The 51,624-nt window shown below is 39.2% G+C and overlaps 7 protein-coding genes, 1 non-coding gene and 1 pseudogene across 9 annotated transcripts; 7 read left to right on the forward strand and 2 right to left on the reverse strand.

Moving 5' to 3' along the window:
* Positions 1 to 1,126: 1,126 nt before the first annotated feature.
* On the forward strand, positions 1,127 to 7,380 carry LOC140759161 (uncharacterized). The gene is made up of 5 exons (XM_073095646.1): positions 1,127 to 3,025; positions 3,315 to 3,467; positions 3,563 to 3,634; positions 4,478 to 4,667; positions 7,107 to 7,380. The coding sequence occupies exons 1-4, from the start codon at positions 1,247 to 1,249 to the stop codon at positions 4,589 to 4,591; spliced, it is 2,118 nt and encodes a 705-aa protein (XP_072951747.1). The 5' UTR covers positions 1,127 to 1,246; the 3' UTR covers positions 4,592 to 4,667; positions 7,107 to 7,380.
* A 1,585-nt stretch (positions 7,381 to 8,965) lies between these two features.
* TRNAS-UGA (transfer RNA serine (anticodon UGA)) lies at positions 8,966 to 9,047 on the forward strand. Its single transcript has one exon. It is a non-coding gene; the product is annotated as a tRNA-Ser (tRNA).
* Positions 9,048 to 9,654: 607 nt separating this feature from the next.
* Positions 9,655 to 13,365, reverse strand: LOC140758932 (frataxin, mitochondrial). The gene is made up of 5 exons (XM_073095336.1): positions 12,965 to 13,365; positions 12,249 to 12,321; positions 12,080 to 12,127; positions 11,900 to 11,994; positions 9,655 to 10,104 (listed from the first exon to the last, which is right to left on the reverse strand). Exons 1-5 carry the CDS (start codon positions 13,228 to 13,230, stop codon positions 9,975 to 9,977), a joined length of 612 nt encoding a protein of 203 aa, XP_072951437.1. The 5' UTR covers positions 13,231 to 13,365; the 3' UTR covers positions 9,655 to 9,974.
* Positions 13,366 to 14,485: 1,120 nt separating this feature from the next.
* On the reverse strand, positions 14,486 to 17,909 carry LOC140758931 (universal stress protein PHOS34-like). The gene is made up of 2 exons (XM_073095335.1): positions 17,039 to 17,909; positions 14,486 to 14,840 (listed from the first exon to the last, which is right to left on the reverse strand). Exons 1-2 carry the CDS (start codon positions 17,760 to 17,762, stop codon positions 14,827 to 14,829), a joined length of 738 nt encoding a protein of 245 aa, XP_072951436.1. The 5' UTR covers positions 17,763 to 17,909; the 3' UTR covers positions 14,486 to 14,826.
* A 4,576-nt stretch (positions 17,910 to 22,485) lies between these two features.
* On the forward strand, positions 22,486 to 25,270 carry LOC140759600 (G-type lectin S-receptor-like serine/threonine-protein kinase At2g19130). The gene has a single exon (XM_073096204.1). The coding sequence runs from the start codon at positions 22,516 to 22,518 to the stop codon at positions 24,967 to 24,969; it is 2,454 nt and encodes an 817-aa protein (XP_072952305.1). The 5' UTR covers positions 22,486 to 22,515; the 3' UTR covers positions 24,970 to 25,270.
* A 3,592-nt stretch (positions 25,271 to 28,862) lies between these two features.
* LOC140759070 (G-type lectin S-receptor-like serine/threonine-protein kinase At2g19130) lies at positions 28,863 to 31,726 on the forward strand. The gene has a single exon (XM_073095536.1). It carries the CDS (start codon positions 28,982 to 28,984, stop codon positions 31,436 to 31,438), a length of 2,457 nt encoding a protein of 818 aa, XP_072951637.1. The 5' UTR covers positions 28,863 to 28,981; the 3' UTR covers positions 31,439 to 31,726.
* A 2,524-nt stretch (positions 31,727 to 34,250) lies between these two features.
* Positions 34,251 to 36,900, forward strand: LOC140759442 (G-type lectin S-receptor-like serine/threonine-protein kinase At2g19130). Its single transcript, XM_073096011.1, has one exon. The coding sequence runs from the start codon at positions 34,252 to 34,254 to the stop codon at positions 36,700 to 36,702; it is 2,451 nt and encodes an 816-aa protein (XP_072952112.1). The 5' UTR covers position 34,251; the 3' UTR covers positions 36,703 to 36,900.
* A 3,134-nt stretch (positions 36,901 to 40,034) lies between these two features.
* On the forward strand, positions 40,035 to 42,798 carry LOC140758712 (G-type lectin S-receptor-like serine/threonine-protein kinase At2g19130). Of its 2 annotated transcripts, XM_073094971.1 has the most exons (2): positions 40,035 to 40,279; positions 40,526 to 42,798. In XM_073094971.1, the coding sequence occupies exons 1-2, from the start codon at positions 40,099 to 40,101 to the stop codon at positions 42,553 to 42,555; spliced, it is 2,211 nt and encodes a 736-aa protein (XP_072951072.1). In that variant the 5' UTR covers positions 40,035 to 40,098; the 3' UTR covers positions 42,556 to 42,798. The 2 variants fall into 2 exon arrangements, with proteins under 2 accessions (XP_072951072.1, XP_072951071.1); XM_073094970.1 differs by having other exon boundaries at positions 40,035 to 42,798.
* A 789-nt stretch (positions 42,799 to 43,587) lies between these two features.
* Positions 43,588 to 46,403, forward strand: LOC140759423 (G-type lectin S-receptor-like serine/threonine-protein kinase At2g19130; annotated as a pseudogene).
* Positions 46,404 to 51,624: the final 5,221 nt, after the last annotated feature.

Genomic DNA, 51,624 nt, shown 5'->3' on the forward strand with positions numbered 1-51,624 from the left:
ATATTGGCTTCACGCGTGATATTAGGTTCATGGGAATAAGCCTATTTATCTAGTTGAGTAAGTAGAAACAATAAAATCAATTTTTGTCAGAGTGCGTTCGAATGTAAGGATCGCGTTCAAATGGGGCCGTTCAAATGCTTGCCTCATGTTTGCATCGACAGAGAACGAAAATTTCGCGTTCAAATGCACCGCGGCAAAAATGTGGGTTCATTTAAAGATTGTTAGGGTGAGCATCTATATATATGTGGAAGAAATCCTAATTGGCTTTAGCCTTATCTTCTCCTCTCCTCTACTTGTTTCTAGCCATTGACGCTCTCTTTCACCCCTTTCTTTCCACCGCCCAAGTCTTTGGTTGGCTTCTTCTAGCTTCTAACTCTTTGTCTTCTACAATATCTTCTTCCCCTTCATACCAAGAACTAAATCTAGCATCCATTTAGCTATTGGTGGGCTATCAAGTTAGGACCTAATTGACATTCGACCACTGTTCAATCGATATCTTAAGATCTAACCATCCAAATTCTCTAATCTTGGATTTGTTGGAAAGCTCTCTTCAAGAGCAACAATATATCCAAAATTTAGAAGGATCCATTGGTTAGATTATTCACAAGACCCCTTGAAATTTACGTGCTTCATCGAGCTCAAAATCATTGTGGATCGGATTAGGCGGATTCGTAACAAAATCTAATAATTCTCCGAGGCTAAATCTTGTCGTTCGGAAGAAAATAGCCTTAGTCTAAAATTGTGGTCTGACAATTTATGACTTGCATAATTTTCAACTATTCCTAGTGGCTAAAAAAGTTTTAAATGTATTTAAACAATTTAAATATAAAATAAGTTGATAGGTATATATCAATAATAAATTAGTAATTAAGTTCTTTTTAAAAATGGTTCGTAAACCGAATTAGTAATTGAGTTATTAAGTGGTATCAAATCTAGAATAAGGTTACGACTAGTCACTTATTATTTTAGAATAAGGTGTAATATTCTAGAATTAAAAAAAGTTATTCTTAAAGTTTTTTCTTTCTAAGTTAGGCTATATTTACACTTTTACCCCTACATAGATAGAAAGTTGGTGTGACCATCCGTTGATAAACATATGCAAGAAAATTACCCAAAACGGAAGGCCACGAAGCCGCCAAAACTTCACGCAACCAAGAAGAAGAAATATCTGATATCTCCCCTCACTCCCCTTCTTCCCTCTCTCTCTCCACTCCCACCACTGGACTGACTACTCCTCACAATCACCATGTTTCTCATCCCCCCTCCTCCTCCTCTTCCGTCCTCCTCTCCTCCTTTCCTCTCATCCTCCTCCCATCTCCACCACCATCGCCGTCTCTCTCCTCCGCTCTCCGCCACCACCTCCTCCTCGTCCTCGTCCTCGTCCTCCTCCACTGCCAATGACCTCCTCCTCCCCTCCTCCCTCCGCCGCTACGACTTCGCCCCCCTCCTCTCCTTCCTTTCCTCTCCGTCCGCCGCCGCCGCTCTCTCACTCACTTCCTCCTCCTCTTCCCCTCCCTCCCGCCTCGACCCCACCGAGCTCCGCCTCGCCGAGCTCTACCGTGCCGTCCCCGCCCACCATTGGCACGCCCTCCTCACGTGCCTCGCCTCCACCCCTTCCTCCCTCACCTCCGCCGCCGCCCTCGTCCCCTGGCTCCACCGCCACCGCCTCTGCTTCTCCCTCGACCTCCTCTTCTCCTCCCTCCTCCACTCCCTTTCCCGCTCCGAACTGCTCCACCACTCCCTATTGTTATCCTCTTGTCCCCCCAATTCCCCCGATAATTCCCCCAATCCTTATTCTTATTCCACTCCTCCTTCCCCGCTCGTCCTCAACTCTCTCCTCTCGGCCGCCGCCTTCGACTCCCGTCCTGCTACCGCCTTCCGCCTCCTCTCCCTCCTCCGCTCCCACGGATACCTCCCCGACATCCCCACCTACTCCCACCTCCTTAATTCCCTCCTCCGCTCCCCAGACCCCCCCGACCCTGCCCTCCTTTCTCGCCTCCTCGCCGACCTCCGCTCCCTCCGCCTCGAGCCCGACGCCCGCCTCTTCTCCGACCTCGTCGCGGCGTTCTCCCGAGCCGGCGACCCCGATACGGCCCTCTCGCTCCTCTCCGACTCCCAGTCCCTCGGCCTCACTCCCCGCTCCTCCGCCGTCGTCGCGCTCCTCTCTGCCCTCGGCGCCGCCTCCCGCGTCCAGGAGGCCGAAGCCGTCTTTCTCGAATTCTACCACGCTGGGGAAATCCGCCCCCGGACCCGCTCCTACAATGCCCTTCTCAAAGGGTACGTCAAGATTGGGTCTTTGAAGGATGCGGAGCATGTGCTCGACGAAATGTCGCGCTGGGGCGTTAACCCAGATGAAGCCACTTATAGCTTGCTGATCGACGCGTACACCAATGCTGGACGGTGGGAGAGTGCGCGCATACTTATAAAGGAGATGGAGGCGAATGACGTCCGACCTAACTCGTATGTCTTCAGCCGCATCCTCACCAGCTTTCGCGACAAGGGGGACTGGCAGAAGTCCTTTGCTGTCTTGAAGGAAATGCGAAGCAATGGCGTCCGTCCTGATAGACATTTTTACAATGTGCTGATCGATACCTTTGGGAAGTATAATTGTCTTCATCATGCCATGGATGCTTTCGACCAGATGCGTGCTGACGGTATTGAGCCAGACGTTGTCACATGGAACACGCTTATTGATGTGCACTGTAAGGCTGGGCGGCATGACAGATCGATGGAGCTGTTTGAGGAGATGCAGGCGAAAGGTTGCCCTCCGGGGACGACAACATACAACATAGTCATTAATTCGCTAGGGGAGCAGGGACGCTGGGAGGAGGTGAAGGGAACACTCGAGGCGATGAAGGCTCAGGGATTGCTGCCGAATGTAGTGACGTACACCACGCTTGTGGATGTGTATGGGAAATCTGGGAGGTTCCAGGATGCTATCGAATGCCTGGAGGCTATGAAAGCTGATGGGATGAAGCCATCACGTACCATGTATCATGCCCTAGTCAACGCATATGCACAGAGGGTAAGGGACTATAATTTGAACGTCTTATTATTCTGTCATTGGGTCCCTATTGTTTATGCTCTCTGCCTGTTGTGATTCTTTTAATTGAAAGGCTGGACGTAAGAATTGAACTATTGATATAATTGTTCGTTAGAACTGTACTATACTTGCATAACTACCTGATTATTGTTAATTCTGGGGAATTCGTACTGACTTAGATAATATTTGTAAAGATCATGATTGTTCTCTTTAGTACTTCTGACCAAAGCATTTGATGTGACACTTTTTGGTTGACACATACTTTCTTCAGGGCTTATCAGATCAAGCAATAAATGCTTTTAAGGTTATGAGAGGAGATGGCATAAAACCTAGTGTTCTAGTCCTTAACTCATTAATTAATGCATTTGGTGAGGACCGGAGGGATGCTGAAGCCTTTGCTGTACTGCAATTCATGAAGGAAAATGTAAGTAATGCCCACTTCGAATTGATGCTCTGGCATATCAGAGTATCACTGAATCTATGCTTCTATTCAGTCTTACTGAATACTCTAAATTGTAGGATCTGAAGCCAGATGTTGTGACATACACAACCCTTATGAAAGCTTTAATCCGTGTTGAAAAGTTCGAAAAGGTACTGACTTCTATCTTGCTTTTGTTCTTACCGACGACATTTATTAAATGCTAATGCAAACTAAACCTTAGCTGCCTTTTGTGCTTAACACAATGATAGATTGTAATGATTTTTTCTTGATATAACTTGGTGGGTGCGTAAATATACTGTGAATTTGTGCAACAAATATAAATGCTTTTGGTCACTCTTGAAATGGAGGAAGAGTGCTAGAGTGAAGTGGTCCAGATTTTTAAAAAAATTAGTGGTCAATTGGATGCCTCATTAGCTGACCAGTATTTGGACAGAACAAATTAAAAAGGGCTTCAATTATTCTCTGAAGTGGATCTTTTTCTTCATTCTTGAGCTAAGAAAGTTGTGTAGATACTTGATAATTGGATAGTATGAGAATTAAGAATTAGACAGGGATGATTTAATGTTTGGTTTGGTGACACAAAAAGATATTGAAGCTGTTGAAGAGGAGACAAGCCACCATTTTATCTGAGTCATGGTACATAGAACACTTTGAGACTGCCGCATCTTCATACTAATCATTGAGCTAACTCTCAAATAATTAGTTTATTAGTTTACAGTTTCAGTTCCAGTTCCTATTCTATTATGTGTCACTAGGTGAGAAATCATGTCCCATTGGAGTAAAATATCAATTGTGCTGCTCTTGAAAAAACATTTTTTTTTCGGGGGGGTGGGGGGGGGAGGGGGAAATAGGAGACGGTGTTGATCAATTATATACAATATAATTTTTTTTTTTCTATATGATGCTTTGACTTCATCTTTGCAAGTCTCATTTAACAATTCTCTGAGAATAGAGGGAGGGTTGGGTATATACTAACTGTGTACAAGTAACAGGTTCCAGCTGTATATGAAGAAATGATGTCATCTGGATGCACGCCAGACAGAAAAGCTAGAGCAATGCTGCGTTCAGCTCTACGATACATGAAAGAATTACGGGTTTCACCATAGTTAGCACAAGATTTATGTATTGAGTCAGTACACCGAACTTCAGCATTATTCCGAGATTATTAACATGCAGTAGAAGGTTAGTACCTATCAATTCAAATTTTTTCATGCAATTAAATAAGTATCACTTCACTTATAATCTCACTTGTATACATTTTATCTATAACATTAATATGACATTAGCTGAATTGCTGAATGATGCTTGTACCTTTTTTTTCTTTAGATGGACTAAAGAAAACTACCTTACTGCAGTAGGGTTTTGACATAGTTTCCTGCAGGGATTTGGCATATCTTAATATCTTATGTATATCTATTAGATGCTTGTTGCGTATATAATATGGATAAAATATTCAGTTTTTTTTTTTAAAATTTCGGATGTGTGTTTTTGCTAAAAATTAGATTTGTTTTTAGATAAATTTTTTAAGGATTTGGTTGATTTTCAAATTAAAAAGAGTCCTACTTTGGTCATAGACTAATTCTAATTATTTTAGATTGTGATTTAATGTAATATCCATCTCTTTATATAAGATTAAAAGGAAATCCAAAAATAAGATCATCATGGAAAATTGAAAAATATTACTCGTGGAGAATTTCATGTGCATCTTCTCCCTCCTCCCTTCTCTCTGTGGTGGATTTTGTGTTTCCTTTTGTCCCACAAAATCTAGGTGAGTTTTCTTTTCCCTCATAGCTAAGATGGATTTGATTTTTTTTCCTCCACAGTTGGGTGGGTCATCTTCTATCTCTCAACAATGCTAATGGAAAACAACATTGATTCTTGATTCTACAAAAAAAATGTTCTACTATTTTGCAGTAGCTCAACTAATTCTTGACTACTACTTTCTATTAGTAATTTTTCTACATCTAGAATCTCCCTTGAATGCTAGTCATGGTAGCTAGTCATTCAATTCTTGAGGAAGGATTGTCGTGCCGACATCCTGTCAACATCCCCTAATATGCCACTAGCACACCATCATGCTAGATACATATTTTTTATTCTAATATATGTATTAAAGCCTATATCAAAGCCTTTTATCCCTAAATTGTATTGTAAATTACCAATATAGTGATAGTCAAGTAGAATATTATTTAACACATAATATTATTGAACGCATTCAAATGACAATAATTTAGTAGTTTGTTTTGGACATGTTTATGTTCCTATATCAATTTTGACCAATTTGAATGATTTTGACATACTAATTTCATATTTCTATTAGGGCTAATTTTTTTCTGGGACTCAATTTTTCCTTTGATTCCTATCGTTTAAAGAGTTTTTTTCATAGATTTAGCACGAAAATGTGACATCCATGTAGAATGACTCTTACAAATAATATATCTAATAAAATTAAATTAGATCTTCTATTTTTGTACATCCCAAATCGATTTCTAAAGTATAAGTCAAAGGAATACTTAAGAGAATGAAAGGAAATTTTACCTTTTGATGGGATTTGAAGAAAAAAAATCTTGAATTACTCCTAGATCTCATTTCTTTCTCCTCTTCTTCTCTAACTTTCACTCTCTATTTAGAAAAGTAGTTGACACAAAGAGACACATTTTGGGTTTCTTTAATGGATTTAGGGCGGTACATAATGTGTGCGACCTAATACTGCACCTATATAGCCCATATTAGGCGATATGGGCTTGACTTGGCCTAGCACAGGGCAATGCCATTGGCACACCCCATGCCGAGTGCTGGTAGCCCCTTGACAAGGGGTGTGCCAACTAGCACGACGGTCCTTGCTCTTGAGCATTACTATGATCTGTACATTATCTATTTGCTTTCAGCCAGTTGATCTCTAAATATATTTATGGTTGAAATACAGAATCTACTTAGGTCGTTGTGTTTGTACTTATCTGTTGCTTATTTTTAATTCTACAATATGGACCCAAAGAATATGTTTTGTTCTATATATTTAAATTAAACGTGTATATTTTTATTATTCTCTAGTACCTTGATGTTGGTGACAATATGCTACTAGTTGCATTTCTGGTTACTGAAGAGAACATTCTTCTATGAGTATGTTGTGCCATGCTGGAGAAATTTTGATGAAGTACTGAGTAGTGTGTTACTGTTAGTAAGAAATGCTCATAGCTTTAATGATCAAATGTGGAAAAGATCATTGATATCTGGTAAGCATGTTGATTTGTATTGAGAAAATTTTTGGGGGTCAATTAGAGTGTCTCACACTTCAAGAGTCTGCAGTTTGTCATAGTGGAGTGCCCATACCATAACAATCCTGTGCAATCTAGTGTAGGAAAGCAGTTTTCTTTCTACATTATTGCCAAGTGGTATTCACTGCAACAATCGAGCATTGAAAAATATGGCTGACTGCCAGATATACTTCTGGGTAATCTTGTTTAATTTCTTAAATTAATATGCTTATCTGCTGACTGCTTGATAGTTTATAGTCAAAAGCGTGATATTATTGGGCATAATGTTTATGTTGTGTCCAGCATTACATTTACAGCAGCTTCTATTTGTGTCTGATGTCATGTGATACTCCATCTCTGCTTGCAGGAGAAGCTACCACATTGCCATGTCTGCAGTATATTTCTTTGCTCAGACAGTAGATATACTTCAAAGAAGACAAAAGGAACGAACCATGGCCTGCATTGATGAGCTGACAACCCTTGAAAAGTTAACCCAAAGAGAACCTCATCCAAGTCTGAAAGGTTAGTTTTCCTTCAGCTATGGACAACCAAGATGATTGTTGTATGTATCATATATGTATACGTCTCTATTCATCCACCTGTTTAATTTGTCAATAAATCTCACATATCCTAATGTAAGACATACAGTTGAGATTATTCATTCATATATGACTATCAGCTACCATGAATTGAGCATGGTTCATCTCATCCAAATCAGCTGATTGATTCAGAAATATTGTTTCCTAACCTGCATCCAGCGTAATTCCATGCGTCTTAAGTTTAAATTACCATAAACTGAGTGTTAGAATAGAAGTATAGAAACTATTATTCTCACAACTCAACTGAAGCTATTAGAGTAGTTAGTAAGTTAATATTGTATCGGAGCAACATATGGTGAACTCAAATTCTGGCGTGCCTATCTTTACCTTAAAATATGAAACCTCCACTCATTTAAGCTAAGTCTACTTTTTGTGTCTATTTAAATGTCTCGAGACAAAAAGTGAAGGAGAGTATTAGAATATAAATATAAAAACTATGGTTATCTAACAATTTGGATTATTAGAATAATTGGTAAGTTAATATTGCGGATCCATTATCATACTTCTAGACCTGTCTCCTTATTCCATGTGAAAGGAAACTCACATATAATTCCTAAATATATGACTCTGACCTTATTGTGACGGTTGAAGAACTAAATGGCAGCAGTAAATATATGTTATTGATTAATCGTAACCTCATCGCAATCACAGTATACAAAAAAGAACATCTTAATTTATCAGTTCTTTTGGCAAATGGTGACAGATCTTTATGCTGTTTGAGAGAAGTAAGAGCTTAGTAGTATCTCAGTTAAATTAATATTCTTAGGATTTGAAACCTGTGAATACTCATTCAATATAAGCTCTTCTAACCATCTGAACACAATCACTGATATCTGATGTCCTTGATTTGCTTTCCTGTTCAGAAATGGGCATATTACAATTATGTTTACAAAGCACCAAAGTCCATTCCCAGTGCAATATAGACCGTGTCCATTCTCTATCACTACTACAACCGTGGAATAATTATCATGCTAGGTGGGTGATATTAAGTACCAGAGTAGATAAGCCTTGGTCGGCACTTGGACGAAATTTATCTGCTCATATGATTACCATGTTTGTGTCAGCGATGAGCAAATTGGCTCTGTTGTTACCTCTCTTTCCTCAAGGTAGGAGTTTTACCAATTGAGATTTGAGAGGACTGCTACCATCTCACTAGTAATCTTTCTGCTAGCAAAATTTTCAAGGTTCCAAATGTAGTAGAAGCAGTAGGAACAGTTTACAAGATGGTTGGTTGTCTTCGACTTTGAACCCAGCCAGAAATTCTCTAATTGCATGAGTTCCTTAAAAAAAAATTATTGGCTATACATGTCTGTATATTAACATCTGAGAGCATTTAAATAGATGAAGTAACAAAGATGCCTTTATCTGAACAGTTAGTTGAGGAATATAAATAGAAGAAATAATTTTCCTTTTACCTTTTAAACAATCACCATTTTTTATAGTGAACCTATAAATTAAGTTTTAGTATACAACTACCTTCTCTTCTCTTTCATTAAGTTTCTAATAATTATTTTCATCAATAAGTTATCAATAAAAATATGATTATCTCTCGTATAAAATAAAGAGATAATTGGGTTATTTTTCTCGGAAAATAATTGTAAAATAAAATTTTAGAAAGAGAATCAATGTCGATATGTCCGAGTGGTTAAGGAGACAGACTTGAAATCTGTTGGGCTTCGCCCGCGCAGGTTCGAACCCTGCTGTCGACGTTTCATTTTGTTAAGCCCTGTTTGACATTTTTTGCCCTGAAACTAGCAACCAAACAAAACAAGTCTAATAATAATTTTTTTTAACGTAAGTTCTAAATTCAAAGCAAGACTTGCCTTCAATTTAACTTGTGCTTTATAACTCAATATCAACCTCTAAAATGTTTTATGTGATACATTAAATAAAGATAAAACAGACTATTTATCAAAAGAAATTTGAAACCGATTAAACAATATAATTGGAACCGAAACCAACTAAAGAACTCCCTACTGGGCTTATCAAGGCCATAAAAATGAGTGGATTTAGAGATCAGTTGCTACTCTCTCTTTATCTAGAAATCAAACTAGGTGTAGTTCTTTTCACACAACAAGCTTAGAGCAAAGTGGTATTCAAACAAAATAAAATTGTTCCACAAATTTTTACATTTTGAAACACTGATGAGAATGGGATCAACAAGCAATGTCGAATTCCATAGCAAGTTTTAAAGCAGAAGATGCAGCCGAAGATAACACCGGATATCTCCAAAAGAGCAAGTTTGACATCTGACAGGAAGGCTGTCAAGGAAATATGATATGGATGTGAAATAATACTGTTGTGAAACTAAAAACATTTATTTAGCACTAGAGCTTAAGTACTTTAATTTAGACATGGAAAAGAGAAGGGAGCAACCAAAGCAGCTATCATCCCATGTAATCGAGTCTGATGCCAAAAGATGATCAACAGCCTCATCAACATGAATTCGCCAGTCAGTTGGACACTGTAAAAAAATTTTCTTGACTGTGCTGCTCATTTAAGATCAAACGACATATAAATTTGCTACTGAAGCCGTCTTTGCTTTCACAATAGACATGGCTAAACAACATCCCAACTCTAGCCCTTTTATTGTTTAACAAGCTGGTAAGACTCCACTGAAATCATTAGTGTGGTAGTCATGAAAGATCGATTTGCTGACCACATAACTGTTCTAGTTCTTCTCGTAAAAGTTGCAATAGATTAGCTTTAGTTCGTCGATATACCCAAGCTTTTGTTGTCAAATCCCAATCGAACCTAGAAGGCCCACTGCATGAAGATAACCAATGTCAGGAACTGAGGAAGGGGTCATATACAGATAAATGGGCAGGAACAAAAGGGAAAGCAACATAATCTTATCCAACATAGAAAAGAAAAGATCAGATTTTTTTTATTTCAAGAAACAATATAAGATAATGTAGTTTCGGACCCCAAAAAAAGAGAGGCATGATAATAAAAATCAATTGCAAACATCAGTGCTAGATCTGGTGTAATAGTAATGAAGTGGAATTTGCTTTGCCTGCTAGATTAATGCGACTCTTAACACTTCTTTTCTTCACTCTCACTCAAGAACTAAAAATGATCAAGCAAAGTTGCTTAAGATGAGGGAAAAACATTAGAAAGAATCTAATTTCCTCATTGTCGAGGACTAGAGTATATCAAACACAACTACTGTACCACTTATCCCCTTCTCTGTTCCCCTCAAAATCCATCATTCCATATATTTATTTCTAATTTCTATATATAGGATCAAAATGAAAGGATTAAAGAGGTCAGCACTGGGCATGCACAGAAAAGCAACTGCAAACCTTAGTTAAATACACAATATCACTAGAAAAAGTTACCAAAAGTGTTGCTAATGCCAGTAAGAGAGCCGATAAGATCCATGGATCTTTACTCTGTAAGACGATGGAAAGCAAACATGAGAGCTTATAGTATAGTAAGGGGTTGCTTGAGCTTCACCACTAGAATTGAAGTTTCTACTTTCATCATCAAAGACTTTAAGAATTGAAAGACAAAGACACATGCTAACACCACTGTGCTACTAGTTAGCATAAAGGATGAGTTGGAAAGCAAGCAATGAATTTCCTAAAATAGGTCTATTAGACTATAGTGTTAAACTAGGCAGAGTTCCCAGTTCACAGTTAGTATAACACTTTTGAGTTGGTAAGCAATATTTGTCGATCAGTCATAATCTCTTTGACTAAAAACCAAAGAAGGAAAATATACCTTAACACATTTTTAGAGTTAGCCATATGATGCGAGCAGTTGAGGGCAGAGGGACTGCATGTGCATATTTGTTAAAAAGGTGCATATGCAGGTCCATAGCTACTTATTTTCTTATGAATACTTCTATGTGTAACTTATTTTGATTAAGAAGGAGACAATATTATTACTGGGAAATATATGGATGTTCATGTTGATAATCAAATTTAGAAAAAAATAGTGTAAACCAAGAAGTTCTAAATGAAAAGGCTAATGCATGTCAAATCAGAAATAAGCTCCAGGGAGGCCCTATGCAGGATGACTCTACATGGCAATCAAGGGACTGCCAAAGACCTAAGTAGGGTACATAGACCACACTTGTATTCCTAACAAAACTTTTGATCTAGAAAAATTTGAGGCCGATTAATCTTATGTTGTTGCAAGATTTAAGATCTTTAAAGTTTAAAGAGTGTAGAATTCTGAGGAGTACCCAATTTATCATCTGGCATTACCCATTTTACTAAACATATATAAATTCACTTATCACTTAATGAGGTAAAAAAGGCTACTGAATGTGAACTTGATGAGAAACAAACTTCAAACTAGAAATAAGTTGAGCTTGCAAACAACAAATTAAGAAGAGAAAGTGACATGTATCATGATTCAAAATCAGATTGTTAGTTTGAACATTGAGGCCACAACCAAGAAGATATAACACATCTTGTTCTTAAATCTTAACACTAAAACAAGCACATGAATTGATATTCATATCATTTTGAAAACTAGGATATTCAGAATGTATATGCTAAAACATCAAAGAAAATAAGCCCCAAGACCCAAGCACGGTAAATATTTGTACCTCACAGGAGAAGAGACCCATATTTGTCTGTTTGGCGTTTGCTTGTTTATGACATATGTCCCAAAATTCCCTAGCTTTAAGGTCAAAACATGATTCTGAAAGTGCATGATAACATCAAGTTAATCAAACTGTATATAGAAATAAGATATCAAAACTGCAAAGAATCTCATATCATCTCACCCCATAGTCTACATCATAACCATCTATTTGGAGTGAGTCGCCATATTCCTATCAAGAAAATTTAGAGAATTAAAGATGCAGATTTTAGTTAGCTCAACCAAATATATTTCTTTGGAGTATGCACAGGTAAACAACATATCCAATGTAACTACATCCCGATGAGAATTACCTCAAATTTTTCTTGCAAGTCGTGTATAGTATCATCAGCTAGCCTATGGAACTCGTCCTCAGGCATCATTGATCTGTAACAAAAATGAAGGTATGATAAAATAAAGTAAAATTCAAATAAATAAATCAAGGAACAAAAGAAGTTCTTCGTGAAAACATAACATGCAATAGGATTCGGAGAGAAAATACATATAAAAAAATCCTGGTTTCGAAAGAGTTAAATCACTAGATTTCTGAACAAGAAGAGAAAGCTCATAATCACTCAGTCAAATTTCTGAAGAAAACCTTCTAACTTTATCTTAGTATCATCAGAACTTGAATTTAGAAAACCGACTCAACTCAACTCGTTGATCAAAAAGCTCAAAATTCCCTAAAGAATACAAAGAAAACGAGGAATAAAAAGCAATATATGGTATCTGCTTAATTCGAAGATAGTGGATCGCCAAATTAAGCAACGGAAGCAAAAACGTGCTGCTTTCATAAAATTTACGAGACTTTCGAAAAGAACTCTCCACAAATACGGAATTCCACACGGGACAACGAAAGCCAACATTTTCAGCCAAAAGGAAAGCGCATAGGTTTTTAACGCCGACACCATTGAATCTTGTAAAATACGCTCAAACCTCGCTCCCTTCCATCCAAATTCCTAAGAAAAACCCTAGCGTTGATCACAAAAGCATAAAACCCATGCCTTGGCTGCAGAAAGAATCTACTCACTGGTAATCCATCGCAGTTGGACCCTGCGCCTCCTCGACTTCCGACGGACGCGAGCAGAAGAAAGCCCTAGAATGAGACGGATCAAGATGCCTCGAAATCCGGGAATTAAGGAAGGTCCCATCGCTGCCGATACTGGGAGATACGGAAGCTTCCAGAACGGGCAGGGGACGGAGAAGAGAAGAGGAGGGAGAAGCGCGAGGAAAAGTTCTCGCTATTAGTAGGCGTCGGAGGAGATGCTTCGAAGCAGAAGAAGAAGAAGAAGCCATCGCCGTCCGTTTGAGAGAGAGAGAGAGAGGGGAAGAGATGGAAGTAGAAGCGGTGGGGGTAAGGGGAGGAGGAAGAGGACTTTTATAGCCGTCCGATTGAGCTCAGAGGCCGTCCCATCCCATTAGCGGGGCGGATTAAAAATTTAAAATGGGTTTAAAAAAATTCGAATAATAACAGTTCAAAAATATTCTACAAACACTCTTTCGTATGTGCAATTATCCTGTCTATTAATTAGTAATAAGATTAGAGATACAAAAAACTATTTAAGAGTTAATATAAGTCGACACATTGTAGAGTGTTTGTGAATTGTTTGTGAGCATATTACTACTCTTTCAAATTTATATTTGATATCAGCTAATGGGAATCCAATATTATCCCTCACCCACTTCAGACTTAGACTTTTTTTTACCGTGTTAACAGAAATCTTACTCTTAATTTTCCTTTTCTCTTAAAAAAAGGTAAAATAACCGTAGAACACTAAGAACTAATCACATAATATTTTTTTTAACAAAAGATCACATAAACTATCCTAGATTTTTATGCAGTGAACTAGTAAGACCAGAAGAATATACCAGATAAAATCATAAAAGGTCCTGCCAACTTAGAGTTGATAGATATTTTCTTGATGACTAAGGAGGTCATTGATTCAATTCTAACCCTAAATAATATTATAAATAAATTATTTAGTGATTTGATGACTAGACACGATTCGGTTAATGGCTCGACAGTACAGTTAGCTTAAAAGAACAACTCGACAACACAACTATTTTGAGTAAATCTCGACGGTATTTAATTTGAAGCAATCGTTCAGCAATACATATAACTCGAAGCCTAAACTAGACAACTAAAAACTTAATGGGAGCTAAATATCTTTGTATCTAAGAAGGATTAATCCTTTATCTAACTCATATCTAACCTTCAGATTGATTAAAAAAAAAAAAGACTTAGAAGTGCTGGAGTTGGACTAAATTACATACTTGTTCTCCACGATGTAAGAAGACAGTAATCAAAAGGTAGATTTCTTGTAAATTAGAATAGATTTCCCTGCTACTCCAGAGAACATGATTGCCTGAAGAAAATTCTTTGGATCATAAATCTGCTCAGAGAACATAGCTGAATCCAAAGAAGGATCATCTTTGGCCATTCCTGTTAAATTTCGCTTAAGCAGTGTTGGCGAAAAAAACTTTATCAAAAATTGAAGGTTGTAGAAATGCCAGACAATCATACAAACAGAAACAGCAAAACAATTGATAGTAGAGCAATAGGTAGAAGCGGATGCCAAGAAAACTCTAATTTAAGGTCAGAAACAAGTGCCTGGCTAGTTGGAGTTCACATTCAAAATGGACAAGAAGAAAAATACTCAGGGAAAACAGATGACCATCCTATGAAAGGGACAATGTTCAACAACGTAAATATGTCAGAAAGCAAGCAATAAAACCCTGGATGACCTCCGAGAACCAAAAGTTACACCTCGATCATCCCATTTATTACAGGCAGTTGACGAGTGAGATGGAGGATAGACACAGCAGCACCAGTTAGCATAAACAGCAGAGTACCCTCTATAGAGACCTCATCTCAATTCTGCCACCGGAACACTAGCTTTTATTTTCTGTCACAAAATAGAAACATCACAAAATTTTCAAATAAAAAGAAAATAGACATAAGCAATATACTAAAATGAGAAGCATAAACCACTAATTGCTATCGATAGGAAAAACAAGACTGCATGCAATACACCAAAGAGAATTTGACAAGAAATGAAAGAAAGCAACAAAATAGCAACCGGAAGGCTAATTTTCCTTGGACTCCTTAAACTATCACTCATTCCCACATATACAACTTTTTTTTTACACACCCCTATAAACTATTGAAAACCTCTCAAATGGCCTTCTATTAGTTTTCTGTCACTTTTTCTATTCATAAATTGTCACAACTCACAAGACTCACACATCTCTAAATTTGTAATTTTTATACCTTTATTTTTGGAGGGAAGAAAGAAAGATATATTAATATACCAAAATACCTATATAAGTAGAAAGACATTTCTGTACTTTCATCTTTTCGTTTAATGGCATCAAGGGAATCAGAGGTTTCCAATAGTTTAGAGGTTCTAACCGTACTAAAAAGAGTTCAAAAGATGTATGTAAAAAATAGGTAATAATTCAGCGGAACTAAATAAAATTATCCCTTTTTTTATACCTCACCTAGATTAGTGGGCCATGCCATAAGGCAATCTGAACAAGTATCTGCCAGTAATTAAAGCTTTTTTGTTTACCCCTCGAAATGGAAAAGAAACTCTATCCTCAACCCCTCCAAACTTTGAAAGGAAATGGACTTGGTAATTGGCTTTTGGACTAGCTGGAAAACAGGCTTCCAGGATCCTTCTCCTCTTATGTGTTCTAGCTTCCTTCCTCGCCAATGACTTCTGTCAAATGCTCTTGTGTGCTTCCGTGCAAGCGCTTATTAGCCTCCTTTCGCTAGCTAACTAGCCAAAATATGGCTCCATTTCATTTCGAAACACCAAAAAAATGTATCTACATACTGCAGATACTAACCACAAACATCCAGCAAACAAAACATCCATAGTATCTAACAACAAAGTGAACTATTCATCATCTCACATCCAAAACAAAACCAGAAAGTCTAAATACAAAGTAACCAAAGTTGGTTACTTAAGATGCACTATTACAGTGCCAATAACTAAAGTTCACTTAAGATGAAGAGATATAACAGATGTAATATTACAGTGCTAAGCAAGGTTAAATCTACCAAACTTGGTGTCTGCAGCTCAACAACACCAGCAAACAGTCGAAGAAAGGAAAATATTTCAAGATACCATTTTCAGATAACCAATAGCCTAATCAAAGAATAGTCACCGACTGTTACAGAACAGCTGTATATGCAAGGTTACTTCATCTAAAATGGAATACATAAGCTGAATAACATGTGATTGGACAAGATTAACAACTGACTTCATCACTGAAGAAAGATAATCAATTCCCATAGCAGCACTTTGCTGTTTCAACATTCTTAATGAGTATGAAATATCAAACACTCTTAACAATTTCATCTTGGAGATTTTGAAAGCATAGAATGCTTGATATCAATCAACTAGATAAATGATTCCTTGCAGGCTTCCTTGCCAAAAATGCAGGAGCATTTGATAAAGCACACAAAATCTTCGAGAACACAGATATTTATAGCTTCAGACTTCTTCTCAGTACCATTTTCAATAAACATTGCCACATTAACAAAATATTAGATATATGATAAACATTACAGCAGGAGCAGGTTGAACAACAATGACAATGATTGCCTGTTGATCTCCCGTAGTAGACATTGTACACAACCCTAGGACATAGAAGTTCTAACAAGCGGTGTTTGTGATCAGGAATAAAAACAAGCATGCCCACAGGGGAGGTGGAGGTGATAGTAAATGAAAAGCGAGTGTATCAGCCTTAGAGAAATGTGGAGTAGATGGAAGGAAGCGAGAGCACGTTAGATGTAACTCAACATATCAATTGACATCTAAAGTGAAAATAAGATATGATAGAATGCAACAACTCGAGCATTTCAGACTTCTTGGAATAACTCAACTAGTAAGTGTTATAACTACAGTATCCTAGTTCCAAAGTTATGGAATCTCACTCATAATTCCACAAGCACTCTTATTTAACTCATAGATGGAAAGTCAGAAATCATTAATACCATCATCATATTGTCATCCAAAGGTTTTCATCATGGCAGCATCAAGGAATTGTGTGGAAGTTAAAGAATTATATGGAAATGGAGGTAGAGAACCCAGACCTTTTTGCTCCTCAGCGGCATCATGGTACTCCGCCTCCTCCTCTGGGACCGGCTGCAGCTCGGCCTCCTTACCAACACTGGCATCGGCCGCCGCTACCAGTTCCTCGGGATACCGCACGACGACCACAGGGCATATGCAGTGATGAACGCAGTAATCGCTCACACTCCCGAGCCTCCCTTTACTTCCCCTCCTCGAAGCCCCGAACCCCCTGCTCCCCATGATCACCGCACTGAGCCCGAGCCTCTCAACCTCCAGGCAAAGCCTCTCCTTCATGTCGTGATCCTTCACAATATGGATCTTGAACGGGATCTGCGCTTCGACTAAGGGCTGAGCCAGGTCTTGAGCCTTGGCCGAAGTGAATGCGGCGAAGTCGTCTTCCAGCTTCCGCTGCGACTCCTCGGAGTCATCGTCAACGGAGACGGAGAGGTCAATCGCACCCCAATCGGCGCCATAGAGGACGGACGTGGGGCGGACGTGAAGGAGCATGACGGCGTCACCCGGGCGGAGGTAGTTCTGCACCGCCCATTTCACGGCGTAGGCGCTCTCGTCGCTGAGATCGACAGCGATGGCGATCCGGCGGTGCGAGGCGGCGGATGGGCTCGCTGCCGCCGCAGACGAGAAGAAGAACCGAGGGGAGGATGGGTGGATCACCGCCGCCGGAGAGGGAGACTTCACCGGCGAGGCCGACGGTGAGTGGCGGTCGGATTTCTCAGGGGATTGCATGAGGAATGGAGAGCTACGGCCTCTAGGGTTTTTTTCTACTTTTTCTGGGGAATTTCTTTCCGATTTCTCTCCTTTTTTTTTTCCCTTCTACTGTGAGAGAAGTGGGAGGGTTTTGGGAGTCGAGAGAAATGAGCGAAGAAGATAGATGGGGCGTGTAGAATGAGAAATTTGGGGTGAGAATAATATGGGTAACGAAGTTGCCGGAATTTGGGGATATATAATATATAATTTTTTAATATAATTTCTCTTACTAATTCAGTTAATTAAAAATCATTATATAAATTATTATTTTTTCTCTATAATTCAAGAGTCAAACATTGCCCTGTGTACATTAATTATTATGAAGTTATATTAATTTATATAAAATATTTATAAAGAAATTAATTTGACCTAAGAATAATGTTAATATAAGGATAATGCTGAAGCATAATATGTACCACTTAGTTAATTAGCTTCCAGATCACACCAATTAGTTAATTATTTTATGTTTTGCCTAGTTTATTTCTCACATTAAATCTTACCCCTCAAAAAATATTTATTTACGTCTATGCCCTTCTAAATATTATGCTATTCATGCATTCTATTCAAAACATATAATATAATTTTTGCACAGAAATATCCTTGTCACATTTGGATCATTATAAAGTTAATCTCTAACCATATAATAGGTTAAAAAGAAAAAAAATAATTTAATTTAATAAGAAAACAAGGGTTTTCAATAGAAATATATACAACCAAAGTGTTTTGAATGATATACATATAAATATTAATTTAAATAAATAAATAAATATATATATATAAGGATTATAGAAATATATACATGAAAGAAAACTCTAAATCTTAATCCAAATATTAGAAGGCCTCTATTGGGCACATAACCACCAAGTTGACTTTTTTTTAAGAGAAATAAAGTGATGCAAATTTATTTGCAAACTGCTCTACATCTCCCATGTCTATAATATATATATATATATATACACTAGCATTGAGGATAATGTAGAAATATGGGTGCACGTGTGCTATAGATTCCCTATCTAGAGTGAAAGCCCCAAAGTCAGCTGTAGGAAGGGAAACCAGGGCACTAGACCCACAAATTAGGGGGGTAATTAGGGATGCTAAGAAAACCCTAGAGTCTAAAGCTCGTCCATGTCCAACCTAATAAAATCGGATCATAATCCTTCTCAACCTAGCTTTGGACTCGACTCGACTCAAAAACTTGAACAAGCTGCACTGGGTTAGAAAACTTGAACTTGACCTGAGTCCGATCCAATACTATTTTAGGAATGAACTAGGCCTAGACCTTGTCCAAGTTAAAGCCTATTTTTATTTTGTCTTCGGCTAGGCCCAAGTTGGTCCATGAGCACCCCTCCTTTGTATTCTAGCCAAGTTTGATAGAGCTTAGCTCTGATCAACTTGAATTAAAATTATTTTAATTCGAGCTAATTATAAAAAAAATTTGATCTTGAGCCGAGCTCAAGCCTAAACAACATCTATAAGCAATTTTAAGCATTAACCAATTCAAGCCAAATTTCAAACTTGAAATAAATTAAGCTTGATCTAGGCTTGAATCAAGCTTTAATGTGACCTAATTTAAAAATATAAATTAATAGAAATATTCATGTATATAGAAAATATATGATAGAATTAAAATTTAGAACTAAATTCTATAAGATCAAAGTATATGACAATCTACTTGAGTAAATTTTAGAATATAATAAAATTATTATATAGTATAAAAAATATTACTCATACTATATATATATATATTGAGCATTATTGAGTCTACTTAATTGAATCAGGTCATTATCAAGCTTAGTTCGAAAAAAATTTTGAGCTTATTTTGAAGATCAAGCTTAGCTTAACTCATTTTTAACCCGAGCCTCATCGATTTTGAAGCCAAATTAAAGTCACAGCCATATTAGTGATAAAAATAAATTTAGAGGAATAAATGCAGACCCATATCAATAGATATATACCATTTAGCAAGAAAGTTCGTTCATAAGTTAAAAACGAAGGTAATAAAATCACAATCTATAGGTCTTTTTCATATCAATTTTATTCATATTATATATGTTAGGTTTTTATTTATTGGTAATTGTATATAAAATATTCTAAGTGTATTTTTTATATGTATATAAGCTTTACACAAGTCTAGATTATCTCTGGTTTGAAAAATTGCAAGATTATTGGAGAAAAGCCGTTGAGTTCACACCGCGTTCGAATGCGAAATCTGCGTTCACACAGACAGAGAGCCGCGTTCACAAACGCATTCGAACGCGGGTACTGCGTTCACACAGACAGTGAGCCGCGTTCACAAACACGTTCGAACGCGGGTACTACGTTCACACAGACCGAGAGCTGCGTTTACAAACACGTTCAAACACAACTTGAAGAATTCAAGCTGTTGCGTTCGAACGCACTCGAGCCCGTTCGAACGCACCTGAGATTAAGTTATGCCGTTCGAACGCACCCGTGCCACGTTCGAACACATCTATGAAGTTTGTAATTTATTGGATTTTCGTGAGTACGGATAAGACTTAGATTTGACTCTATCTTGGAGATCATATATAAGGATTGTGATGCTCTAGCTCTAGGGTGGTTGAAGAAGCATTATTGAAGGAGACTTCTTGAGGCTACATCGGTTTTTTAACTAACAAGGTCATTCGCATCTACAAATCTTAATCTTTCATCTTAAGGGCTATCTAGACGAAAGATCAATCTCGAGGGCTATTGAGATTGGATTTCAATCACAAGAAGTAGTGAATCGTAGGTTCTAGCGATCAAGACTGAGAGGAACAAAGTCGTTTGGATTGACGGGTTATTTTGTGAGTCAGTCTTGTAACTGCTACTATCATAGTGATTGGTTTTGATCCGAGTTTGGATTCGTGGTTTTTTCCCGTTTGGGTTTTCCACGTTAAAATCTTGGTGTTCATCTCTACTTTCGTTTTTAATATTTCTTCCGACTTTTACTTAAGCGAACGAATGATATCATTGCCTAAAGGTTAGATACATACGTGTGTCTAGGAGTTTTTTCAATATAGATATTAGTATATCTATGATGTATAGAGTGTGCCACTTCATGCGTAACAAGAATTTTCTATACGTGTTGAGCTACTAACTTTTCTATTGCCCTTCGCGCGATGGCCATAGATTTTATCGCTAAATCTAAGCCTAAGGTGATAGTTCTAATTCCTGCAAGGAGGGAATTGCCGTTAGGCACCATAACTACAAAACCGACTCTATTTATCTCACCAAATTATTTTATCATCGAAGACATTAGACTGCCAAAACTAAGCCAAGCCCAAGATGAGAAATTGCCGTTAGGCACCCTAACTACAAAACCGACTCCATTCATCTCACTAAATTTTTTATCATCAAAGACATTATTTCCACGTTTCCATTGCCTCTCATGCAATCGGATTGCCAAAACTAAGCCAAGCTCAAGGTGATAGTTCTGATTCCTACGGGGAGAGGATTACCGTTAAGCACCCTAACTACAAAACCGACTCGATTTACCTCACCAAATTTTTTATCATGGAAGACATGATTTCTACATTTCCAGATGCACCATTGCAGATCAGAGAACATAAAAGTCCACATCAAAGCTGCAATCATAGAAGACACCACCAGAAACATTCAAATGTATAGTGTTGACATTACTCCTACTTATTATTAGATTAATAGAAAAAAATATTGCCGATATCATTGACCATGACTTTGCCTTCCAGTTGGAAGAATTTTAATAAGCAACATACCTAAATTGTGTACCAGAACACAAGGGAAAAAAGACTTCTCAATAGTCTTAAATTTTGACAAGATAAGTTGTATAGCTAATATGGGCTGATATAAAAAAATAATATGCATACAAAAGTTAAAAAAAAGTACACTAATCCCTCTATTATTATCACTATTAAAGAGGATAGCATCAGAGGTAGGTATCCAAGGGAAACATTAACAGGGATTTATATGAATGCTCATAAATATAGATTAGGATTGATAACAATAATACAGTAATATTGATCTAAGAATTTAATGGCAGTACTTTTCCACATGTTTTCCAGCCAAAATGTTTGATTTAGTAATGAGGGGAAAAAAAAAGAATCTCTTCCACTCGCCACAATGGACCGGGAAGTTGACATCCTACAAAGGATGACATCACACCGTTGATTATTCGATCCAACGGTCCTGATTGGGTAACTTGTTTTTGGTCCTCAGTAGGGTCCACAGCAGAAGGGAGGGAAGGAAGGCTTCATGCGACTCGGCAGAGGTTTCCAATATCGGAGCCGGCTTTTGTTGACATTAAATGCAGGGCACTTGAAGTACAAAGGGACTCGTTGAATGACCCCATGGAAGTGACCCAGAGAAATGTATGGATGGGTCCCGCATTTGGAAGTTTTGTTTTTCTCGTTCTTAACTGTTGTGTTTCATTGGAGAGTTGCTTATGACGGTCTCATAGAAGGACTCGAGGCAGGATTCGCTGCAATTAAGGAAGAACGGAAGTTAGCGCATCCGGAGTTGAGTAGGAAGAAAAAAAAAGTATATTTCACCCCATATTTGTTTGTGTATTTATTATTCACACCTTATATTTTGCATTTCCAGTTTTCCACCACGCAATTTTGAAATACAACAGAATTCATGAAAATATAGGGAGCACAATGAAAATTGTCTCATTATAGCCGTATGTAATAAATTCCTGCAATTTAATATAGTGGCCATCTTCTTCCTTCTCTCCTCCCAGTTTGTTTCCCCAAAGATGGTAGCTTCAAGCAATCCATGGCGCAGTTTCTTCTTCTTCTCCATTCTTATTCTTATCTTCCAACCTCCTCTCCTCCTTGCAACTGACACCATCTCTTCCAATCAATCTCTCTCCGGGAGGAACCAGATGCTCATCTCCCAAGGTGGCAAATTTGCTCTCGGCTTCTTCCAAACAGGTAACTCTTCCCAAAATTCGTACATAGGAATCTGGTATAACACCATCTCAAAGAAAACACCAGTTTGGGTGGCAAATGGAGAGAACCCAATTGCGGACCCCTCGTCCTCTGAGCTCAGAATCTCTGATGATGGCAACCTTGTCCTCCTTAACCAGTCCAAGTCCATAGTTTGGTCTACAAATGCAAATATAACATCCAATTCCTCTGTCGCTGTGATCCTTGACAGTGGAAATCTTGTTTTGAGAGATGGGTCTAACAGTTCTAAGGTTTACTGGCAAAGTATAGACCACCCAACAAACACTTGGCTTCCTGGATCCAAGCTTGGGCTCAACAAGGTGAGTGGAGTTGACCAGAGGCTTAGTTCTTGGAAGAATTCAGAAGACCCTGCTCCTGGGATCTTCTCCCTTGAGCTGGACCCAAATGGGACAAGCCAATACTTCATACAATGGAACAAAACTAAGACTTATTGGACTAGTGGGACTTGGAATGGCCAAATTTTTAGCTTGGTCCCGGAGATGACAGAGAATTATATCTACAACTTCCAGTATGTGAACAATTCAGAGGAGAACTACTTCATATACTCTGTCAAAGATGACTCAATCACCACCCGATTTATCATGGATACCACTGGCCAAATCAAGCAGCTGACTTGGATTGAGACTACACAGGAATGGATACAGTTCTGGTCCCAGCCAAGAGGTCAGTGTGAAGTTTATGCTCTATGTGGGTCTTTTGGACGCTGTAATGAGAATGCATTACCCTACTGCAACTGCTTAAAGGGGTTCAGGGAAAGGGATGCAAGTAGTTGGGCTTTGAGTGATCAGAGTGGGGGATGTGTAAGGAATTCTCCATTGCAATGTAGCATTAAGAATTCTGGGATGAAGACGGAGAAGGATAAGTTTTATACTATGGATAGCGTGAGATTGCCTGATAATTCTCAGAGTTCAGATGCTAGGACTGCTGAAGACTGTGAATTGGCTTGCCTAAGCAACTGCTCTTGTACTGCCTATTCCTATGCCAGTGGATGCTCTCTATGGTATGGTGACTTACTTAATTTACAAGACCAATATAATGGCACTGGGGGAGGAACTCTTAATCTTCGCCTCGCTGCTTCAGAGTTCCCTAGTTCCAAGAGCAACAGGGGTCTTGTAATTGGTTTAGCTGTTGGTGGAACTGCAGCAATTCTTACTTGCCTCGCAGTTATTTTCATCCTAGTTTGGCGACATCGGAGACAAAGGCTTCAAAGAATACCAAAGATAGCGGGAGGTGCTCTCGTGGCATTTCGGTACAGCGATCTGCAGCTTGTGACGAAGAACTTTGCAGAGAAATTGGGGGGAGGTGGCTTTGGTTCTGTTTTCAAGGGATTATTACCTGATTCAACTGTAATAGCTGTGAAGAAGCTTGAAGGCCTTCATCAGGGAGATAAGCAGTTCCGAGCTGAAGTGAGCACGATCGGAACAATTCAGCATCTTAACTTGGTTCGACTTCTTGGGTTTTGCTCTGGAGGAACAAGAAGGCTACTGGTGTATGAGTACATGCCAAATGGTTCACTCGACATGCAGCTGTTTCAGAACACACCGACGGTCTTGGACTGGAAAACCAGGTACCAAATTGCTCTTGGAATCGCAAGAGGACTAGTCTATCTGCATGAGAAGTGCAGGGACTGCATCATACACTGCGACATTAAGCCAGAGAACATTCTCTTGGATGCATCCTTTGTTCCAAAAGTTGCGGATTTCGGATTGGCGAAGCTTGTAGGCCGAGATTTCAGCCGAGTTTTAACTACACTGAGAGGAACAAGAGGTTATCTCGCACCGGAGTGGATAACCGGCGTTGCTATCACTGCAAAAGCTGATGTTTATAGCTACGGCATGATGCTTTTCGAGATTATATCTGGCAGGAGAAACACAGAGCAAGGGGAGGAAGGGAGAGCATCTTTCTTCCCTACACTTGCTGCAACCAAACTTATGGAAGGGAATCTAGAGGGCTTGTTAGATCCCAGGTTAGATGGTGGTGCCAACTTTGAAGAGCTTGAAAGAGCTTGTAAAGTAGCATGCTGGTGCATTCAAGACGATGAGAGTTCTAGGCCAACAATGGGTCAAATTGTCCAAATTCTTGAGGGATTTTTGGAAGTTAACATGCCACCGATTCCACGATCTCTTCGAGTTCTTGGAGAAACTCCAGATTACATAAATTTCTTTTCAGACATGTCATCAAATCAAAGTTCTCAGGTGCGGAGTACCACTTCCAATAACTCCCAAGCTAAAAGCATGTAGGCAATCAGGTTTAAGTACCCGAGGATGAGGCCCTATACGCGTCTATATACTATCTAAGTGTATTCATGTAAACTTATAAACTTCAAGCTGCTCATCATTTAATCTTCTTGCATATATTTTAGATAGTAATCACCATAAGAATCATTTGCTCTCATATGGCAGTTGTCCAGTGCGGAGTAGTGTAGCACTTATTCTACTTTTTCTAATGTAATATGATGAAGATCCTCATTCGTACTCATTTGTAAATAAAGGTTGTATCATTTTGAGTACATTCACATGTATAGAATTATCTTGATCTCAATAGACGGTACTGTATTTCCTTATGCTGCATGATGTTTGTCATTTGTTAGCTTCCCTTTGTAAAGGTGAAATAACAGCATTTCGTTTACTAGTTAAGTTGATTTCAGCTTCTTATAGTTTCATTTAATTGTCCAGCTTGATAGTAGTGAATGCCTCTGATTTTTTTTCATTGTTATTATTGACAAATATAATATACTAGCTTATATTCGTCTGACATATTAATTGTTTCAGACTGACAGTGTTGTTCTGTGTTAAGCTATAAAAGTGAGCCCAATGTGAGTTCTAACATGTAAGTAAAAGAGTACTTAGTTGACAGGGTTAGCATCGAAAATTATTAATGAAGCTATATATCGCGAGCTTGCTAATGGAGGCATACTAAACCATTTGAGATATGAACTTTCAGTTAGGATCTTCAATTTGCCGTGCAGGGAAGGGCAGGCTTTAGTCCCTGAAACTATCATTTTCAAATTATTATTTTCTCTGTCTTTCCTTTTTTTTAAGTAAGAACATTATTGGAGTTCTTCAAGCCCTTAGCCACATGGTTGAATTAGTCTGTTGATCAAGAATCTAGTAGCTTTTGGCATATTTATAGAATTCTTACTTGGATAAACTGTTGGAAAGTGTTTTGAATCATAGATAGAGTAGCAGATATATTTGTTTTTGCTTCCAGTTGAGGTTGTACATAGATGATTCTTTTTGCTCAAGTGGCATGTATCTTCTTTGATATATATCGAATTCAATTGCCAACTTGTTCTTTGATTTGTTCTCTTATTAGATGAACAGTATACTCTCAGCATTTGTATCTGCTATCTGATGTTTTACAGTACGGCTGAACCCAATATTTATAAAAGAATGGTAGATGTCAATGACTTGAAATGGGTAATTTCAGAACAACAGCAGCCACCAAGCTTTCAGGAGTGGCTACACCATTTAACCTCCTGCAGTTGAAGGCTCATGCTGCCGTCCTCAATTGCATCCTTCTACTCCAGCATGTTTAATAGAAATCTCTTTTGGTTGGGTTTCTAGGCCAAATCCATCTCTTGTGTGATGGTTCGCACCACCCCGCTGCCGATGTGGTCTCCGTCGACTTCCTCGGCCTTCTCTTTCTTCCCCAGCTTGCTATCCTTTGTATGATTTTTTTCCAATCTTGCGGCAAGCATGCCATAGTTTGTGATTGACCGTCGACGATAGTGATTGCCGAGGTAGTTTTCCCTCAAAGGCCCAACCTGGTTGCGGGCGTGTGGACTATGGAGCCTAACTCTATTTCTTTGGGTTGTTGTAGGCATAATTAATCATGTTTTATTTTTTGGGGGTATTTTGGTAATTTTACTAAAATATATTATATTGCAGCATATTTTATAATTTATCGAGGAAATTGGCATTCCATTTTTTTGAAAAGAAAGTCTTTAGATTGATTGATCATATCATTCATTTCAACCAACCGTTACAGCTTAATACATAAGAAAAGAGAGGGAATAGGGCAAGAGCCTTGAAAACAAGCCCACATTTGGCTATATTATAGACCGAATAATAGTAAAAGCAAGTATCAAACTAAACACTCAAGCACAATAATAAGAGAGGAGATAGAGTAGACAATTTAGAAGCAACTCTCCCGCTTGGTTAACCAGTAGCAGTATAGATAGATTAGCACGAGCTTTGAAAGACTACGCACTCAACCAAAGAGCAAGCCCCAATAGAAATGTAGTTCGACAATGCTTACATCCATAGGCCGTGCAAAAATTTAATACACTAGTGGAGATACAAAATATAAATATTTCTAAGCCTCGAATCTCCTCCCAACACAACAGAGGTGTGCTCTCTCAAAGCCCTCACCTCTTGCTACAAAATCCTCTATTTAATGCCCTAAAAACTATCATAATGGTATTTATTGGTATGACTTATGAGTATGATGAAACGATAATACAAATCTTCTTGGGCTTGGGCGTTCGAAAGCCATGGAGCTCGTTCAAATGCTTGCGGTGAGCAGGCAACTTCAAATTCTTAGCCTCAAGCTCAAGCTCATTAAAATGGCCTTTTCAAATTTGAGCCAAAAACAATAATTACTTGATACATATTATACCATACAAAAAGGATATTGATGCACAAGAGGCACTAAATATGTGAGTAGTATGATATATTATTATATGCATAATATTTATTACATTCTTATTCTTAATGTTATGTGCTTACTATATTTTTGATGATATGATCCATGTATCATAAATCATGTGTGCTTTAATAATGATGAATATGGAATGACAATTATGATAAGAACTTATGCATCGGAGGTAGAAGTCATACATCTAATAATACCCAATGAGTAAAATAAGAGTGTACTTTTGAGTTACGTGCTATTGATTTCGCTACAAGCAATGATAATAGAGATATGAGATATCGAGGTGGATATAGGCTACCACTAGAGTCCTTAGTTCGATGGCTACGAACAATCAGTTATATACAGTGTCTCAGTCATGTACGAGCAATGTTATTGTTAGTTATCTATCTATTATTTTTTACAATTTGTATTTACTCTATGTGATTTATAACATGTAATGTGATTGCTCTATGTGAACTTATGGTATAATAACTGTTAATTAGTTATGCTCTCTATGAGCCTATAATATGACATATAATTGCATAATATGATATAATAAGTCATTAATAAATGATAAATGAGATTTGCCTACTAATTATTTGTATTTTATCTTGCTATTACTACATTTTACATTATATTTTTAGACTATTCTTGATTACACTTATTAAGTGTTACGGTCATCACTTTTTAGTGAAATGTGTCACTGATTTAGAGGAGTTTGCTACTATTTAATTATTAATTATTCTATATTAGGAAACACTATTCTAAATTAGAATCAAATTATCCTTTACTTTAGATTTGAAATACTATCCAAATTATTCTACACATACAAAATTATAATTTTACTTTCAATTTAATTAAAGTTATTTAAAAAAATCATATATGATCCCCATATATCTCCATCCACGTATCTCATTATACAAATAACTTAATTATTTTTCCTAATTTTTCTGTTCTATTTTTTCACATATCTCGTTTCGACTACCACTTGCCTATCTCATTGTATATTTACAAATATGCATTGCTTAATTATAAGAGAGCACTTTAATCTAAATTTATAGATCAAATCAATGTCATTTGAGTAAATTTTTCTATACTCCTTGACTGTTTTGTGGTCACCGGCGAAGAAAGTCATTGTCCGCGTCCATAACACGCTCAAATCATAATCATTAGTCTCGAAATGTATGACTTTCTAGGCACGTTGGAATTCAATTTTTTTTTTCAGCCATATGTTTGATTTAACTAGGGAAAGAAAAATATCGCTTTACCGTTGCTAGAACGAACCAAGAAATTGACATCCTACGAAGCATTATATCACACCATTGATTCATTCGATCCAACGGTCCTGATCGGAGACCCGGCTATCTATAGGGGGTCGTCACTCGTCCGTCCTATCCAAGTCCCCCACGTAGATGAGAATTTCCGACTCTTCTTTGTGGCCATCAACAAATTCCACAGTCCGCACTAGATGGAGGAAGACTTCATGCAAGAAAATAACCACATTTAAATGACCCAAAGCAATGCGAGCGCGGGTCCTGCATGTAGAAAAGTATTGTTATTGGAGCCCTTCATAGGAGCTACCTTCTTCTTTCTCTCGTCCCATTTTGTTTCCCAAAGATGGTAGCTTCAAGCAATCCGTGGCGTACTTTATTATTCTTCTTTTCCGTTCTTATTCTTCTCTTCCAGCCTCCTCTCTTCCTTGCAACAGACACCATCTCTGCCAATCAATCTCTCTCGGGGACGACCCAGAAGCTCATCTCCCAAGGTGGCAAATTTGCTCTCGGCTTCTTCCAAATAGGTAACTCTTCCCAAAACTGGTACATAGGAATATGGTACAATACTATCTCACAGAAAACACCAGTTTGGATTGCCAATCGAGAGAAGCCAATTGCAGACCCTTCCTCCTCTGAGCTCAGAATCTCAGATGATGGCAATCTTGTGCTCCTCAACCTGTCCAAGTCCATAATTTGGTCTACAAAAGCAAATATAACATCCAATTCCTCTATTGCTGTGATCGATGACAGTGGAAATCTTGCTTTGAGAGATGGGTCTAACAGATCTAAGGTTTACTGGCAAAATATAGACCACCCAACAAACACTTGGCTCCCTGGATCCAAGCTTGGGCTCAACAAGGCGAGTGGAGTTGATCAGAGGCTTATTTCTTGGAAGAATTCAGAAGACCCAGCTCCCGGGATCTTCTCCCTTGAGCTGGACCCAAATGGGACTAGCCAATACTTCATACAATGGAACAAAACTAGGGACTATTGGACTAGTGGGGCTTGGAATGGCCAAATCTTTAGCTCGGTTCCAGAGATGACAGCGCGTTATAACTACGACTTCCAGTTTGTGAACAATTCAGAAGAGAGCTACTTCACGTACTCTGTTAAAGATGACTCAATCACCTCCAGACTTATCATGGATATCTCTGGCCAAATCAAGCAGTTAACTTGGGTTGAGACTTCACAGGAATGGATACTGTTCTGGTCCCAGCCTAAAGCTCAGTGTGATGTTTATGCTTTATGTGGGTCTTTTGGAAGCTGTAATGAGAATGCATTGACCAACTGCAACTGCTTAAAGGGATTCAGCGAAAGGGATCCAAGTGGTTGGGCTTTGAGTGATCAGAGTGGGGGATGTGTAAGGAATTCTCCATTGCAATGCAGCATTAAATATTCCGGGATGAAGACGGAGAAGGATAAGTTTTATACTATGGATAGTGTGAAATTGCCTGATAATTCTCAGAGTTCAGATGCCAGGACTGCTGAAGACTGTGAATTGGCTTGCCTAAGCAACTGCTCTTGTACTGCCTACTCCTATGCCAGTGGATGCTCTCTATGGTATGGTGACTTACTTAATTTACAAGACAAATATAATGGCACTGGGGGAGGAACTCTTAATCTTCGCCTCGCTGCTTCAGAGTTTCCTAGTTCCAAGAGCAACAGTGGACTTGTAATTGTTTTGGCTGTTGGTGGAACAGCAGCAATTCTTACTTGCCTCGCAATTATTTTCGTCCTAGTTTGGCGACATCGGAGACAAAGGCTTCAAAGAATACCAAAGACAGCCGGAGGTGCTCTGGTGGCATTTCGGTACAGCGATCTGCAGCTTGTGACAAAGAACTTTGCGGAGAAATTGGGGGGAGGTGGCTTTGGTTCTGTTTTCAAGGGATTATTACCTGATTCAACTGTTATAGCTGTGAAGAAGCTTGATGGGCTTCATCAGGGAGAGAAGCAGTTCCGAGCTGAAGTTAGCACGATCGGAACAATTCAGCATCTTAACTTGGTTCGACTTCTTGGGTTTTGCTCTGGAGGAACAAGAAGGCTACTGGTGTATGAGTACATGCCAAATGGTTCACTCGACATGCAGCTGTTTCAGAACACACCGACGGTCTTGGACTGGAACACAAGGTACCAAATTGCTCTTGGAATCGCAAGAGGACTAGTCTATCTGCATGAGAAGTGCAGGGACTGCATCATACACTGCGACATTAAGCCGGAGAACATTCTCTTGGATGCGTCCTTTGTTCCAAAAGTGGCGGATTTCGGATTAGCGAAGCTTGTAGGCCGAGATTTCAGCCGAGTTTTAACTACACTGAGAGGAACAAGAGGTTATCTCGCACCGGAATGGATAACCGGAGTGGCTATCACTGCAAAAGCTGATGTTTATAGTTACGGCATGATGCTTTTCGAGATTATATCTGGCAGGAGAAACAGAGAGCAAGGGGAGGGAGGAAGAGCATCTTTCTTCCCTACACTTGCTGCAACCAAACTTATTGAAGGAAATCTAGAGGGCTTGTTAGATCCCAGGTTAGATGGTGATGCCAACTTTGAAGAACTTGAAAGAGCTTGTAAAGTAGCATGTTGGAGCATTCAAGATGATGAGTTTTCTAGGCCAACAATGAGTCAAATTGTCCAAATCCTAGAGGGATTTCTTGAAGTTAACACGCCACCGATTCCACGATCTCTTCGAGCTCTTGGAGAAAGTCCAGATTACATAAATTTCTTTTTAGACATGTCATCGAATCAAAGTTCTCAGGTGCGGAGTACCACTTCCAGTAGCCCTCAAGCTAAAAGCATGTAGGCAATCAGTTTTAGTATTCGAGGATGTGGCCCTATATGCGTCTATATACTATCTGAATAAGTGTATTGATATAAAATTATAAACTTCAAGCTGCCCATCATGTAAGCTTCTTCCATATATTTTAGACAGTAATCACCTTAAGAATCAGATGCTCTCGTATGGCCGTCGTAGAGTAGTGTAACACTTATTGTACTTTTTCTAATGCATCAATACTCATTTGCAAATAATGGTTGTATGTATCTTTTCCTTATGCTGCATGATGTTTGTCATCTGTTAACTTCTCTTTTCTCTTTGTTGAAGAGTAATAACAGCATTTTGTTTAGTAGTTAAGTTGACTTCAGTTTCTTATAGTTTCATTTAATTGTCCTGCTTGATAGTGGTGAATACCTCTGATTTTTTTCATCGTTATAATTGACGAATATAATTGTTTCAGAATGACTGTTGTTATATGTTAAGCTATAAAAATGAGCCCAATCTGAGTTCTAACGTGTAAGTAAAAGAGTACACCTTGCCTAGTTGCGAGAGGAAGCCTAGTTGTGCGAGGTGGCCGGCAGTGAGAATCCACATGCCTCGGTCGCCTGGCAACTCTATCCACGGGGGCACCGAAGGAAGCCATCGAGGGCATCCTCGCGAAGAGAGGAAGCTTGTCGAACTGATGTGGCAAGGCACGAAGTCGCTGGCTGGCTGAATCATGGCGAGAGCGAGAAGAGGAAACACTGGTGGAATCAGACTAATTGTAAATCCGACTTATTTGGAGAATGAAGGAGCTCCGATGCTTCGATCCACGGGGTCAGCTATTCGGCGAGATAGGAAGAAGAAAGAGGGAACACCAACTTCGGGTGAGAAGAAGGAAAGAAAAAGAAAAAAAAATGAAAAGGAAAGAGAGAGAGAAGAAGAAAAAGATAGGGGAAGAGAGAAAAGTGGCGCACATGTGTGCTTTTAAACTCAGCGCACATGTCGGGCACATGTACACCATTTTTTTTTTTGGATGTTACAAATTTTATGTTTTGTAAGTATCAAATACTTGTTCAACATTAGTTTTCGTCAAATTTTGGACTTTCGTAATCACGAAAGTCCAAAATTTGCATATTACGCAGGTGCGTTCGAGTGCAACCTGAGTGCGTTCGAACGGGCCCAAGTACGTTCGAACGCAATGGCTTGATTTTCACAGGTTGCGTTTGAATGTGTAAAAACATTCCTCTATATGTGTGAATGTATGTAGGGTGCGTTTGGATGGCCCTTAACTGCGTTCGAACGACAGAAACAACATTCTTTTTATGTGCGAACTCCTACACACGCATTCGAATGTCCCGAACGAGTTCTCTGTATGTGTAAATGCTTGTGCTCGTGTTTAAACGGCCCGAACGCGTTCTCTGTACGTGTGAACGCCTGTGTTCGCATTAGAATGGTCTGAATGCATTCTTTCTGTATATGTGGACTCTTGAGAGCGCGTTCGAATGCGGTGTGAACACAAAAACCTTTCTCCTTTGATTTTCCAATTTTTCAATCCAAATACTTTCTAGACTTATATAAATGCTCATTTACATGTATAAAAATACTTAGTATATTTTGTACATAATTACCGACACTAAAAACCTACCACTATAATCATGCGAATAGAAAGTGCCTCTAACGCGCTCAAATCCTAATCAAAATTCTCATGTCGATCTTTAATTTTTCCTGTTAAATGTTTGCTTTAATGAGGAAAAAAGTTCTCTTTACCTTCGCCAAAAAGGACGAGGAAATTGACGTTCTAAGAAGCGTTACATCACACCGTGATCGGAGAACTCTATTTTGTGGTCCTCCAACAGATTACACAGCAGAAGGAATGATTTCATGCAGCTCAGGAATTTGACAATCCGAAGACAATTAGAAAAGCATGCGTGGGTTCAACATTTGGAAGTCTTATTATTGGTCCGGCAGTGTCGCCGCTACATGCAGAAGCCTGGGCACTTCGAATGGGGCTGAGTCTTCTCCGGGCAGAGTAGCCGGTGGACGTGGAGGTGGACGCAGAAGTCTCGGTGAAGATACTGAAGGAGGAAACACCGTGTCCTTGGCAGATCACAAGTATCATTCGCGAGTGTAAAAACCAAATGGGAAGAATTGTGGAGTGTACTGTAGGGCACGTAGGAAGAAGATGTAACAGGTTGGCCGATTGGGCGACGATGAGGGGACTGGGTGCAACCCGGGTCGGAACGATTCGACAGGGGGATCCAATCCCTCAAGAATTGTATGATTTGGGAGAAGTGGGCCTAAACCCACCGGATGTGTATGCTTTGGGCCAAGTGGGCTTAAACCCACGGGAGCCAATCATCAATAGCTAAATACAGCTCATTCAATCAAAAAAAAAAGTCTTATTATTGGTGGAGCACTTGTTGTGTTTAGACTTACTTCTAGATAGGATTCTCTTCAACAAAGGAAGAAGGAATTTGTCGCTTCTAGAGTTGATTAAGAATAGAAATATTATGTTTCACCTTTCACCCCCTATGTCTTTATGAATTTATGATTCACATCTTATCTTTTGCATTTACATTAGGAAACTCGGGTTTTGATATCTTTTCGGATTTTTTTTTTAAATATCCTTTCCTATATCTCTAAAGGGTACTTTAGAAAATCTAAATGGAATATTCTTTTTTCTTATATATAAAAAAATATATAGTCCAATAAATCACGGAGTAACTATAAATTTATGAAAATATAGGGAGTAAAATGAAAAACTTCTCCAGATAGCTATATATTATATTCCTGCATCCTGACAATTTGATATAGTGGCCATCTTCTTCCTTCTCTCCTCCCAGTTTGTTTCCCCGAAGATGGTAGCTTCAAGCAATCCATGGCTCACTTCCTTCTTCTTCTCCATTCTTATTCTTCTCTTCCAACCTCCTCTCCTCCTTGCAAGTGACACCATCTCTTCCAAACAATCTCTGTCCGGGACCCAGAAACTCACCTCCCGAGGTGGTAAATTTGCTCTCAGCTTCTTCCAAATAGGTAACTCTTCCCAAAATTGGTACATAGGAATCTGGTATAATACTATCTCAGAGAAAACATCAGTTTGGGTTGCCAATCGAGAGAACCCAATTGCAGACCCTTCCTCCTCTGAGCTCAGGATCTCCGATGATGGCAACCTTGTCCTCCTCAGTCAGCCCAAGTCCATAATTTGGTCTACAAATGCATATATAACATCCAATTCCTCTGTTGCTGTGATCCTTGACAGTGGAAATCTTGTTTTGAGAGATGGGTCTAATAGTTCTAAGGTTTTCTGGCAAAGTATAGACTACCCAACAAACACGTGGCTCCCTGGAACCAAGCTTGGGCTCAACAAGGTGAATGGAGTCGACCAGAGGCTTCGTTCTTGGAAGAATTCAGAAGACCCAGCTCCTGGGATCTTCTCGCTTGAGCTGGACCCAAATGGGACAAGCCAATACTTCATAGAATGGAACAAAACTAGGGTCTATTGGACTACTGGGATTTGGAATGGCCAAATCTTTAGCTCGGTCCCAGAGATGACAGCGCATTATAACTACGACTTCCAGTTTGTGAACAATTCAGAGAAGAGCTACTTCATGTTTTCTGCTAAGGATGACTCGATCACCTCCAGACTCATCATGGATATCTCTGGCCAAATCAAGTTTTTGACTTGGATTGAGACTTCAAAACAATGGACACTGTACTGGTCCGAACCAAAAGCTCAGTGTGAAGTTTATGCTCTATGTGGGCCTTTTGGAAGCTGCAATGAGAATGCATTACCCTACTGCAACTGCTTCAAGGGATTCAGCGAAAGGGATGCAAATGGTTGGGCTTTGAGTGATCATAGTGGGGGATGTGTAAGGAATTCTCCATTGCGATGCAACATTAAACATTCTGGGATGAAGACGGGGAAGGATAAGTTTTATACTATGGATAGTGTGAGATTGCCTGATAATTCTCAGAGTTCAGATGCTAGGACTGCTGAAGACTGTGAATTGGCTTGCCTAAGCAACTGCTCTTGTACTGCCTACTCCTATGCCAGTGGATGCTCTCTATGGTATGGTGACTTACTTAATTTACAAGACCAATATAATGGCACTGGGGGAGGAACTCTTAACCTTCGCCTCGCTGCTTCGGAGTTTCCTAGTTCCAAGAGCAACGGTGGACTTGTAATTGGTTCGGCTGTTGGTGGAACTGCAGCAATTCTTACTTGCCTCGCAGTTATTTTCCTCCTAGTTTGGCGACATCGGAGACAAAGGCTTCAAAGAATACCAAAGACAGCCGGAGGTGCTCTCGTGGCATTTCGATACAGCGATCTGCAGCTTGTGACAAAGAACTTTGCGGAGAAATTGGGGGGAGGTGGCTTTGGTTCTGTTTTCAAGGGATTATTACCTGATTCAACTGTAATAGCTGTGAAGAAGCTTGATGGCCTTAATCAGGGAGAGAAGCAGTTCCGAGCCGAAGTGAGCACGATCGGAACAATTCAGCATCTTAACTTGGTTCGACTTCTTGGGTTTTGCTCTGGAGGAACAAGAAGGCTACTGGTGTATGAGTACATGCCAAATGGTTCACTCGACATGCAGCTGTTTCAGAACACACCGAAGGTCTTGGACTGGAACAAAAGGTACCAAATTGCTCTTGGAATCGCAAGAGGACTAGTCTATCTGCATGAGAAGTGCAGGGACTGCATCATACACTGCGACATTAAGCCGGAGAACATTCTCTTGGATGCATCCTTTATTCCAAAAGTGGCTGATTTCGGATTGGCGAAGCTTGTAGGCCGAGATTTCAGCCGAGTTTTAACTACACTGCGAGGAACAATAGGCTATCTCGCGCCGGAGTGGATAACCGGTGTGGCTATCACTGCAAAAGCTGATGTTTATAGCTACGGCATGATGCTTTTTGAGATTATATCAGGCAGGAGAAACACAGAGCATGGGGAGGGAGGGAGAGCATCTTTCTTCCCTACACTTGCTGCAACCAAACTTATGGAAGGGAATCTGGAGAGCTTGTTAGATCCCAGGTTAGATGGTGGTGCCAACTTTGAAGAGCTTGAAAGAGCTTGTAAAGTGGCATGTTGGAGCATTCAAGATGATGAGAGTTCTAGGCCAACAATGGGTCAAATTGTCCAAATCCTAGAGGGATTTCTTGAAGTTAACACGCCACCGATTCCACGATCTCTGCAAGCTCTCGTCGAAAGTCCAGGTCACATAAATTTCTTTTCAGACATTTCATCGAATCAAAGTTCTCAGGTGCGGAGTACCACTTCCAATACCTCCGAAGCTAAAAGCATGTAGGCAATCAGTTTTAAGTACCCGAGGATGAGGCCCTATTACGTGTCTATATACTATCTAAGTGTACTCATGTAAACTTATATACTTCAAGCTGCTCATCATTTAAGCTTCTTGCATATATTTTAGATAGTAATCACCATAAGAATCATTTGCTCTCATATGGCAGTTGTCCAGTGTGGAGTAGTGTTGCACTTATTCTACTTTTTCTAATGCAATATGATGAGATCCTCATTCGTACTCATTTGTAAATAATGGTTGTATCATTTTGAGTACATTCACATGTATGGAATTATCTTGATCTCAATAGACGGTACTGTATTTCCTTTTGCTGCATGATGTTTGTCATTTGTTAACTTCCCTTTGTAAAGGTGAAATAACAGCATTCCGTTTAGTAGTTAATTAAGTTGATTTCAGCTTCTTATAGTTTCATTTTATTGTCCAGCTTGATGCCTCTGCTTTTTTTCATTGTTATTATTGACAAATATAATATTAGCTTATATTCGTCTAACATTCTAATTGTTTCAGACTGACAGTGTTCCTATGTGTTTAAGCAACGAAAGTGAGCCCAATTTGAGTTCTAACATGTAGGTAAAAGAGTACTTAGTTGACGTGGTTATCATCGAAAATTATTAATGAAGCTATGTATCGCGAGCTTGCTAATGGAGGCATATTAAACCGTTAGAGATATAGTAAACTGCATCATTATTTGCAACAATGATGAAAAATGAACTTTCAGTTAGGATCTTCAATTTGCTGTGCAACGAAGGGTAGACTTTAGTCGCAGAAACTATCATTTTCAAATTATTATTTTCTCTATCTTTCCATGTTTGAAGTAAGAACACTATGGAAGTCCTTCAAGCCCTTAGCTACATGGTTGATTTAGTCTGTCTACCAAGAATCTAGTAGCTCTCGGCATATTTATTGAATTCTTACCTGGATAATATGTTGGAAAGTGTTTTAAATTATAGTCAGGACCCAGACATACCACAACAAACTATCAAGATATAACTAAAACAACTAATACAAGAGTACGCTCTGATTTGACTTGTATTATACAAATCATCGTCTAATATAAAAGAGTACAAATATCAAATACTGGTACAACTCAATTTCTATATAAATTATCATCTATACCGTGTCGCATCTATAGCTCACCTCATCATCGCTTTAAAATATCTTCTCAAGATATCTCGAGTCGCTATCACATACTACATATCTGAGGGGTTAGAAAAAAAATAAAGGAGTCATGAGCAAAAGATTCAGTGAATAGACTTTACCCCGAATTAGTGATGCCAAACAGAGAGTAAATCATGTACTGGATAATATGAATCAGAAAGAGCATCATGTCATGAACGAGTATATGAATGTATCCTCAATAATACATAAATGAAAAGTAAATAACATGTCATACTGATAAAAGTATATAATCCTCGATAATGAATAAACAAATCTCCATGTCATATGATCATCATAACTCTCTATCAAATATGACACATGATGCATGTCGACCATGACCATACTATAATATCAAATGCAACCATATATGATGTATATTGACCACTTACATTTTATATTACTCGTAGATTACACTTGTTAAGCGTAAAGCTCATCACCTTTTAGGAGAATGTATTACACATCTAGAGGAGTTCTACTAGTTTATTATGGAGTAGTGCTGCTATTTATTTATTAATTATTTTTATTTATATTATTTATATTTATTGGTACTAGGGGTGAAAACGGATCGGATACGGATTGGATAGTGCTCAACCCATATCTAGACCCGTATTTTTAGTTCGGATACGGATTCGAATACGGATATTGGACGGATAGTAAAATTTAAAACCATATCCTAACTAAACGGATATGGATAATTTTCGGATAAAGGATCGGATGTTAAACGGATATTGATTGAATTTAAAATAATTATAATTTTTTATTTAAATATAATTAAAACAAAATTATTAAGAGTTTTACAACAAATAATTTTTTTGTATGTCAAATATATAAAATTAGAGAAATTAATCTTTATAAATAATATATAACGTATTATTAGTAATAATATTAATATTTACTATTTAAATAAGTAAATTAAAAACTATAAATCATTTAAAAAAATATGCGGGTAAACGAATATCCGATATCCGTATCCGAACCCGAAAAATATATCCAACTCGTATCCGAATCCGTATCCGAATCCGTATCCGAATTTTTTTCAAAAATTCCATCCGTATTCGAATCTAAATCTGAATCGGATAGAAACTTTTTATCCGAATCCGATTCGAGTCGGGTCAGATAGCGGGTCAGGTCGGAGTTAATCCGACCCGTTTTCACCCCTAATTGGTACTCATGGTGGGCTTGATATTTTTGATTTGTATAAACATGTAGTTCTGGAGACTTATTATGGCCTATATTTTACATTGAACTTTTTTTCTTGTTTAGCTTATGAAAAATATTAAGTGACAAATCACGTGAATATAAAGTTATTTAATTAATTTTTGCTCCTATTTGTATTCTACCTCAAACTTTATGGCACATTGAAAGTAACTATTATACTACTATTCTAGATTACAAGTAAATACTAAAATTTCGTATTCTAGATTACAGGTACAAATTTAATTGTTAGAATTATAGTAGCTACTCTAGATTTTTCCTTAATCCCATAGCAAGTTATTTTAAACATTATATATGATCTTTCCACCACCCATATATCTCCGTTCAATCTTTTTATATATATCTTGCCTCCTACCATCTATCTATCTATCTGTCTCATTATATATTTATACTCCTATCACCTATTTTTCTCATTATATATTTATATAATAACACTGTAATTTAAATTTATAAATCAAGTCAATGTCATTTGAGTTAATTTTTTTTAACTTGTTTACTGTTCCTGTGGTCATGGGGATTGAAGTGATGGTCAATAATCTCGATATGCGTGACTTTCCATGCATTTTGGTCTTCATCTTTTTTTTTTCCAATCAAATGTTTGATTTAACGAGGGAAAGTAATATCTCTTTTACCTTTGCTAGAACGGAACCAAGAAATTGACAACCTGCGCAGCGGTTACATCACACCGTCGATTCATTCGTTTCAACGGTCCTGATCGGAGACCCCGTCCCATCTGAGTCCCCAGTATACTTGAGAATTTCCGAGTCTTCTTTTGTGGTCATCCGTCGATACATTCCACACCAGACGGAGGAAGACTTCATGCAAGAAAACGACCCAAAGAAATGCAAGCGTGGGTCCCGCATTTAGAAGTCTTGTTATTGGAGCCCTTCCGCGGACCTAGCCGTTGGGTTTCATTGGAGACTTACTTCTGGGTAGGATTTCTCTGCGACCAGTTTAATATATAGGAGCTACCTTCTTCTTTCTCTCGTCTTATTTTGTTTCCCAAAGATGGTAGCTTCAAGCAATCCGTGGCGTACTTTATTCTTCTTCTTCTCCGTTCTTATTCTTCTCTTCCAACCTTCTCTCCTCCTTGCAACTGACACCATCTCTGCCAATCAATCTCTCTCGGGGACGACCCAGAAGCTCATCTCCCAAGGTGGCAAATTTGCTCTCGGCTTCTTCCAAATAGGTAACTCTTCCCAAAATTGGTACATAGGAATATGGTACAATACTATCTCACAGAAAACATCAGTTTGGGTTGCCAATCGAGAGAAGCCAATCGCAGACCCTTCCTCCTCTGAGCTCAGAATCTCCGACGATGGCAATCTTGTCCTCCTCAACCAGTCCAAGTCCATAATTTGGTCTACAAAAGCAAATATAACATCCAATTCCTCTGTTGCTGTGATCCTTGACAGTGGAAATCTTGTCTTGAGAGATGGGTCTAAAAGTTCTAAGGTTTACTGGCAAAGTATAGACCACCCAACAAACACATGGCTCCCTGGATCCAAGCTTGGGCTCAACAAGAAGAGTGGAGTTGATCAGAGGCTTATTTCTTGGAAGAATTCAGAAGACCCAGCTCCTGGGATCTTCTCCCTTGAGCTGGACCCAAATGGGACTAGCCAATACTTCATACAATGGAACAAAACTAGGGACTATTGGACTAGTGGGGCTTGGAATGGCCAAATCTTTAGTTCGGTCCCAGAGATGACAGCGGGTTATAACTACGACTTCCAGTTTGTGAACAATTCAGAAGAGAGCTACTTCAGGTACTCTGTTAAAGATGACTCAGTCACCTCCAGATTTATCATGGATATCTCTGGCCAAATCAAGCAGTTAACTTGGATTGAGACCTCACAGGAATGGATACTGTTCTGGTCACAGCCAAGAACTCAGTGTGAAGTTTATGCTCTATGTGGGCCTTTTGGAAGCTGTAATGAGATTGCATTGCCCAACTGCAACTGCTTAAAGGGATTCAGCGAAAGGGATGCAAGTAGTTGGGCTTTGAGTGATCAGAGTGGGGGATGTGTAAGGAATTCTCCATTGCAATGTAGCATTAAGAATTCTGGGATGAAGACGGAGAAGGATAAGTTTTATACTATGGATAGTGTGAGATTGCCTGATAATTCTCAGAGTTCAGATGCTAGGACTGCTGAAGACTGTGAATTGGCTTGCCTAAGCAATTGCTCTTGTACTGCCTATTCCTATGCCAGTGGATGCTCTCTATGGTATGGTGACTTACTTAATTTACAAGACCAATATAATGGCACTGGGGGAGGAACTCTTAATCTTCGCCTTGCTGCTTCAGAGTTCCCTAGTTCCAAGAGCAACAGGGGTCTTGTAATTGGTTTAGCTGTTGGTGGAACTGCAGCAATTCTTACTTGCCTCGCAGTTATTTTCATCCTAGTTTGGCGACATCGGAGACAAAGGCTTCAAAGAATACCAAAGATAGCGGGAGGTGCTCTCGTGGCATTTCGGTACAGTGATCTGCAGCTTGTGACGAAGAACTTTGCAGAGAAATTGGGGGGAGGTGGCTTTGGTTCTGTTTTCAAGGGATTATTACCTGATTCAACTGTAATAGCTGTGAAGAAGCTTGATGGGCTTCATCAGGGAGAGAAGCAGTTCCGAGCTGAAGTGAGCACGATCGGAACAATTCAGCATCTTAACTTGGTTCGACTTCTTGGGTTTTGCTCTGGAGGAACAAGAAGGCTACTGGTGTATGAGTACATGCCAAATGGTTCACTCGACATGCAGCTGTTTCAGAACACACCGACGGTCTTGGACTGGAAAACCAGGTACCAAATTGCTCTTGGAATCGCAAGAGGACTAGTCTATCTGCATGAGAAGTGCAGGGACTGCATCATACACTGCGACATTAAGCCGGAGAACATTCTCTTGGATGCGTCCTTTGTTCCAAAAGTGGCGGATTTCGGATTAGCGAAGCTTGTAGGCCGAGATTTCAGCCGAGTTTTAACTACACTGAGAGGAACAAGAGGTTATCTCGCACCGGAGTGGATAACCGGCGTGGCTATCACTGCAAAAGCTGATGTTTATAGTTACGGCATGATGCTTTTCGAGATTATATCTGGCAGGAGAAACAGAGAGCAAGGGGAGGGAGGAAGCGCATCTTTCTTCCCTACACTTGCTGCAACCAAACTTATGGAAGGGAATCTGGAGGGCTTGTTAGATCCCAGGTTAGATGGTGGTTCCAACTTTGAAGAGCTTGAAAGAGCTTGTAAAGTAGCATGCTGGTGCATTCAAGACGATGAGTTCTCTAGGCCAACAATGGGTCAAATTGTCCAAATCCTAGAGGGATTTCTTGAAGTTAACACGCCACCGATTCCACGATCTATTCGAGCTCTTGGAGAAAGTCCAGATTACATAAATTTCTTTTTAGACATGTCATCGAATCAAAGTTCTCAGGTGCGGAGTACCACTTCCAGTAGCCCTCAAGCTAAAAGCTTGTAGGCAATCAGTTTTCGTATTCGAGGATGAGGTCCAACATATATCTATATACTATCTGAACAAGTGTATTGATATTAAATTATAAACTTCAAGCTGCCCATCATGTAAGCTTCTTCCATATATTTTAGATAGTAATCACCTTAAGAATCATATGCTCTCTCATATGGCAGTTGAAGAGTAGTGTAACACTTATTGTACTCTTTCTAATGCATAAATACTCATTTGCAAATAATGGTTGTATGTATCTTTTCCTTATGCTGCATGATGTTTGTCATCTGTTAACTTCTCTTTTCTCTTTGTAAAAGAGTAATAACAGCATTTTGTTTAGTAGTTAAGTTGACTTCAGTTTCTTATAGTTTCATTTAATTGTCCTGCTTGATAGAGGTGAGTGAATACCTCTGATTTTTTTTCATCGTTACTATTGACAAATATAATACTTGCTTATATTAGTTGACATTTTAATTGTTTCAGAATGACAGTGTTGTTATATGTTAAGCTATAAAAATGAGCCCAATCTGAGTTCTAACATGTAAGTAAAAGAGTACTTAGAAATTAAAAATCTTGGCTCAGTGGCTTTTCTCAAATTTTTCCATATATTTTCTTTCCTACCATCCACTTAACTTATTTTATATTTACAAGTATGCGTTACATACTTTTAACCAAATAATAAATTTCTAAATAAAACAAGAGCTTTTTAATTTAAATTTATATATTAAATCAATGTCATTTGAGTTAATATTTTGCTTCTCATTCTCATTGTTGTGGTCATGGGCATAGAAAGTCATCGTTTGAGTCAATAACATGTTGGTCTTCATTATTTTTCCAGTCAAATGTTTGATTTAAAGAGGAAAAAAATATCTCTTTACCTTTGTCAGAAGAAATTGAGACGAAGTGTTACATCTCACCGTTGATTCATTCGATCCGACGGTCCTGATCGGCGACCCTAATACCATATAGCTGAGAATTTCCGACTCTTCTTTGTGGTGGTCAACAAATTCCACAGCAAGAGGAAGACTTTGAAATTTTAACGCCACTCGGAAAGTAACCCATTTGAATGACTCAAAGAAACGTAAGGGTAGGTCCCGCATTTGGAAGTCTTGTAATTGGAGCTAACCGAGGGGTTTCATTGGAGACTTACTTCTGGGTTAGGATTCTCAGCAACCAATAAAAGCACACGGCGAACAGTAAATTCATGGAATTATAGGGAGAAATGAAAATTTCTCCAGATATTAATAAAGTAGCTACCTTCTTCTTTCTCTCGTCCCATTTTGCTTCCCCAAAGATGGTAGCTTCAAGCAATCCATGGCGTACTTTATTATTCTACTTCTCCGTTCTTATTCTTCTCTTCCAACCTGCTCTCCTCCTTGAAACTGACACCATCTCTTCCAACCAATCTCTCTCCGGGACCCAGGAGCTCTTCTCCCAAGATTACCAATTTACTCTCGGCTTCTTCCAAACAGACAACTCTTCCCAAAATTGGTACATGGGAATCTGGTACAGTACTGTCTCACAGATAACATCAGTTTGGATTGCCAATCGAGAGAACCCAATTGCAGACCCTTCCTTTTCTGAGCTCAGAATCTCCGACGATGGCAACCTTGTCCTCCTCGACCAGTCCAAGTCCGTAGTTTGGTCTACAAATGCAAATATAACATCCAATTCCTCTGTTGCTGTGATCCTTGACAGTGGAAATCTTGTTTTGAGAGATGGCTATGACAGTTCTAAGGTTTTCTGGCAAAGTATAAACCACCCAACAAATACTTGGCTCCCTGGAGCCAAGCTTGGGTTCAACAAGATGAGCGGAGTTGATGCTTAGTTCTTGGAAGAATTTAGAAGACCCAGCTCCTGGGATCTTCTCTCTTGAGCCGGACCCAAATTGGACTAGCCAATACGTCACACAATGGAACAAAACACGGGACTATTGGACTAGTGGGGCTTGGAATGGGAAAATCTTTGGCTTGGTCCCAGAGATGATAGCGGGGGCTTGGAATGGGCAAGTCTCTAACTCGGTCCAACAGATGACGGGGGCTTATAACTACGACTTCCAATTTGTGAACAATTCAGAAGAGAGCTACTTCACGTACTCTGTTAAAGATGACTCAATCACCTCCAGACTTATCATGGATATCTCTGGCCAAATCAAGCAGTTAACTTGGACTGAGGCGTCACAGGAATGGATACAGTTCTGGTCCCAGCCAAAAGCTCAGTGTGATGTTTATGCTCTATGTGGGCCTTTTGGAAGCTGTAATGAGAATGCATTGCCCAACTCCAACTGCTTAAAGGGATTCAGCGAAAGGGATGCAAGTGGTTGGGCTTTGAGTGATCATAGTGGGGGATGTGTAAGGAATTCTCCATTGCGATGCAACATTAAACATTCTGGGATGAAGACGGGGAAGGATAAGTTTTATAGTATGATAGTGTGAGATTGCCTGATAATTCTCAGAGTTCAGATGCTAGGACTGCTGAAGACTGTGAATTGGCTTGCCTAAGCAACTGCTCTTGTACTGCCTACTCCTATTCCAGTGGATGCTCTCTATGGTATGGTGACTGACTTAATTTACAAGACCAATATAATGGCACTGGGGGAGGAACTCTTAACCTTCGCCTCGATGCTTCAGAGTTTCCTAGTTCCAAGAGCAACGGTGGACTTGTAATTGGTTCGGCTGTTGGTGGAACTGCAGCAATTCTTACTTGCCTCGCATTTATTTTCATCCTAGTTTGGCGACATCGGAGACAAAGGCTTCAAAGAATAACAAAGACAGCCGGAGGTGCTCTGGTGGCATTTCGGTACAGCGATCTGCAGCTTGTGACAAAGAACTTTGCGGAGAAATTGGGGGGAGGTGGCTTTGGTTCTGTTTTCAAGGGATTATTACCTGATTCAACTGTAATAGCTGTGAAGAAGCTTGATGGCCTTAATCAGGGAGAGAAGCAGTTCCGAGCCGAAGTGAGCACGATTGGAATAATTCAGCATCTTAACTTGGTTCGACTTCTTGGTTTTTGCTCTGGAGGAGCAAATAGGCTACTGGTGTATGAGTACATGCCAAATGGTTCACTAGACAAGCAGCTATTTCAGAACACTCCGACGGTCTTGGACTGGAACACAAGGTACCAAATTTCTCTTGGAATCGCAAGAGGAGTAGTCTATCTGCACGAGAAGTGCAGGGACTGCATCATACACTGCGACATTAAGCCGGAGAACATTCTCTTGGATGCATGCATCCTTTATTCCAAAAGTGGCTGATTTCGGATTGGCGAAGCTTGTAGGCCGAGATTTCAGCCGAGTTTTAACTACACTGAGAGGAACAATAGGCTATCTCGCGCCGGAGTGGATAACTGGTGTGGCTATCACTGCGAAAGCTGATGTTTATAGCTATGGCATGATGCTTTTCAAGATTATATCAGGCAGGAGAAACACAGAGCAAGGGGAGGGAGGGAGAGCATCTTTCTTTCCTACACTTGCTGCAACCAAACTTATGGAAGGGAATCTAGAGGGCTTGTTAGATCCCAGGTTAGATGGTGATGCCAACTTTGAAGAACTTGATAGATCTTGTAAAGTGGCATGTTGGAGCATTCAAGACGATGAGTTTTCTAGGCCAACAATGGGTCAAATTGTCCAAATCCTAGAGGGATTTCTTGAAGTTAACACGCCACCGATTCCACGATCTCTTCGAGCACTTGGAGAGAGTCCAGATTACATAAATTTCTTTTCAGATATGTCATCGAATCAAAGTTCTCCTATGCGGAGCGACGCTTCCACTAGCTCTCAAGCTAAAAGCCTGTAGAGCGTAGACAATCTGTTTGCATTATAAATACTTCCTATTTCATTATGTTTTTAATCAATTTGTTTTAAAAGTTTCTCACAACTACACATGCGAAAGAATTGAATAATTATGTTATACCTATTTTGAAGGTGTTTTTCTCTCTAAACATTACATAGAAAAGAAACCAAAGTACTAAAAATACATGTTCTCTCAGTGTCATACTCCCGTTTTAATGCGACAACTTTAATGAATGGATTATTTGAAGGCATACTTCATTTCAAAAGAGATACACAAGAGATAACATTCATTGCTATTTTAAAGATATTCAACCAATCACAATGAGAAACGCATGCATCATGATCCTAATATAATCTTTATTCCTCGCTAGTATTGCAATCGTTCATATCTTTCTCAATAGTATAGTTTAAGTGCACAAGGGTAAGACTAGAAACTCTAATTGCTGTTGTCTTCCCTTCCCATTGAGCGCTAATTTTTATCCTTAATTTTTCTTCATAAATTTTGTATGACCCGCACAAAACATGTGCCCCTTACACGGGTAGAACTCACGTGATTATTACATGACCTACTGGTCAATGTTTCGACACAATATATAAAAGAAAAACCCCACATTTCCATAAATACTACAGACAGAAGAAGCCCGAAACACCAAGGTCATAACAAGCCCAAAATACATATCCATAAAAATATAAATCAATGCCCATGTAGAAGCTATAATCTATTTAACTTAATTTACATGAATAGAATAAGATAAGAAATAGAAGATTAATTACTAGTCTTCGCTAGATCCTCCACGGCCTCGTGGTTATCTACTAATTTGAAAATAATTTCACCAAATAATGATAAGCATAAAGCTCAACAAGTATCCACTGCTATAGTTTAAAAATAGTGCAATGAATAATACAACAATAAGTAAATATAATATGCGCATCATGATCAAATCAATGCATAACTATCCCCTACTCAACATGCTCATCTAAAGTGCACATGTATTAGCAATCGATATCCTACCATACATCAATTCGGACTATCAAGTTCTTAAACTCGAGCTCACACCGAGCTTCACCTATAGACCACGTCAACACTATACCACATGATATGCATCATCTTAGGCTATTAAGTCTGTAACATAAGCTCATGTAAAGCTATGCCCGTAGACCACATCAATAGTCGCACCCGACAACACACATATTCCTAAGGGAAGGTAGACCCTAGCGATAGAATCGCTAGCCCATTCACCACCACAGACTAAGAACCCAAGTCATATGCTTATCACATAGGTCAGTATTACAGATCGATACTATCATCCAAGCCTTTGGCTCCACATCATCGTACCACCGTGTAAAAATTATGAGTCGTCACTCATAGACGCCCTCACCATACGTCATCGGGTATCGCTAGGTCTACATCATTCTACCTTTCTCTCTATATTAAGTATCCTAAAGGGTGTGGCTCTCGTCGATTGATAGTAAATCATCCATCGGCCAACGAAACGGTTGCTTGATTATTTGTGATCAACAGATTAAGACCTCAGGCGTGGGCCCAAATATATATAAGTATAATAATATCCCCTGCCCCTAACCTTGGCTGGGGAGGTGTCGGATTTGTCGAGATGCAGCAACAACTCTCTTTATGGTTGTGCACGAGTGAAAGTAACGTGATATTATATAACACAACAAGCATAATGAACACATATCATTATCATTTAATATGGTGCTAATGCACATGATTATGCCCAATAAATATGCGTAGAAATCATGACACGCAAAATCTTACTAAACAGCAAAATAAGATTAGCATGCACTACGTGCAAGAATAATAGGAAGAAAAACGTATACACATGATGATGTGAATGTGATGATATCATAACGTAAGTTATTTCATTTTCTACACTACTCCTAGATTATAAAAATTTTACTTGCTTGAACTGCTTTTCTGATATTAACTGCCACTACGTCACATGATTATTCTCATAGAGTACGAAGTCCAACTCAATAAGGAAAGTAATAAAAAAGCATAAGTGATTAATTAAATAGCTCTACTAACCTTCTTTATAGGCTTAGGTAGGTCAATCTACGGATTCTTATATTTATTAATTGGGTTGAGCTAGCATAGTCGTACCAAGGCCTGACACGTTATAAAAAGTAATTAAAATAATTTACCTTGAACTAACATTCCACTAATTATTATTGATTTAAGTAAATCACATAGGCAACATTTAATTATTTTGCTTCGTTAAATAAGACAACCTACTTAATACAATGTCCTTACAGTAATCTATATTAATTCTCCAACACAAGCAATTAATACAAATACACCTAGATCTTTTAACCAAAATGTAATCGACCATGCTAAATTCCAATTATGAGTTACTTGTAATGGCACTCTTATGCCATAGTTTGATTTATTAAAACTAATTTACGATAATGATATGACTAGCAAGCAACCCTCTAAAATAATTAAATATATTTATGTTGACATAGATAATTAAACAAAGGATTTGAAAATAGATTAAAATCAATTGATCTATTTAGGTTAGCCCAAAGCTCAAAGAAATGGGTTGGGTGCAACCAACCCAAAAACCACCCACTAAGTTTTGGACCCGAAGCCCAAATTATCTAATAAAGCCACTTGGGCCAGGCAACACCCACAAACTTGGGCTAGGCTATCTGCAGCCCAACCAAGCCATAAGATGCTTTGTGAAACACCCAAACCTCCAAATACACATGTAAACCGCGTGGGTAATTCTCCCAACGCGGTGCATCACATGACCTATCAGTACAAGGATTTTACAAGGCACACAACAGCACAATTTTACCATAATTAAACTCAACCATAAGAGTCCGGATACAAGTTCCACAGGCCACAACAAGCCTTCTAAATATACATCCAAAATATAATGCTAAAGTCCAAAATACATCATCATTCATAACGCCCTCGCAGGGGCTTAATACAACTAAAAGACATACTGAAAAAGAAAGACAGCTACTCCTCGCTACCCGCACCTGCGTCCCCTAGCTCTAAAATAATATCACCAAGAGGTGGTGAGCTTACAGCCCATCGAGTAGGATCCATACCATCTAAAATAATGACATCGTATGTGTATATACATTGTATGCCTATATTTGCTAGCAATAACAATATACTTGTTGAGATGGCTTAACATGAGTTACTACACAATACAATCGATAAATATTATCAGTCACTATCTTGGAACATGCTAGTTCCTAACGTATCAAGATAAGTCCACACAGATATAAAGCTTGATACAATCTCTTATCCGTACACATCTCAATCATAGTATTTACATGTTATGTATAGCAATAAAAGAGCAGTTTAGTCATCTTATGTCTACCAAAGCATTAATCATACTTATCATCGCTCACCAAGCTATTCACCACACAAGGTAAATACTCTTAAGAAACAATCATCCATCACATAATCATCCATCATCTTATACATCGAGGGGGATATATACACATCTAGTTGTAATGTCACCTACACGTGTATGGCGACACTATATGTGACCGGTTGTCTCTGGCCATCAGACTGAGGACCCCGGTCGTAAGCATATATGTCACTCTCTTTAAATCATCACCGCCCTCAGCGGCAGAATCGGGAGCCCTCGGCTCATCAACAGATGTCCTAACCCTACGTCGTCGGGTACCGCTAAGGTTATATCCCCGCCTCACAATTATGTTCTTCTATCATCATAATCTAGTCCTGACTATACAGTATAACTACCTGAATGCCACACAGGCTCCCGACCTTAGGTGTAAGCCGCTAACCGTATAGTCATATAAAATACACTCTACCCTTAACCCTGGGCTGAGTGAGTAAGGGTACTACTACCTAGTCAGAACCCGACTACTAATGATAGGTGAAAGTGGTGCAGTGTATATGAGTGTATAAAGCATGTCATAGTCATCATGATCGTTATATTCTATATTCACAACAGATATATATATGCAAGGGTATATCATATAGGATACCTGTAGAGCATCATCACATGCTTATGCTATATTAACAACCTCATAATATCATGATAAGCAAATTATTAATAATTACATATGTAAATACATAACATGGTATATTAAATGCATGTATTAATACCAACACTTCCTATAGTGTCATGACTGGTATAATGACTATAACTACATTATTCTAGATTTGTATAATTCTACCCGCCTGGAGGGTCTCCATAATATGCTAAATCTCGTCAGCTAGCCGGCTCCTCCGGAATCACAAAATTCTTTTCACGCAGCGTCAATTCTATTAATTCACGCATGTAACGCCATACATAAGATTAGCGAACTAATAGAATTAATTATCTTATTAGAGGATTTATGTTTAGGCATATACATGAGTCGGGGGTCTGCAAAGGTGAGTCCCATGTTATCCTAAAATTCACATGATAATAAATTATCATTACGGGGGTTAGACTAATTAAATCGGGTGAAAATAGTTAAAACAGGGTTATAGGGTCCAATTGGCCCCAATTGGGCTAGGCTAGGGGTATTGGGTTAGGCTCAAACCTAACCCAATAGGCAAGAGGGCCTTGGTGGGCTGGGGACCTAACCACAACCCACCAAGGTTGGATTAGTGGGCTGCAGTCTGCAGCCCACCCAAGTCCAATTCGATGGGCTGCGGCCTGCAGCCCACCCGACCCCAACTCGGTGGGCTACAACCTGCAGCCCACCCAAGCCTAAGTTGGTGGGCTGCGGCCTGCAGCCCACAAACACCTATCTCCCCCCTATCTCCTTCGAAGAAGAGAGACAGAGGGGACGAGACGCAAATGCTCGATGCTGCCGGTGGCCCGCGTCGCCGGCAGCTTGCCCTCAAATTGGCGGCTCGCAACCTACGCCAAGGAAGGAAGGGAAGGAAACAACGGGGAGGAAAAAAGGAGGGCGCGGCTTGGCTCGACGGGCGTTACCCCTGCCACGGAGGAGCCACCGCCCGTCCTCCCCGCCTACGGGGGAGCGAGAGAAGCTCGCCCTGCAGCTGGGGTGGTCGACGGGGCAGCGAGGCGAGCTCCATGGCCGGCGGCCATGGAGGTCCCCTCCTCCCAACCAAAGGGCCCGAAGCCGGTCTAGAGAGCCCTTTCCCGAAGCTCTCAGACCGACGACCGGACGCGGGGTCGACGGCCGCCGAGGATGATGGCGAGATGGAGGGAACTAACTATTGAATTTAACGGGGTTGAGGCTTACCGCGATCCGCGCGCTCGGCTTCGTCGGTTCTGGAGCTCCATCGACTCCGGCATCGGCAACCCACAAGAGAGGGAGAGAGGTAATGA

This window comes from Typha angustifolia, chromosome 4 (assembly GCF_048772165.1).
Source record: "Typha angustifolia cultivar Huaian chromosome 4, ASM4877216v1, whole genome shotgun sequence".
In the NCBI taxonomy this organism is placed as follows: domain Eukaryota; kingdom Viridiplantae; phylum Streptophyta; class Magnoliopsida; order Poales; family Typhaceae; genus Typha; species Typha angustifolia.

Excerpts from the sequence above, each read along its gene's own strand:
- LOC140759161 (XM_073095646.1), top strand. The coding sequence starts at position 1,247 with ATGTTTCTCATCCCCCCTCCTCCTCCTCTTCCGTCCTCCTCTCCTCCT. Across the intron at positions 3,026-3,314 it reads TCAACGCATATGCACAGAGG|GGCTTATCAGATCAAGCAAT; the intron begins GTAAGGGACTAT and ends TACTTTCTTCAG. Across the intron at positions 3,635-4,477 it reads GTGTTGAAAAGTTCGAAAAG|GTTCCAGCTGTATATGAAGA; the intron begins GTACTGACTTCT and ends TACAAGTAACAG.
- LOC140758932 (XM_073095336.1), bottom strand. The coding sequence starts at position 13,230 with ATGGCTTCTTCTTCTTCTTCTGCTTCGAAGCATCTCCTCCGACGCCTA. Across the intron at positions 12,322-12,964 it reads CCAACTGCGATGGATTACCA|ATCAATGATGCCTGAGGACG; the intron begins GTGAGTAGATTC and ends TTTTTGTTACAG. Across the intron at positions 11,995-12,079 it reads GTTATGATGTAGACTATGGG|AATCATGTTTTGACCTTAAA; the intron begins GTGAGATGATAT and ends ATGCACTTTCAG.
- LOC140758931 (XM_073095335.1), bottom strand. The coding sequence starts at position 17,762 with ATGCAATCCCCTGAGAAATCCGACCGCCACTCACCGTCGGCCTCGCCG.
- LOC140759600 (XM_073096204.1), top strand. The coding sequence starts at position 22,516 with ATGGTAGCTTCAAGCAATCCATGGCGCAGTTTCTTCTTCTTCTCCATT.
- LOC140759070 (XM_073095536.1), top strand. The coding sequence starts at position 28,982 with ATGGTAGCTTCAAGCAATCCGTGGCGTACTTTATTATTCTTCTTTTCC.
- LOC140759442 (XM_073096011.1), top strand. The coding sequence starts at position 34,252 with ATGGTAGCTTCAAGCAATCCATGGCTCACTTCCTTCTTCTTCTCCATT.
- LOC140758712 (XM_073094970.1), top strand. The coding sequence starts at position 40,099 with ATGGTAGCTTCAAGCAATCCGTGGCGTACTTTATTCTTCTTCTTCTCC.